The sequence below is a fragment of the Panthera uncia genome, assembly GCF_023721935.1.
Source record: "Panthera uncia isolate 11264 chromosome A3 unlocalized genomic scaffold, Puncia_PCG_1.0 HiC_scaffold_12, whole genome shotgun sequence".
NCBI lineage: Eukaryota > Metazoa > Chordata > Mammalia > Carnivora > Felidae > Panthera > Panthera uncia.
Genome location: NW_026057579.1, coordinates 16,075,443 through 16,146,649, shown reverse-complemented (window position 1 = coordinate 16,146,649; position 71,207 = coordinate 16,075,443). Strand labels below are relative to the sequence as shown.

Sequence of the window (71,207 nt, the reverse complement as noted above, 5' to 3'; positions counted from 1 at the left end):
TTAAGATGGAGAGTTATCATTTTTTCTAATTTCGCTTCCAGCCCTTGCATTCAATAAATATTTGTTAATCGATGAGGCAGGGCACGGCCAGGGGTGGAATGGAACCTTCCATTTATTGTCATGAGATGCTGCGTAAAGAGCCCCTCACAGTCCTGGCACACGGCGCCCACATCATTGCACTGGCCCTAACCACAGCAGGCATAGAATGCATAGGCTCTTGGTCTGCAGAAGACTGGGTCTTTACCCATGTAAACCCAAACAAAGTTGAATTTGTATGTCAAGACTTGGAGCAGCTGCTCTTGGGATGGAGGAAATAGAGGCTGCTGCTCTCTGTGGACTACAAAAAGTCATGGACACTAGTTCCCTCCAGCTCAGCTGGGAGCAACACATTCTATTTCCTATTCATGGGGCCACACAGACAATAGAGGCCACAGGGCAAGGGACACACCATAACTGCACTTCTCTGACCCATGAGCTCTGGGAAACATTTGGGAAAAGGACGTATGGAGCAACGACTGGGGGACCGCCAACCTGAGCATCAAGAGTTGAGCTTAGCTCCCCACTCTGTTCCCAGGCAAGGAATCAACTGGAGAGATTTAAAGACTTATGCCCAAACCCCACCGTGTGCCAGAGGGAACAGGGCTGACATAGACATATCCAAACAAAAGAGCGAATGGTAGAAAGAACCTCCATTATCCATTACCTGAGTTCAGCAACCATCTGAAATCTTCCACACTTGCTTCATTTATCCTTTTTTCCTTTTTTTTTCTTTGCCAAAATATTTTAATACAAATCACCAGGACTGTGTCATTTCAGAACGTATTTCAAAAGGGAGAAATTTTCCTATGGAACTCCAATGTCACTGTCACACCTACCAAAATAAGCTATAATTCCTTGATATCCACCATCTAGCATCTAACCAGATTTAGATTTATCTAAAAACTATCTCTTTAAAAATGGTTTATTCTCATCAGGATCTAGCTACACTTTACATTAGATATCCTGTCTCTCAGTTCTCTTATAACCTAGCAGTCCATTCTCCCCCATTCTTCACTGCTATTTTTATTCCATGCTATTGACTTGTTGCAGAAATTGGGCCAATTGTCACATAGAACAGATTGCCCTGGGTATCGGAGATTAAAAGAGGAGGGACATGCTGTTATAGAAGAAGTTTGTTCTTTGTAGTGTGTCTTGGGATCAAAGCCTGGCTCGGGGGTGTTTGTCTGGATGTCCCTGGGCTCCTCCCTATACCCATTGGGTTTGATCAGAGAGGCAGAACCTCTATGAGTGATAGAAAATAGACATTTGGGGGGATTAGACCTCATGCAATTGTGGATGTTGGTTGAGCGGTCTACGTAATGTGGCTGTTCCTGCATCCAGTGTGGGGCCCAAAGTCCCTAGGATGGACATTGGGAAGGGAGGATGGACACAGAGTGGGGAGGAAAAGGACAAACCAGACGCCACAAAGATGGATGGGGACTCTGGGAGAGAAACTGGAACTTGGATTTGTCTCGCTTCCTTTCAGTGATGCAGGTGACATGCAGGATTGGCCAGTGGCCCTCAGAGCCGCACACACAGCTGGCTTGGATTTGAAGAAGCAGACGACTGCCTGGTGGGAGCAGAAGGGCAGTGGACTCAGCTGCCGCCCCACACAGAGTAGGTGAGCCAGGCCCCAGGCAGCCCACACGGTGGGGACTGATTGCACAGGGAATAAGGAGGGCCCTGATACAAATTTCCCACCCCTAGAATACATTTTTTAATTCCAACAAGAAAACATGAAAAGAATAAATAAGGAAACAAGTAAACAAATAAGACCATACTTAAATAATCCACAGATTCCATACTATTAATACTTAAAGTTTGGTGTTTTTTTCTATATTATATATACAGACATATATATATGCATCTATATTATATATAGTTTCACAATTATAATTAATGTTTATACAGTTCTGAATCCCACTTTTTTCTATTAACATGATTCTTGTATATTCCCAGTCATTAAAATTCTTGGAAAATATTACTTTTAATGGGTATCATTGTCCACCATAAAGCTATATAATAATTGATTTAGCCATTTCCTTGGTGTTGAACATTTATGATATTTTCATGGAACATTTAGGCTACTTTGTTGAACATTATGCTACCTTAAGTGGCAATGTCATGAACATCTGTGGAGCCCTTTGTTCATATGCTTGAATATGTCCTCAGGAAGATGGAATTATTGGTTAAGGAGTGCCAACATTTAAAGATTTATCCCCGAATAAACCATAACTTGAACATCTGGAAAAAAATATCGAAAGAAAGCAAGGAATTTTTTTTCCCCACTCTTAACCCTCAAGCCAGGAATGCACCTAGTTTTGCTTGTTTAGGGGTACTAGGTCAGAAATGAATAGTTGCTCAGTAATCCCCAACTCTGCTTCTTAATTAAGGCACAAACCCAGGCAGCAATGAGCTTCCAGCCCAGGGCCCTAAGTGCTGAATTGCTCCCAGTCTCCTCTACCTTGTTGGAGAGGAGGTCCAGTGTAGAGAGGACACCTCATGGCATAGCACAGGGACTGTTCTAGACCTGGCTGCCCAACACCCTCCCTACAGGAGCTCTCCGGGAGGAATTGATGTCCCTGAGGCCAGTGCCTCTGAGGCTTCCCCTTGGCCAGAATCCAGAGCAAGAAAAGCAAAACTCCATGTGAGCCAAGGTGAGCCTGTTTGGAGGTCCTTGGCTATGGGAAGGTAGGCCTTGCAGAGGTGCAGGCCAAGTGTGCTGGTGAAGGAGAACAGGTATGCAGCATGTTGTCCTATAGAACAGATTAGCCTCACTGTCAAAGACGAAAAGACAGGCACACTGGAAGAGGGTGGGGGAGCCCTGATGGGGATGCCTGTCCAGGTATGGATCACAGGGACTTCTGGGAGACCAAGTCTCTGGAACTAAACCCCTTACTCCTCCCCCCACCATGTTTGTCCCCAGCCCACAATGCTGGCCGCTCAGTTATTCTGTAACACTCTGGCTTTTCTTTCGGAGAAACAACTTGACAAGAACTCCAGAAAGACAGAAAGAAGGCTTGAGACTCTACCTCATTTTTTAGATAGACATGGTCCCCAGACAGAGGAAGGAAAAGGTTCTGGCTCAGAGCTGGGGATGAGGAGAGGAGGTAAGTGGACTATTACCTGTACAGAGTGTCCTGTATCAGGGGACTTTTCATCCTACTCCTTCTTGGAAGTTCTCCAGTGAGCAGAAGAGCTGTCAATGACCCACCTGGCTGGTGCCTGGGCCTTGGCAGATCTGCCTCAAGCTTCCCCAGGAATTTGGCTAAGCATTCCTATTGCTTAGGATGGGCACGATGGGCAGCCCCGGGGTTCCCTTTAAAGGCTCTGGATGGAGCCCGGTCACCTCAGATGGGACCACAGAGGACCAGCCAAACACCCGAGAGCTACTTCCCAACCCGCCTGGGAAACATTTCATTTTCTATTTGCAGAATCACAGATGTTGACTTTTGATCTTCTCCTCTCTCCCTCTGGAACTAAGATCAGCGATGACAGCTATTTCATTTATTTTTTCTTTTCCCTATAAAGAGAAAAAAAATCAGGAGGGCTCAGAAAAGTTGTTCAAATATTGGAATAGTTACATACTGGCTACTGGGGCGAATAAGAAAAGATCAAGCCTCTCCATGTGAGGCCAGGGGCAAGCTTCAGAAGGAGTTGAGTGGGGCATCCTTCAAGGCAGTGTTTCTTAACCTTTCACGTGTTGTAAATCAATCACCCAGGAATCTTGTTAAGATTCAGATTCATATCAGTAGTTCTAGGGAACAAGCAGAAGAGGTCCATGCCGCTGGTTCAGGACCACACTTAGAGAAACAGGTGCCAGGGTACTTCCTGTCCCTACCCTGCTCAAGTACTGAAGTGCTGAGATCGATAGACCCTCTCTGCCATCTTCCTGCAGCTGGGTCTGTGCAGGGAAGGTGTTGGCCACACAAGCTTCTCTCAACAGATCCTTGAATATAACTAAAATCCACACTTAGGTTTGTATCCCTTCTACCCCATTTAAACATAAGGACATTCAAATATACACAGATTTCAAAAGAAGGTGTCTGTGGGACAGCATCTGCCCCAACAGGTCACACAAAGACTCTTAATGAAGGGTGGAGTCTCCTTTCTCTCACTCTATTCCATCCCTTTGACTTATCTGTCTTCTTTTTTAAAAAAATGAAATTCAGGGGCACCTGGATGTCTCAGTCAGTTGAACGTCTGACTCTTGATTTCGGCTCAGATCATGATCCCAGAGTCATGGGATCCCTGCGTCGGGGTCCACGCTGAGTGTAGAGCTTGCTTAGGATTCTCTTGTGCATGCACACACAGGTATGCTCTCTCTCTCTCTCAAATAAAAACAAAAACTTTTTTAAATGAAATTCAGTTCAAGCATTATGATATTATGCTGAATCTTTTGCCATGCTGTGAATGGGCAAGTCTCTGAAAGTCCAGTGAAAATTAGCTTTTCCCCTTATATGTTTCCTAGTTCCTTTTTAAAAATTTCAAGTTCTATATATTTTGTACACACAGGCTCAACTTTAAGAGAATGCATTACAAGATAACTCAAACATAATACAATGGGTAATTATTGTGCATTAGAAAGTGATTTCTCAGTTTTATAAAAGGATTTACTGTATCATGCCTTCAGGTAGTGAGCGCTTTCTGGGTATTTAAACTATGAAAATCTTGCCCTCAAGATTCTGATTTAATTGGCCTGAGTAGAGACTAGGGCACTAATTTTTTTTTTTTTAAGTTCGCAGGACAATTCTAATGCACATCCAGGTTTGAGAACTACTAGACTAAATGATGTCAAGTTTCCAACTTTAAACTACTCAGATGACCTAGTGGCCACTTAAATTCAACAGGCATTTTTGTGCACCTGCTTTATTCCAGGCACTCTGTGAGGCTCCAGGGACATGAGTAAATCAGTCCCAGTCCTACCTTGAAGGCATCCACCATCTAGGGGGAGATAAAACATGCAGAACTAATTTTATCTAGAGGCCCCGTAAGCAGTGAAACAGGGAAATGTTGCTGTAACATACAAATAAAAGGAGAGACAGAGATGGGGGAACCTGGTCCTCCATGGTCCTTCCTTTCTTTCCCCCTTCCTCCCAGAAGATACATAAGTAAGGTTCGATAAGAACCCAAGGAGTTATCACCCAGATTGGGTGATTTATTTAAAGTTTATTTATTTATTTTGAGAGAGAGAGAGAGAGAGAGAGAGAGAGAGAGAGGCAGAGAGAGGGAGACAAAGAGAATCCCAAGCAGCCTCTGCATTGTCAGTGCAGAACCTGACGTGGGGCTCGAACTCACACACCGTGAGGTCATGACCTGAGCCAAAACCCAGAGTCAGACGCTTAACTGACCAAGCCACCCAGCATCCCGGACTGGATGATTTCTTAATGGTTCCTGCAAGTGGCCAAGGCTGAGTATGAGATGATTTTCAGAAGCTCTGCTACCAAACTGTCAACTAACTGTAACCACCTTCTCCACTGCTCTCTTACTCCTTTTCTGAACACTTCTCCAACCTCCAGCTTTGGGAGCCCTTCTTCCCAGATGGCCTCAACTGGTCCCCCCATTGCTATACCTCCCTCACCCCATCCAGGTTTGCCTGTCCCCAGATTGCCTCTCAGCGAAGGCAGTCCTGACTCCTTTGCTGTAGACATCAAGTTAGGGACTCTATACCGAGTTATGAATGGCCAAGAGACACATGCAAGAACTCTTGCTTTGTAAGATGGGAGTTTATTACTCCAAAAGCCACTCTACAGAGGGGAAATTCATGAGTGAGATATTTTACTAAAGGCAAAACCAGGTGGCCCCAAACTTAAATTAAGCCACCGAAGAGTAAAGCAAATGGACTTTGGAAGAAAATAGGTTCTAAGTCCGCCCTTTGACCTCACTTCTGGGCCTCAGCAAGTGTGGTCAAGTGAAGTTCTTACCCACAAAGGAGAGAGCACCTGCTCCCAGGCAGAGCTGGCCAGAGAAGGAATGGACTGCTTCTTGAGATGGTGACTTTCCCTGGTGGATATGAGGTAAGGTGTTGGGACAGGAGTATTTGAGCAGTGCTTGGGATGTTAACTACTTTTAAGGAGCCTTACAAAGAACTTCTGAAAGTCACTTTTTGACCTGCTTTCACTGCCTTCCAATTCTACAATTCTTTGAAATACTTGAATTGAGTTCAAGAGGTCTCCTGCAAATGCAGGACCTATGACAATCCTGCAAAACAATGAATATGAGCAAATAATAACCGGGACTTTCCTTGAGCCCTGCTCTGTGACACTGATATGTCCCATGGCTCAACCCTCCTGATGCCTCCAAGATGTAGATAGTATTCCCACTTTACAAATAATGAAACTGAGGCTCAAAGATTTGCCCAGTATCCCACAAAGACAAGTGGTTTGAGTCCAGGTTTCCTGACTTTTCATCTGTGGCTCATAGTATGATATCCTGATTTGTATTCTGTTCAGACACAGTAAAAACTGAAAAATTCCCCAGAGTATGTATCTTCAAGAAAGAAAATGATCTCAAAGAAGAAGAAAAGGTATTTGGTGAAATTCGACAATGGGTTAGCAATGCTCGTGAATCACCAGGAGGCGGCAGAAGCCTGCCATCTTCCATGCTTACATCCTTTAAAACCCAGGCGGGCCTGGGAGTCCATACAGTCAGACCTTTTCACTGAGAGCCCTAAAGAAAGAGCAGGAACGCACCAGTGTGGACTGCGGGAAAGGCCAGTCTCAGGCAGTGTGCATTGGAGAGCCAGAGGCATGGAAAAAAGAGCCCTCCCATCTGGCAGGAGGATGCCCCCAGGAGACGTGCAGCAGCACAAGACTCTAGAACCCGCACAGGATTTGAAGACGAACAATCCAAACCTCGGGTCATCAGCCTGCCGTTTTCTAGCTTGAGTCATCATTCCCCTCTGTGCCTGCTTCTGCATCCACGAAAAGATCATAACAACTGCCTCATAGGATGAGGGGAATAATCAGGGCAACAGCACTTTGCAAACTATAAAGTGTACTTGCAGGTTGCACACAGGTTGGTTCATGTGAGTTCACAGGCTGCTCCCCTGACATCGTCTCTCACTGGCATGTGAGCTACTGACAAGGTGGTCATGTGGACACGGGTGCTGGAGGGCTGGGGGAGAGGCGCTGGCTGGCCTTGAGGTGAGAAATAGAGGGAGAAGGGGATGTCCCTTCCCCCATTCTCTGGCAGGGCTTGCCCTGCCTTCAGGACACTCCATCCCAGTGTGGTGTGCTGCAAATGGGCTGTCGGTCCCCGGGGGTCCTATGTCCCCAGAGGAAAGCCCTGAGCCTCCCCAGGTAGCAGCTGAGAAAAATTGAGGGTCAGCAATGTGACCCAGCTCCCTCCACCCCAGGGACTGTGGGCAAAGTCCCTCCAGGCCGGATAGCTCAGCACTGAAACACCAGAGAGAGACCACACACCCGGAAGCCCTCTGACGGCTCACAACTCTCTATGCTTCTGTCCAGGGGCACAACCTCAGGTCACATCCATGATTTTATTCATCAGGCCAACAATCCTGAGAGGCAGGTAGGCCAGAATATACCTTTAACCCCATTTTTTAAGATGAAGAATCTGTCAAGCTTAACTGATTTGCCTAAAGTCATACAATGGTTAAAAAACAAACTCAGGACTTGGACTTATGGCCCTAAAGACATCACCTTGCACTAATGTTACCACCAACAGAGACCTTCCATCCCTCTCCATCTGATCTTTCTCTCTTTTTAGATTTCTGGTATAGAGGGGCGCCTGGGTGGCTCAGTCGGTTAAGCGTCCGACTTCAGCTCAGGTCACTATCTCGCGGTCTGTGAGTTCGAGCCCCGCGTCGGGCTCTGGGCTGATGACTTGGAGCCTGGAGCCTGCTTCCGATTCTGTGTCTCCCTCTCTCTCTGCCCCTCCCCCGTTCATGCTCTGTCTCTCTCTGTCCCAAAAATAAATAAACGTTAAAAAAAATTAAAAAAAAAATTTCTGGTATAGAAATCTAAACACACCATTCTCGACTTATTATCACCATTATCAAGCTGTGCAAAGACCCTTTCTTGTTTGGTTTAATTTCATTGTATTCCACTCCTCCACACCCCTTCTTAGCCCCCAAACTGGCACTCCCTCCAATTCGGTTGGTGGGATGGCGAGTCCATTTGTTCTTTCATTCATTCATTCATTCATTCATTCATTCATTCATTTGGATGCTTGAGCCAGATACATTTCTGACCACCACTGTGCTTGTGATGCTTTTAATAAGTGTTTCTTTTTTGGTATTATTGTTTCAGCCCTAACCTCTGGTCCTTCTTCTGCTTCATTCCCGGTGATTCTTCATTCCCCACTCCTGCCATCCCAAAAAATATAACTTGCTACTTGTACCTATTTCATTTGTTTTATTCTTACTGGCTTCTGATTTGTTTTATATTACTCTGGACTGGAATTCTCAGCTTGGAGGCGTTTCCCTGCTCATTTTGTATTATTTGTTTATTTACTGTATATACATGCTTTTGACTCCTGCATCCAAGGCAGTGACGATGATGTTCAGAATCAGTCACTTTAGGTCAGTCCTCAACCGTCACCTAAAGGTCCAAGTTAACTCTTTGTAAGGCTGACAGTAAATCATTGATACTCTTGCCTTGATCTTGATCCTCTGTAATAGTTTTACGTATTCTAATAGTTGAATGACAGAGCAGTGGTGTCCAATGGAACATTCCATGCTAATGGAAATGTTCTATATTTTTGTGCTTTTCAATATGGTAGCCACTAGTGACATGAGGCTATCGAGCAGTTGCAATGTGGCTTATGTGGCGGAGGAGCTAAATTTTAGTTTTAATTAATTTCAGTGAAAATTTAAATAGCCTCATGGGACTAGTGGTTGCCTATTGGACAGTGTAGATCTACTGTATTGCTACCCAGGATGTGGTCCCCAGACCAACAGGATTGCCATCCCCTGGGAGCCTGTTAGAAGTGCAGAATATCAGGTACATCTAGTTCTACTGAATTAGATCTACATTTTAATAAGATCTCCAGGTGATTTTTATGCACACTCAAGTTTTATCCCCCAGATGTATTGAGATATAATTGACATAATAACATTGTGTAAGTTTAAGGTATACAGGAGTGTTGATTTTTATACTTCTATGTTGTAAAATGATTACCACCATAGAGTTAGCTAGCAGCTCCATCACATCACATAATTACCATCTCTTTTTTGTGGCGAAAACGTTTAAGTTTTCCTCTCTTAGCAATTTTCAAGTATATAATACAGTATTATTAACTATAATCACTATGCTGTGCATTATATCCCCTCGAACTTACTCATCTTGTAACTGGAAGTTTATACTCTTTGACCAACATTTACCCATTTCCCCCACCCTCCATCCCCAGTAAACATTTTAGTCTATTTTCATGAGTTCACCTTTTTTAGATTTCACATGTAAGTGGTACACAGTGTTTGCCCTCTCTCTAACTCATGTCACTTAGCATAATGTGCTCAAGGCCCATCTATGTTGTCACAAATGGCAGGATGTCCTTTCTCATGGCTGAATAATATTCCTGTGTGTGTGTGTACATGTTTACATATATATACCACATCTGTTGATGGACACTTAGGTTGTTTCTAATTTTGACTATAGTGAATAATGCTGCAGTGAACATGGAATGTAGATATCTTTTCAAGATCCTATTTTCATTTATTTTAAGTGTATAACCAGAAGTGGGATTTCAGGATCCTATGGTAGTTCTTTTTTTTTTTTTTTAAGTTTATTTATTTATTTTGAGAGTGAGAGAGAAAGAGAGTGTGCATGAGCAGGGGAGGGTCAGAGAGAGAGGGAGAAAGAATCTCAAGCAGGCTTCATGCCATCCACACCAAGCCTAACCTGGGACTCAAACTCACGAACTGTGAGATTACGACCTGAGCCAAAATCAACAGTCAGGACGCTTAATTGACTGAGCCACCCAGGTGCCCCTATGTTCAGTTTTCCGTGCAGCCAGTCATACTTCTCCCTCCTTCCTATAGCTCTTATGTGTTGTTCTGATTGTATCGTTTAGCCAAGCCTCTAGTACTCTGCTCATCCACGGGAGGGATAGAAAGTACCTGTGCTGGCAGGGATGCATCTAAACTTTCTCCATGTACTATATTTGCTGTAGGTAGTCAATAACTAGCCTTCATCAAGTTGAGAAAATATACGATTTAAAATTCCAAGGTGTTTATCAAATGCTTTAAATGCACAAAATGCATGACATTTTTCTTTAATGGTAAAAATGACCTTAATAGTTTCTCTTCTTCATATTATACTTTCCTATAGTCTAGAATCAACCTTGCTTGGTCATAACTCTTTAAATACATTGTGGGGTACAGTTAGCTAATATTTTATTTATAACTTTCATATCTATATTCAAATATGGAATAGCCTGATAGTTTTTTGTTTGTTTTTACAATCCTTATCTGACTTTGTAATAAAGCTTACACCAGTCTTACAACAAAGGAGAAACCAGTTTTTAGTTTCTGGAACAATTTATGTATCTTATGTGATTATCTCCTCCTTATAGGTGGCTAGAACTTCTCTGTAAAACCATCTGAGCCTAGGGCTTTTCAGGAAGAGGGAGGTCTTTGATTGTATTGTATTTCTTAGTTGAATACTTATAACTCAGTGTGCTATTTATTCTTGTTCTAATTTTGGAATTTCACATTTTGCCAAAATTATATCGATTTTATTGTCTCCTAATTACAAGTCTTCATAATATTGTTAGTCTAAAACTTTCTGCTGTGTCTGTGGTTTCTTTCAGTATTTATTACAGGTTTATATCTTCTCTTTCTTTCCCCCATTAGTTTTGTCATGTATTTGTCATGTCAAATATTTGTATATTTTATAATCTTTTTCACAACACCAGGTTATTTAATGTCTTATTGTTGCTATGTTCTATTTCTCTGATTTTTGACCTTAGGTATATGTTTTCTTTACTTCCTCCCTCTCTCTCTTTTTCCTTCCTTCCTTCCTCTCCTCCTCCTCCTTCTCCTCCCCCTTCATCTTCTTTTTCTTCAGGATTATCCTGGAAGTTTTTTTTTTTTTCTAGCTTCCTTCCTACACTAAAAAATTAGCTCCAAGAATGTTTCAAAAAGGGGTTTGGGGACAGGCTATCTGGAGTCTTATATACCTGATACTATTTTTATTTTACTTATATATATATTTTAAATTTGTTTATTTATTTCTGAGACAGAGAGAGACAGAGCATGAGTGGGGGAGGGGCAGAGAGAGAGGGGGACACAGAATCTGAAGCAGGCTCCAGGCTCTGAGCTATCAGCACAGAGCCTGACGCGGGGCTCGAACTCACAGACTGCGAGATCATGACCCGAGCTGAAGCCAGACGCTCAACCGACTGAGCCACCCAGGCGCCCCTATTTTACTTATATTTAAATGGTATTTTAGCTGGATATAAAATTCTAGGTTTGAATTATTTTTTCATCAACACTTTAAAATATTACTTCATTGTCTTGTGTACAGTTCTGTTATTGAGGGTTTGTGTCATTCTTCTTCCTTTTTAGTTGATCTATTTTTTTCTTTATAGATGTTTTGAGAAATTTCCCTCCATCATTAATGTTCTTAAATTTCACTACAATGTATCTAAGTGTGAATTCCTTTTTTATCTATCTTGTTTAATACTGTATCCTTTCAATCTGAAGTTATCCATTTTCATTATTTCTAAGAAATTCTTGGTTATGATACCTTTAAATATATCCTCTCTCCATAGTTTATTTTCCCATCTGTCTCCAAAGTCTATGATCCTAATCACTACACGATCCTTCCTCTCTGAAAAGAGAGTCAACATTTTGTTGCCCTTGTCTGGTTAGGTACTGCCTTTCTCCATCACACTCTGAAAGGCAATGATAGGGTCTAGTTTTCCATCTGTATTCCTAGTGCATCAATGCCCACTGTGTGTTAAATGAATGAATGAATGAATGAATGAATGAAGTTAAGAGAATGGAGGAGTATGAGAGTCCATAGGGCTGGAGCAGGAGGTACTATGGTGTCAGGGCAGCAACCAAGCTTCATGCACCCATAACCTCTATCAGGGTGGCAGCCCCTTTAGCAGATCCCTCCCTGTGTGAATAAGTACCTGGGCCAGCCAGCCTAGCTCAGCCATGCTCTGAGACAATGACTGCCATATCTCAACCAATTCTGGCCTCAAGCTGTACTCTGACAGTAGAGGGGATCCTGAGGTGAAGCTGATCTGACTTTTTCCTGTCCAGCTGTGGGACCTATGGCTGTTGTCCTGCTTTTTGACCCTTAGTTTCCTTTTCTATAATGTGAGGATAATGACACTGCCTCATCCAGCTTGTAAGGGTATAAAGAGCAGCAAAAGAGATGTTTAAGTGCTTTGTAAGTGTGAAGAGCTGCACGTAACCAGATGCTGCTATCATCAGGGACATATCACAATGCACATAAGAGCTTCTAGCCCTCAGGTCTGAGTTCTGAAGGGAGAATCTCCATGGTAATATGGAGTCCTGGATTTAATCCTGCTTCCTTGGAGGGGGTCAAGACTCCCTACAGGTCTGTGGCTTTCCACATCATTGGGAAGAAACTTCTGGGAATAAGAGCCAGCTTCCATCCAGATGGAGCAGAAACTCCAGGCTCATCACTCTCCCCTCCTACATGCTTAACCCCAAAGTTCTGCTGTATTTCTCCACCCCATCCCCCACCCCTCCTGCTCCCCTCCTCTGGTCTCATTGAGTTTCCAGTCTGGCATCCGCTGCTTGTAAGAGGACCCCACATCCCTTCCCCTCTGCCCAGCAGAACTTCCTTCACTATATCTACATCTTATGACCCTGCTCACAGCCAGGCCTGTGCTGAGGAATTCAATCTAAGGGTCTCCTAGATAATCTAAGTGTACTCCTCATGGGTTACTTATATAGACAGCCAAAGTCCTAACCAAAGAGAGCACCAGTGGTGGAAATGTCAGGTCCCCTGGCAGCCTGGTGGTCAGGAGGGAGAAGGACATATTCCAAACCCCTCAAATAGCCCACATACGTAGTAATGTAGAATCTTGACAAATACTCCCTTGGTTTCCAACATACAGATATTTTTCTGGATAAGACTCTCTTTCCTGGACCTAGGCTACCAGCTCTTAGAAACACCCTTTCTTTTGGCTTCTCTTAATGGCCACTCCCAGCAACCTTTGAAATTTTATTGAGTCATGTGATTTCCTACCATCTCCTTTTTATTTTTAAAATAAGTTTGATGTCCTTTCAATATTCATGCCTTTCTGATCTTCTTTCATAATAGTCTTCCTTTTGTATAGCTTTATTTTAAGAGGCTTTAAGCATGGGTGGGACATTGGATTGGATTATCTTGGGTACCACCCAACTCTGAACTCATTGATTCTGTGAAATTTACAACATAGTTAACACTAAACTAGCAGCCACTGTGGATCACTAATGATTAAACCTTCAATTATGTGGATGGTGCCCTTCTGCTTACTAAGAGCAACTTCTTTACTCAGTGTTAAGATTAGTGAGTTACTCTGACATTGTCTAATTTGAAAATTCAAACTATATTCCCAATGTGCTTTGGAAATCCTATCTTAGTAATGACAATAATAGATAAAACACAATATACCAGGCACTATCCCAAGTACTTTAAATATGTTAACTTGTTTATTTCTCATAATAATATTATGAGATAATTAATATTTTTACTCCTACATTACAGAAGGGAGAACTAAGGCATAGAGATACTAAGTAATTTGCCCAAGATCAGAGTCAGTAAATGATAGAGCTGGGATTCAAACTTAGCAGTCTGGCCTCTTAACTACTACCCATGCTACCTCATAAAGCTCAGAAAAGATTATTGTGTACCCCCTCATATGTAATTATGCTGTCATATCTCCTCCCAGGATACTATGAGAACCCTCTCCTTTACCCCCTTATCATTATAATGCATGTCTGGGGTTTACCTATTACACACTGAAAAAAGAATTAGGAAAACTTTGAAAGAGGTGAGTACTAGAAATAAAGATACTGAAGCTATAGTAAGAAATAGGAAGTAAGCGATGTTTGAGTCAAACTCAGAAGGGTTGGAGGGGGGAGTGGAGGAGGAAAGGAGGGTCTTATCAAGGGCTGTGAAATCGTAAGTGGGTACCATACAAAGGAAGATGAATAGGAACACTCGAAATCATAAAGGTGTCATATTCACCAGTAGAATTTTATTTGAAGTCTAACAGGTGTTTTGTGTTGTTTTGTTTGGAACTAGACAATCTGATTTGGAAGAAATTGATTTCTCAAAATGGATCTGGAAGAGCAAAAGGTCCAAGAATAACTGAGAAGCAATTCTGAAAAAGTAGAGCGTGGAACAACTTGCCCTACCAGGTATCAAGATTTATTATCAAAATATTTCGTAATGAGGACAACAGAGTTTGGGCAAAAGGATAAACCAATGGAACAGAACAGAAAGCCTAGCCACTGGCCCACCCATGTTTGGAAACAATACCAGTTACAGATGGTGTTACAAATCCATGTGGAAAGGGTGGTCTATTTAATAAATGAATCCTAGGAACAACTTTTGTCCATATGGAAAATACAAAATTACATTTCTCCCTTAAATCAACCCTATATAGATTAAAGAACTAAAAACAAAAGGAAAAATTTTAAAGCATAAGATGAAAATGTAGAAAAATTCTTTATGACCTTAAGATAAGGAGCAATTTCTCTTTAAAAAAAAATAGAAAACATGAAAATTTGATAATTTTGACTACATTAAAATTAACTTCTGCATAACAAAAGGCCACTATAACAAAGTGAAAAATAAGCCATAGCTTGGGAGAAGGTACTTGCAATGAGTGTAATGTATAAAGAAACCTCTCAAATTAATTGGAAAAAGATATATAGCATTGGAAAGAAATGGGAAAAGAATATAAACTATTGATCTGTAGAAGAGGAACCCCAGAAGGTCAATAGAAATACAAAAAGATTCTTGCTTCCACTATTAAGCAAAGAAATACAAATCAAAACATTGATAAAATACCATTTACACCTACCAGATCAGCAAAAATTTATGTCGGCCAACACCAAGTGTTGGCAGAGCTGTTAAATCACGGAAACTCATTCCCTGCTAGTGGGATTGTAAATTGGTACAAGTACTTTGGAAAGTTGTAGGTGGTCATGTCCAGAAATTCTTCTCCTGGGCATCTAGTCCTGTATGTGAGCACAAAGAGACATGTATTAAAATGCTTGCTGTAGCATGGAGATCAATAAGAGAATGGATAAGTAAATCATATTACAGTTATGCAATGCAATATAGTCTAGCATGTGTCAGCATAGATAAAAATCTCACAATTGGAATGCGAATCTCACATTTCTAAAGGAGAAATTAACACTGCAGAAAATTATGATATTGTATATATACACATACATAGTGTAAAAGCTGGCAGGGCATAATAATACTTTATAATGTTTTTGGATACATAAAAATGCAATAAGAATAGTAAAAAACGTAAAAACACACATGAGGATGATTAACACTGAATTCAAAACAGTGCTTAGGGGCACCTGGGTGGCTCAGTCAGTTGAGCATCTTATTCTCGATTTCAGCTCAGGTCATGATTATATGGTCTTGAGATGGAGCCCCGCGTCGGGATTGTCTCTCTCCCTCTCTGTCCCTCCCCCGCTGGCACAAGCTCTCTCTCACTCTCTCTCAAAATAAATAAGTAAACTTAAAAAATAAAACAGTGCTTAGCTCTGGGAAATGAGGGAGGAGACGGGCTGGGGACGAGTCCAGAGGGGAACTCCATTGTATCTCTAATATTTGCTGTCTTTGAAGTAGAAAGACCGGAAGCAAATAAGGCAATATGCTCTGCCCACCGAATATCTCCAGCTCTCTGCCTTCCTTGCAATGGTAGGATTGCATGTCCCATCCCCTCTGAGGTTAGGCATGGCCTGGAGACTTACTTTGGCCAATCAGCTGGAGTGGATGTGACTTATGTTTCTGGCCTCAGGGGCCAGTGCATGAAAGTTTTGGCCAACATAGCAGCACGGAGTCAAAGCTTCTCTCTTCCCCAGTCCTTGAGAGGACATGATATCCTCAGGCAACCCATGGAGGACAGGTGGATGAGTAAGAAATGAACCTTTATTGCTCTCAGCTACTGAGATTTGGGGATGTTTGTTAGGACAGCATAACCATGTCTGTCCTGATACAGCTGGGAAGTTTATCCACAGGGGTTCACTGTATTGGTCTCTGATTTTATCTACATGTTGAAAAATTACGAATAAAAATTTTATAGTTCTTAAATTAGGCTGGATTAATCATAGTTCTCAGGCCATAGCTCACTATCTTTACAGGTCTGTGCAAGGCCCCTCTCTTATTGTCTTAATAAGTGCCTCAGACTCTGGCTGGAAGCAATGTGAACCTACAGGAGATGTTGATAAAGGGAACGAGTGATGCGCTCGCCCTCCCAGCCTGAGCCCAGGTTCCCTCCAGTGCTGTGTGCTAGCCTGCAGCATCTCTCAGCAGCTAGTAGGAACCAGAAACCCAGTTGGAAAATCTTTGCTCTTCTCCAGAGAAGTATAAACAAGAATGGTGATGAATGCAGTGGCCCCCAACTGGTGCTGACTCTTTGTGTGGCTTTTGGAAAAATTGTTTTGCTCTTGATTCCCAACTCTCTGATGTGTCTGAAGGGAGTAGACTTGCCCCCAGGCAGTCCCCTTTCCTGCCCCTTGGAGCCAACACCTGGCCTGCATCCCCACCAACCAGCCACTGTGTCCTCAGATACAGGTCTCCTCGGCAAGATATGCTAGGAAAATTTTCTCACCCACATCTTGGCTTTCAGGTTCCTTTCGAGAGCTGCCTGCAAAACCCACAGGGAGTGAAAACCCCGGAAAGAGGTAGGGAGGAGGGGGCAGAGTGCCGTGGAGAAGGAAGAGAAACTCAGGCTCCCGGCCAGTTCTGTTCCATACTATGCAGCAAAACACAAGTGGCCTGAAAGTCACCGTGAAATGCAATGCCTTTGAGAAGTTCCGTGGAAAGAATGATATCATGGCCAACCACTCCCTGCACCACCCCCCCAACCTTTTTTCCAGTGGGAGTGAGAAATAAATAGACTGACACATTTTCCAGTCAGGGAGCAATTCTGGAGAGCAAGTTTACCTTGGCACAGGCACTCAGGTGGGGCTGTGAGAAACCTTATCTGTGCTTGCCCAGTATATGAGGAGCTCTCATCTCCCTGGAGCCTTGGCCACCGCGCAGGTGACCGCAGAAGGCAGGTGAGCATGGTGAACAGCAGGCTGGCCAGAGCCACAGCAGAGTCGGACTGGCCCCAGGAGCGGGCTGTGTTAGGTAAATATTGCCTGTATTTGATTGACGGGCTCATTACTGACTTTGTTGGTTGCCAAGAGAAATGCCATCCAATCCACCGGATACAACGGTAAAGTTGACGTTCCTTAACTCGATGATTCTCAAACTGTAATGTGCATATGGTCACCTGGGGATCTCGTTAAGTTGCAGCTTCTGATTCAGCAGGTTGGGGCAGGGCTGAGGAATCACATTTCTAACAAGCTGCCGGGCCAGTCTACAGACCACACTGAGAGCTAACAAAGTCTTAGGGTGCAGATGACTGTGTGCATTTTACACAGTCGAAATAGTTACTATTTAAGGAGCTCCATCTTGACTCTGTGACAGGTGCTGGACCAGGTGGTTTCTGGCCTCTAGCTCTTGTCCTCTTCGTGCCAGCTCCATGAGGGAGGTGTTATTATCCCCACCCCTCCTTGACAGGCGAGGAAATAGAGGCTAAGAGAGGTTAATTCGTGCTATATACGTGTCATTTCCAAGAGATTTCATTACCTTCCCTCCCTTCCCAGTGATCTGAAATAACCCGAAGACAAAGGATAATAAACACCCTGTAGTCGGGCTGGGTGATTCTGCCCATGGTGATTTGCCCTCTTGATACCAGAGAATGAGTAATTCCTTTCGTACAGAATTGTGAGGGCCAAGCACAGGAGTGCAGGAACCCTAGAATTAATATCTGGCCTAGCAAGTCCTGGCCTCAGTAGAGACAGCAAATCAGAAGGGTGGACAAGCCTTGTTTTAAATCCCTCTGGTGCTCATGTGTTCACCCCTACGACATGCCGTTTGAGACTCTTAATACCTGGAGCAGATGCTTTGATGTGTCAGCTTGGAAAGAATGCCTCTTTGCCTCTTAGGACCAGTCAGGATTGCGAGAGGAAAAAAAAAAAAAAACTGCCCCAGCCTGTGGGAACACCAAAGTGATGGCAATTATAATTGGACTGACTAACTGACCTGGAGACATTAAATATCTCGAAGCACTGTGATGTGCGCTTACAAAAGCCAGACAGCCTCCAGGTATGAACTTGCATCATGTCCAGATCTTAAGGAGAAAGGCAGCCCTCCTGGCCGGTCCTGGCCAGGCACTATGCATAGCAAAGTGGGGACAATGAGAGACTCCCCTGCAGACAGTTGGAAGACCTGATTTTTGGTGGCCACTCAACAGGTCAGACTCCCCCAGGACGCCACTAGCATTTGAACCTCACCCACGGCAGTTTGGAGATGTGACCATGATTTGCACTGTAGGGTAGGGAAGGCCAAGTTCAGGCCCTCCCAGAGACCGATCACCACTCCATCCTGGGGAGTTGTTACACAGAAGAAAACACTCAGAAAACACATTGGAGGCCTCCAAAGAAGTCAGATATACTATTGTTGTTTACGTATTACATCATTCTAGAGAGCATTTGAGGGAGTTTACAGACACCACGTAAAATAGAACAAAGTTGAAAACAAAATAAGAGAGAATATGGGGGGAAATAGAGGTAAAAGGGAAAAAGCCTGATGTGGTTAATACCTCCTCAAATACCGTGAGGTCCCATGTCCTTGGACTAAGGCTTCCTCACATCAGGCTCCAACTCCCTAACCTGTAGAGTGAAAGTGCAAAGAAAAGCACCCACGGCACTGACGACGTGCAAAAAAGCAGCAGGACCTTCAGAGAGGTGCATCCATTCCTGGCGCTGAGGGTCCCCAGGGGGAGAATCGGAAGACACAGTGGAACGTCATGAAGTGTGGCCTCGACGCCAGCTCTGTGTTGCTTCGTGGGGATGTTTCCTAGAACACCCCAGTGCAGGCTCATGGACACGACAGTGCCTGGTCCACAAAGAGCAATTATGGAAGAATCCAGAATTGCCCCTGCTGAGCTGGCTTACTTCCACAATAAGAACCTGAAGAGCTGACTTCTAAGGCCCCCTGGGCCCTTCCCCTCTGGAAATCTAAAGTCAGTCTTTTCACCAGGTCTGGTGTCGCCTTCACTCCATGCTTTGGGGAGTGAGCCCCTCGATGTCCCAGCAAACCTGCAGATGGTGGTGGGCAAGTTGAGGGGCACCACAGCCCCATCCCCAGGCTGGGAGCAGTGGTGTCCCCACCATGATCTGCTGGGCACAGAGCAGTCTCCTTTCTGAGAACGAGAACAGGCCAAGGAGCCAGAGGCCCAGACCAAGTGCTGGTCCTAAGCTCACCACTCACTGACTGTCACTGCTGAGGCAAGGCAACTCCTCTCTCTGGGCCTTAGTTCTGTCACCCGCAAATGGAGATGAACTAGCATTTCGTCTGTGCCCTCCCTGAGGACTCCCTGAGCCCGCAGGCCTCTGCGATGCATGCATGGCAAACTGAAGTGAGGCCATAAGTGGAGTTGCAAGCTTTGGGATCTGTGGTAGAAATAGAAATGTGCCACCTGGATCCCAGCTAGAGGAGGGCCCAGGGCCCAGCTGTGGTGAGTGGGGTCAGCAGACGGCCTCCAGCTGTCTGCTCTTTAAGGTTGGCACCAGCCAAAGACAGCCATCTCTCTCAAGGTCATGCCCTTCCCTGGGACAGCCCACACTGTGGACCCAACAAGGCAGAGGAAAGAAGGCACTGGAATTTTGTCTCAATGCTGGGCATTCTGACAGGTAAGTTTTGCTCCAAAGCTCCCCATAGGATTGGCTGAGATTTGTGGAGTCTGCATTTCCGTTAGACTTCCTTCTGGAAGCCTGCTTCTTCCCCTGCCTCTCCTGGGTGTTGGTCCCAAACTCTGTCTCCACATCTGCCTCTGAAGAACCCATCCACAACAGCATCCAAGCACCCACAGCGCCCAGACTGGCCAGACACCAGGCCTTCAGAACAGAAGCTTGGGCTTCTATGGACCCAAGAGTGAAAGAGAGAACTGGTGTGGAATGTGTGTTAGCATGTGCAGCCATTGCTACAGCTCAGGGGTGGTCATCTCCTGGGAACCCCACCCACCTGAAAGGCCGGACCCCCTTCTCCCCAGACCAGCCCCTTCTGCACTTGGCTTTTTCAGCAGGTGCCGCCAGCTTTGCAATGGCTCAGCCTCAAGAATCCCGTCTTCTCCAATTCTCTTTCTCTTCTGCTCCCACATCCAAACAAGTACTGAAACCTCCACCTTTTGCATTGCCTCTGCCATCACCTGTCCCTCCCACGAGCACCAGCTCCCCCTGGGGCCATTGCAGTAGCCTCCTGCAGAACCCCCTCTCGAGCTCACCCCTCCTTTCTGTCCGATGGCTAGCAGCCCACCCCTTGTGGGCTCCTATCACTGCGAGGCCTCCCCTGCTCCCCAGCGTGGCTCTGTAGGAGGAAGAGAGTGTTGGGTGTGTTGAAATCACACCAGTCCCTCACACCTGTTTCCCCCGAAGTCACTGGGAAGTGTTTGTTGCTGTTTGTCACAAATACCCACACACAAACAAAGGTGGTAAAACAATGTGAGGTGGATGAGACGTCTCTGTTTCTATCTGGATTCAGGTCAGTGTGATTTCCCTACCTCGGACCCAGAAGACGGCACTTGTCAGCTTCTGAGGTGTCGCTGGCACATAAGTGCGTGTGCTTGCGTGGACGTGTGGAGCCCCAATGACAAAAGGAGAGCCGGGTGATTCTTTGGCACTGGATACCAGGGTATTGAGAAATACTCTAATACAAATGGCTTTAAAATGGCCACATCGTCGTGTGTAGACGGGCAGGCTGTGCGTGTGGGACACCGTATACCTGCCGGTGAGGGCTAGTATAACCTCCCTGGACTGCCACAGTGGCTCACGAGCCAGGATGCTTCTAGCCAGGGTGACGGCAAGTACGAGAGCCAGGGCAAATGCTCCAAGAAAGTGCTGGAAAGAGGGAGAGATGGGATATCAACCATTAGACTTAGCGTCCTTCTCTTCTAAGAGAACTGGCTTGGCGTCACTTTCCCAGAAACCCAGAGAGGGCTGCTGCCCTTGTTTTCCTGTTAACAAGCAATACAATGAAGTAATTAATGTGAGTTTCACTTTCCCTTCTCTATACTCTTCCTCTTCGAGCAGATCCAATGGAGGATGATTTAATATCGCACCTTTCTGCTGAGGAAGCCGAGAACTTGCCACTAGTATGTCCTTACTGCGCAGTAAGCTGAGGGCAGGAAACGTCAGGCCCATTTTATGGAGAGTAGACAGAGGCCAAGTGACGAGGCCTGTTCATTCTCTTGTTGAGAATGCCAGACAACATCATAATTTGTAGTGATTATGAGTCTTTGTAGTTTCTTCTTGTTATTTTTTTTTATTAGTGAAAAACATTTTATTGTTGTTCGAAAACATTGTTTGGAAATGTTACCCAATATACAACTGGAAATCAAAGCCATGAATAAGAAATATGTGCGAAATAAAATGCAAGTCACTATTAATCTGCTTGCTATAGAGAACACTTAAAACAAAATACATACACATTATACCACATTAACTCTGATGTTGTAGGACCTATTTCTATCATTAAGATGAGCTTTTTGTAAATTTGAAAACATACTCTGAGGTATAGAGGGAGAACATTCTCCCCCTCTGCCAGGGACGTTGGTATCTATTTTGTTAAATTTTTAAAAATTTTATGTTTTTAATTTACATCTGTATAGTTTCTTCTTTTTTTTTTTTTTCAACATTTTTTTATTTATTTTTGGGACAGAGAGAGACAGAGCATGAACGGGGGAGGGGCAGAGAGAGAGGGAGACACAGAATCGGAAACAGGCTCCAGGCTCCGAGCCATCAGCCCAGAGCCTGACGCGGGGCTCGAACTCACGGACCGCGAGATCGTGACCTGGCTGAAGTCGGACGCTCAACCGACTGCGCCACCCAGGCGCCCCGAGTTTCTTCTTTTTAAATTGAGGAATTATTAAGCATTGTGGAAGGTTGTGGTCCTGCAGATGAAAGCAATAAAACGAGAATGACCCCTGTGTAGGGGACCCCCTAGGGGGAAACTGGAAGCAAGGTGAGTCAAGGCTCTCACTGGTGCCTCTCCAAGCACTCTGCAATTCAAAAGAGCAGGTGGCTGCGAGTGAGGAATGCTGCCCCCCCCCCCCCCGACAAACTCCAGAGAGACTCAAGCACACATAATGCCCTCTCTAGCTGTTTTCAATAGTAACATCAGGGGCATTTAAGCACGCATCTAGCTAGAAAACAGTCTTGGGAGAATCTCCTTGCATCTTTCTCATTTGTTTCCCAAGAGAAGGCCTGGATGAAAAGGAATGAGGTAGGGCAGGTGGGGAGTGCAAGGCTGGTTTGCTGCAGCGGTGCAGGCTTCAGAAGTCGGGGTGGAGGGTACCCAGCTGCCCCACAGTCCCCAGTAGCTGACGCGGCTCCTGCCTGAACCCATACTGTACCAGTCCACATGCTCACGAGGCTAAGAAGCCCTGTGTGGGAGCCTCTGCTGCCCCGAGGGCCTCATTAAGCATGTGAAAAGGCATATGGCCTTTCTCACTGTCAAGGCTTGTCGTCGGCTTTGCTCAGGCTGCTGCAGGACTGCTCCGCTGGTGCACACCTGGGCTGCCTGGCCTGGTTTGGGCCTGGGCAGGTGCACTGGGTGCCTGGGGCCCACTCAGAGGAGTCCCCGTCAGTCCAAAGCTCTGTACCTTCTTGGCAAAAAGGGAGAGGGAGACCCTTTCCCCCCTCGCATTGATCACTGGGTTTAATCCACTAGAGTGCTGTTGCCAGATGACAGCTGGGGGCAAGGGTTCCAGTCAGATCCCTCCAGAAGGAAAGCCCCCTGGCTGCACCCACCCCTGCCCTTTGAGTTGTTCACTTCTTGCTCTGTCTTACCCTGGCATGGTTTCCCCGCAGACTTCTGCCATCAACCATCACCAGTCTCTGTGACCACGGAACTCCCTCCTCTCACCCATTTACCCTGCCCGAAATGCCATTGTTCCACGGAGGCCCTGGAAGCATTGTAGGTGTCTCTCTCTCACCATAGTGTGAATTTATGTGTCAGGTCAAGTGTGCTTACCTTGCAGCTGCCTGGATTAGGGATTGGAAAGACAGATACTCAGTAGGAAAGAAAAGCACGTTTTTGGAGCTTGCAAGGCTGTTATGAAGGGAGCATGGGTGTCTGGAGATCAGTGGGCGCTCGGGGCGGGTCAGAGAGAGGTGTGAAATGAGAGGGAGTGGAAAGGGGAAGTCTCAGAAGACACGGTTCACATAAACTCAATTTGACCTACTTAACACTTCTGCCTGGGCCGCCACCTAACTGGAAAAGAAATGCTGATGTTAACTCATTGTAGAGGTGAGGGACATTTTCCTGCTAGAAATTCTGTGCACAGTCCATTCTGCAGAGTGCAAGGACCTTTACTAGCCAATAGGTTTTCCATTCAGCATGCACATTTGGAGTGGTGGGGGGGCTCCAGTGCTCCTTCCCAAGATAAAGATTCTTCTGCTCACTCCTAGCTCCCAGCACACCCCTGGCACTTTTTCACCCCCGGGCCTTTATTTTTGCTGTTCTTGTAGATAGGATTGCCCTTCTCTGGCTTCTACCCATCCTTTGAGGCTGGCTTGATGGCATCCTTTCTCTTTAGCTTTTCCTGATACCATTCATTCATTCATTCATTCATTCAACAAACATGTCTTGAGTACCTACTACGTGCAAGGCACTCTTCTAGGTGATGACGTCGAGCAGTTAACGAAACAGACTCAGTCCTTACCCTTACAGAGCTCATATTCTGGTGGTCAGCACCCCTCTTCCCAAGAGGAAAGGAATCACAGCCCCCACCATGGTCACTTGTCTCTACTGCAGTGGTTATCTTATGGTCTTAGAGGGGGCTGACGTCTGGTCCTCCTAGTCTCCCCAGTGATGGATCCCATGCCAAGCACCAGAGGCAGCCCTCGATTTCTTTATATTATATAAGGAGCTCAAGGGGAAAAAATCTGGTAGGATAGGCAGAGGCGAGGGGGCTTATATGCAAACTCATATGCAAAACTTACATGCATGTGTGCCGTTTTTCCTCAGCCTTATGATTGTGTAAGGTATAACTAAAGTAATTTAAGGAATTTGTCTTAAAGCTGTGTCGGCCTGGCAGATACACCGTTATCACGTAGAGCGTGTTTATTTGGGTGGCTTTGAGGGGTGATGGATTTAGGAGAGCCCAAATTCCCCTAAGCGATTCCTTGGAGCCACCAGCAGCTGGCACACGGTAGGTGCCTAAGGCCTGGTTGAATTGCTGCTGAAAAAGGGCAGGAAAGTGTAACATGGACCCAGCTATCTGATCCCGAGGCTGGGCACTCTGTGGGTGTGAAACACACCTAGGGCTCCAGCGAGCTGGTGTGAGCTCGGGTTACAGTTGGCACAGGAGGTCTGAAGGAGCTCTTCGCTGGTGCATAATTCACTGCTCCTCCACAGAGGGGCCACGGGTGTGAAGCCAGGAGGGACGCCGCTGCCCCTGGAGGAAGCAGGGTGACATCCTGTCTACTTGAAAAGAAAACAGAAAGTCCTGTCCTTCACGAGAAACTATTGTGTTTTCCTAACCCACAGGTATGCCAGAGTTTCTCTGGTCCAGAGTTGTGGGTGACATAGGGGGAGCTGGGGGGAGGGGCAGACAGGGGGGTGTGAAGGGAGTTTGGATGATTCCATGGTCTGTGCTCTTTGTCTAATTCAGGGAAGGTAGCAGCCTGCTGGAGCCCACCCCAAGGATCCCTGTGCTATATGATACATGTCCTGGTGAGAGGTACCTCTTTTCTGGCTGTTAAAGTGCATTCCTGTGTAGATGTGGAAAGAGAGAAAGCACGCTAGAGCCAGAGCTAGGATCGGAATGTGAGCATTTCCTTAATTGGACACGAGTGCCTTGAACTGGCTCCAGTTTTAGTGTTTTCTTTCAAGAGCCTGGACCCTAAAGATTCCATAGAGTTTTCTTTCTCTAAAAATCCCCTTGGTTCAAAGGCCCCTTGATAGAAATAAAGAAAACGCCAGGGCCGAATCTCTTTGATATGTGGGAAGGCAAAAGCTTATGGGCTGGCAGATCCCAGCCTTCTTTTGGGGGGTGGGAGGTGGGGTGAAGGGATTCTGGGTGGAAAGAAGGAGCCCCCCCCCCCCAAGATAGCACAGTGCAAGAGTACCCACACACTTTACGTCGAGCCTCAGAGCCCTGATGATAGCATGCAAAGCCCTTTCCCCTGAGCATTTATAGAGCAATTTCTCTTTGCCTTATTAGTGTCCTGAGAGCTAAAAAGATTCCTGTTGCCTGCTTTATTGCTTTAGGAGTCTGGGACTCCTAACAGATCAGTCATGCAATGTGCCTGAGAACGGACAGCAAAGTGAGTCAAAGGCTAGAGGATTTGGTCTGGTGGGCTTGGGTTGTTTGTGCATGGACTGATTCCCTGATGGCTGAGGTGGGAAGCATGCCCACACACAGGCCTTGCTCACTTGTCATGTGTCCAGAACACAGCTGGACATGTGCTGTGGAGCACCGAAGACTGGAGGAACTCTTGGGGGCGTGAGGGGTGACGTGGGGACACTGGGGCCACCACAGCCCCCACCAGCCAGAGCTTCACTGCTTGCCTCCATTGTCTGTCCCACCCGGAGCTGGAAGCTTCAGTCAAGGGACTCCAGGGGAAAATGGGGCAGTCCGTGGTTGAACTGAGTGAAAAACCAAAGCAGATGCAATCAACTCTGCTGAACCCCATATTTCCCCCCAAGCACCTTAAAAACAAGCCCTGTATCTGCTCAGTGCTTTCCAGCTTACCAAGTGTTTTCATAACCCTATCTCGTTTCATCCTTACATCAACCCACACACATTCTTGCCTTTCAGATTTCTTATGTACTCAAACGAGTTTCACTGAAAAAATTGGCTAGAAACTCCCCTTCTCCTACTCACTTTTTTTTTTAACCCCACGCCTTTGACATATCTTTAAGAAGCTCTCAGATTCCCAGGGTGGGTGGGAAATGTTTTTATTCCACCAGCCCTACCCCACTGGATGGACTCCAGTAGTCCTGGTCTTTGCCATTGGAACTAACATTGTAATATTCAGTTTGTAGTTTCTCTGTTAAAACAAATCAATGAAGCCACGAGGGCCAGGATGAATGTGGGATTGTGGGGAAAACATAGGCTTTAGAACCAACAAGACCCAGAGTCAAATTCTGGTTCAGCCATTTGCGAGCTGTGTGGCCATGGCCCGCTTAATCTCTCAGAGCCTCTCTTCCTTCATCTGACAAATGGAACAGTGCCTATGTCTTAAAGTCATTGCGAGGCACAAATGTGCATCTGAGTGTACTTAGCTGCTTCATGAAGTCCCTTACGGCTAACCAGAGGCACCACTGCTAGGCAGATTGCATACAATACTGTCTTTTTGCAAGGCAGAGGGGGGATAAAGCATGGAACCAGATTGCTAAATGAATTTAGATGGAGACTTTTTAACTTAATGACTAATTGGCTACGTGGCCTGCATACCTGGCACAGTGGTGCCAGAGAGAACTCGAACAATATATAAAGGAATTCTTATTTTAGGCGTGAGAGAGAAGGAGCCGGGAAACTGGATGTATGCGATGTTGGAAAGCAAGGCAGGGCTGATCACACTTGGATTTCTATTGACGCAGAATTGCACTGGGACCCGTGAATTCCCGGGGACAAAGGTGGAAGATGGAGGGAGTGCAGAGGGATGTTTAGTTCACTGGGCTGCACATAATAGAAGCTCAGTGAATGTCAGTTGTGGGCTGATGTGGCTTGGAGAGTCCAGGTCCTGTGTTTCACTTCTGCTGCTGACTTCTCGGCAGAGGCAGCGCAAGACATAGGGTAGTAGTGGAAAAAGCATTGGCCCAGTGTCTGCAGGCCTGCGTTCAGGTTCCATCTACACCATTCAATAGCCTGGTGACCTTGGACATGGTCTTAGGTGTCTTAGGTGTCTTCTCACCTGTAAAATGAGGAGACTGGACTTGGTGATTTGGAAGGTCTCTTAGCTCTAAGGTTCTGGGGCTCTATGTTAACTTCATTCACTGGTGTTTCTGTTTATTTATTTGAAGGCAGTAGGGACAGAAGGAAGATATCCTATCTCACAGGATATTGGGAAGCATGTTCAAATACCCTGTGTCTTTCCAGAGCTGATCTAGAGCAAAGTAGCGGAGTAGCTGTGTGATCTTTGGCAAGTGCCGTAATTTATTCCAGTCTCCGTTTGCACACTGTAAGCTAGGGACTGTATGTAGTACTGTGGTAATCTTCTTACATTCTTCCGAAAGCCGAGATCATGAAAATGCTTTGAAAAACTGCAAGGCGCTACAAAAAGTATTACGATCGAGAAATGCCATAGTTGTTATGCCGAAGTTTAGCCCCTGCCTCCCATATTTTCATGTGAATGAATGCACCGCTGTGGCTCCAGTGGGGAAACAGAAAGTGTAGATTTGGGGTTCTAACCCAAGGCTTGCTTTCCATTCCAACTTACTGACAAGAGGTAAAGTTAGTTAAAATGGCATAATACAAAGTTTCCTCAAGAGCAGGCATCAGGTAGTTAGTTACCTGAAGGTTCTCCAATGTAGGAAATTTGCAGGAGGCCAGACATCTGCTGGCAGAGGCCTTACTTCCCAACCTCTTCAAAATGAGGCCATTTTGACACTTTAAGGGTATGTGTGTGTGTGTGTGTGTGTGTGTGTGTGTGTGTGTGTTGCGGGGGTCGGGGGTAGCTTTCTGAGTAAAGAAAACCTCACAAGCAATAATCACAAACATGTAACGTGGCACTGTTGGTATGTAAAAGTGGTGAGTCAGTCTTTCATCCCAGGTCTTGCCAGGGATTGCTTCCGGGGAGAAATGGCAGGGGGCATTGGTTCTGCTCTCCCAGGGCTTACCTCAGGCCTTGTCAAGTTTCAACCTGGAAACCAGCTCTCCAAGCGTTGGCTTCTCCTTTGGCTGCAGAGATGACAACATGTCACACCCAGCCTTCCAGAAACTTCTCCACCTTATGCAAAAGGCACGAACGCTTCCCCCCCCCCCCCCCCCCCCCCCCCCCCCCCCTTAAAAAAAAGGCACCCACCCCCCCCCCCCCCCCCCCCCCCCAGCTGTTAGCAGTAACCCCATACTGGAGCATCTCCGCTTAGCACCTGTCCATAGAAGCATCGACCTCCATCAGGACACTACCTGGAGAGGAGCAGCATGAAGGTGGTACTGGGCAGCATAAATCAATTTGTGATTTATCTTACCGGGTGGAGTCAGGGTGGGGAGAAGCTCCTGAATTTCTCTGGCTGAAAGGAACAGCTTGTGGGGAGGGGCTTGAAGCTGTGTTTTCATAGGAAGTACACTGTTTATAACTTAGGTTGTATATATATGAGTGACTAAAAATAGCAAAGTTATTTTTATTTAATTCTTATCGTTATTTTTATTTGGGCTTCCTCATGGTCCTGCCACTGTTAAACCCACTACCTTTCAAGGAGCTGACTTCAAAAGCACATTCAATTTTGCCAAGTTTTTGATAGCTCCCCCTTCCTCTTCTTCATACACACACTTCCTCAAATTCCCTGTACACATATAGATCAGGGTTCTAAAGCCATTTTACAGGAGTTTTTGAAGCAGAGGTGTGAAGCAACGCGCTCCAGCCACAGAGGGGCAGACTCCCATCCCGGCTGTGGGGACAGCGAAGCCTGACCACCTGGACAGACCCCTGGAGTTGTAATTCTTGCGCAGCGTGGGAGGGGTTTGGCTGAAGCTCTTTGTTTCTGCTCTTTGCAGCAGATCTGGGAGCCAAGGATGGTGGGATGGGCTTGCGCAGTGCCCACCTGCACCCCATGCCCCGCGCCACGGTGTGTGTAGGTGTCCAGTGGAAAAACCCTACGACGACACCACATCCTTTCTCACACAAATAAAACCCTCCACGGATCTGCAGGCTGCAAATCAGTCCCTCGCAAGCTAACTCTTCTCCCCAGCTTCGCGTCCCCTCCCACCTTCCCACCGCCTCTTTTTCAGCGGTGCTCTAATCTCCACGCAGCTTGCCAGAGATGGAAGGGACGCGCCTCCCGCGCAGGGATCGAGGTGTCGCGGGAGAGGCCTAGTTTGGGGGCTGAACGCCGGAAGAGGAGTCCCGAGTTCTGGGTTGGGGACGAGGAGAGGGTGCAAAGGAGGTCTCTGGAGCCAGGCATCCAGGGTCGAAGGATGGCGCCCTCCTACCGCGCAGCGAGGCCGCCGAGCGGTCACGTCCGGAACCCGCCCAGCGCCCTCCTCTAGCCCACAGTCCTCCTCCCGGAGCGCCCAGGGGACTTGCAAGGAGGGGGGCGCGGAGAGGGGCGCGGACGCTGGCGGGTTCGTCGGCGGGAAGCGGCGTTGACATTGAACTCCCACCCTGGTGCGTGCGTGTGTGCGCGCGCGCGTGTACTCGCGCGTGTGTGCGTGTGTGAGTCGTGGGGAGGGAGGCCGGCTAGAAGCAAACCACGGCCTTCGGGGGAGCTGAGCCTGAGCGCGCCCCCGAGCCGCCGCCCGCGGGAGCTGCGAGAGCTGAAGCCATTCATGATTTTGGTGACGTTATTCCAGGAGTGGGTGAGAGGGGGCGGGGTCTCCCGGGGCCGAGCCACGCCCCCCGCCCCTATAAATACGGCTTCCCGGGCTCTTTGTGGGGTCGCGAGCTCGGTGGAGAACCGAGAGCTCCGTGTGCTCTGCGGACGCCGCTGGCAGCGGGGCTGTCTCCGGAAGGCGGACCCGCGAACGCCTAGTGCTTGCACTCGGCCGCCGGCCGCGCCTGTCTGCGCCCCTGACACCCTCACTCGGGACGCAGTGACCGTTTTTAAGTCACAAGGGCGTGGGTCAGCCTCCCCTAGGACTTCATGTCTGTATATTTCCCCATTCACTGGTGAGTATCCTGCGCCCTCGGCGGGCATCCGTCTCGCGGCCATGGCTGCGGGGCCCGGGCTCCTGCTCCTGCGGGCTCGGGTGCGAGGGCAGCAGGCGGTGCGGACGCCGGCACTCGCCGGCCTCCCAACCCGTGCAGGAGTCAACGTCAAGGTTGCAAAGGTGGGGGTGGGGGGAGGGGGTGCCGAGAGCATCCAGACAAAGGGAGTGAACTCGAAGCCGTCACTTAAGTGACGGCTGCGAGGGTGTGTATGTGCTGGCGGTGGGGTGGGGGTGGGGGACCAGGAATCAAGCTTGAACCCCGCTAATAAAACCCTAATGCAGAGGGCTGCAGGAGGCACGCGCCGGGGCCGGCGCAGGGGGCTCCAGCTCTCCCCGGGCCCCTCCCCTTTTTCTTTTTGTTTGCATGCAAGTCTCGGCGTCGAGGCCGGCGGCCGCGGGGCCGAGCTGGTGCAGCGCGGGCGGCTTTTGCAGAGCTTCGAGGGGTGGGGAAAATTGCTCTCCCCACACGGAACCCGGTTAAAGCCACAAGCAGCAGTACAAGTACACGCTGCACCCTCTCGGTCTCATTCCTCTCCATAATCCGTAAAACGCGATGCGGCTTTGTGGGGGCCGGGACTGGGGCTGGGGAGCCGCCCTCGCCGGATGGGCTGGAAGAATCCGGGGCCAGGCAGGGGACGGAGGAGGTTCGCAAGGACCGGGGATCTGGGCCGGGAGGGATGCGCCGCGGGCGCCGCGCTGGTTGCGGAGCGAGGCCCCCAGCCGCGCCGGCTGCCGCTTCCTTCCTGCCTCGGGGAAGAGGAGGAGCGGCCAGGGGTCGAGCACTGGCGGCTTCGGAGCTCGCCTTCAGGTGCGGGCGCCGCTGACCTGCTCCGCGGGCTCCCGCTCGGCGCGGTCCTGCTCAGCCCAGAAACCGGAAAGTTCATGCTTCTCGCTTCAACTTTTCGGGCCCGCGCCACAGCCCGGAGCGAGGAGCGAGCGCCGCTACAGCAGGCGAGGGGCCGGGTGGGCGCTCTTCGGGCCCGTTTCCTTGAGGGTCGGCGGCAGCCTTTCCACGACCCCGGATGAATCTGCCTTTGGAGTCCCCACTTTTGACCCTAACCCTTGCCCGACGCCCAGCATCTTCTGTCTCTCCTCCCCCACGCAGGCTCTGTTTAGGGACATGCACTCTCCAAACAAAGTAAAAATTCCCCCACCCGTGAGGCTTGCGTACCCCCCTCCTGATGCGCGCCCCTTCCCTCCCACCTCCATGCTGTGTGAGCAGCAAATGCCATGTGGGTGAGACTTCCGAGACAACTGGAGGCTTTGTGCCCCTGAACGCCCAAAACTTGCCAAGGTGGGTGTCAGGGCCCATCAGGGTTATTATCCCCTGAGAAATGAAGGGAAATAAAATAATTGGGAATTATTTCATAGTAGATTAGCACTAAATAGTTTGCAATGGTTTTTCTCCCCCCAGAGATTAGCCATTTAGCATAACTGTGGGATATGCATTATTAGCATCATGGTAAGAAACAGAGCACCTGTGGCTCAGAGAGGTTAGATTACTTGTTCAGGATCACACAGCTTTTGAGTGACAGAGCTTGGACCAGACCTCCTGCTTCTGTTCACAAATCCAGCGCTATTTCTACTCTATGTAGTCATCATAAAATGAAGAAGAATCTAAGGAAACCCTGCTTCCTTAGATGCAGTCGGTCTTAAAGCCTTGCCTGCTTTCTTTTTTTCTAACAATGTGTAAAGACATGATGGTGAAAATATTGGGTGTTGTGTAGGGCGTACACTGACTTTGGTATGTACTATTTGGCACTGTGCACTCGGGACCCCGTAGGTGCCGGTGGCTTGTGTGGGGATAATGGAACATTTGTATCCTGCTTACAGAGTACAAAGCACTTTCACATGTCAGCCATTGGTGGGCCAGCTTGGCCCCTCTGGAAATTTCCTTTGCAATCAGAGTCTGGGCATCTTTAAGGCTTTTAATCCAGGGGATGTTTTTCAAGCTGTGAGCTTGCAGCTGCTGTGGCTGGGCTAGGGAAGGAGATTGGATGGCAGATGTGACGCTTGCAGGAAGCTGACCCCTTGGGGCTTTAAGTGGGATATTTTGCAAAAAGGAACACCAGGGAGAGAGAGAGAGAGAGAGCGTGAAATTTAGCAAGGCAGCATTATTGGACTTGGTTTCCCTGAGGTTGACCTGTTATCATTATGTAATAATAATATGCAGTTCTCCTAGACACGGGTTGAATTGGTTTTAGTAGAGACAAATGGACTCAGATACCTACTGGTATGGTTTTTTCTGTTCTGTCACTTAAAAGAAAATCCAGAGTTGCTCTGTGCCAGTGGGGACTTGTACAGGAGAGGAGGGAAGAGAGGTTTGCCAGAGAGGTTTCCAGGCAGTTTCGGGGCTTTGTTGGTTGAGACTGAGAGCTGTGCTGCTCTGGGCTTGTACGGCACTTCCTCAGGGTGTGAGCTTGTTTTTCTGTGAGGTCTGTTTTGAACACCTCTCATCCTGCCTCCAGACAGTCCCCTGATCTGACAGCAGAACGCACCAAGGATAGGAACATGAAAGTGCGTGTGTTTGTTGACTTTTGGTCTGGGTTTCTTGGCAGCCCTGACTACCTGAGATCTGCCGAGATGACTGAGGTGATGATGAACGCCCCATCCATGGAGGAGATTGGCCTCAACCCCCGAAAGGATGGCCTTTCCTATCAGGTGAGTTCAGTACTGGGTTCATTCTGGCTCTTCAGAGCCTGGCAACTTCTGCTGGGGCTGGAGCAGACGTGGTTCTGCATCCCAGTGCCACTTGGAACTGCTATGTGACCTTGGGAAAGTCCCCTAATGCCAGTAAGCCTCAGTTTCTTCACCTGTAAAATGGGGCAACAATAGTCCTTACTGTGGAAAATGGTGGTAAAGATCCAACTTGATGAGGTGGTGTGGAGAAAGCATTCATAGTGCCTGGGACACACAGTAAGGGTTCAGTGAGCATGAACTGACGTCATTGGTTAGTCATGCTGGCTGCTGTGGACCCTCCCATTCACAGCAGCAAAGGGGAGACGTGATTTGTGCAGTCAGTTCAGACCAGAATTTCCCTTCCCAGCCAGGCCTTGGGCAATAGAAACATCACCGTGAAGGGTAGCTTATGGGCAAAGGTGATCTGGTGGAAGAATATCTGTGTCACATGCTGCTTTCTTCCTCAGATTGATGGTTGACCCGCTGATGCTAACAGAGTTAATGTTCAAAGTAGTTAGTATTGAGAACTGTCCCCAAAGGCAAGCTATCTCAGGGATGTGACTGCTGGCATATAGATTAGAGTTCATCCTGTGTGATGGATCCAGAATACATAAGGACTCAAAAAGTGGCCCAAGTAACACCTTCAGATTCTTAGCACAGTGCTCTTCCTCGCCTGCCATGCCCTTGTGCGCTGGCCTGGCCGGCTACATAGCATCTTCAGATACCTCTGGGACAGTAGACTGTTTCCATATTTCCAAGGGGAGTTCCTAGGTTATTGCACATGGGAGAGGAAGGAGTCTGTTTTTAAGGGAAGACCTTGGTGCTGGGAGCATTGGCGCGGGGAAGATGAATAGGGTGTGATGGGCCGGCCCATTCAGCAAATACTAACAATGTCTGCTGTGAGCCGTGCACTTTGCAAATTTACTCGTTTACTCTTGACCGTAGCTCTGAGGTGGGAGGTCTTGCTCCGTTTAACAGGCGAAGAGACAAGCTCAGACTGAGTAGACCCGCACTCCAAAGCCTTGCTCTTCTGACATGTCGTGTGTCTGTGCCTGGAGCTGGTCTTGGTTAGAATCTGGACTTGCTCTGGCTAGTCATTCTGTAGAACCATTCTAGGGCATTTGTTTTGTAGAGGAAGAAACAAATAGAAAGCTGCGGGCGTGTGATGGTGATGGGGGGTGGGCTTGTTGATCGAAGAGCTGAGATGAAAGCTAAGTCTGGGTAAGGTAACTTGGTAGGCGACACACTGGGAGGTTCAAGAAGGCCCCTTTGTTTTGTGTCAGTCTGGCCAAGCCCCTTTCATTGGCTGGAAATAAGTATTCATGTGGCCTGAGGAGATGAGGGAAGGAGGGGGAATACCCTCTCCTGGTTGGCTTTATACCCTCCACCCCCAGAGAGGGTCTGAAAGAGACAATCAAAGGCCCCACAGCCTGTGGGAGGGTAGAAGTTTCCTGGCCCACCAGCCAGGGTGTTTTTGGATACCAGTTTTCCAAGCCACTGAATCAGACCAAATCTCTCTGTGGTTACAGGTGAGACCTTCTTTCAGTTTTGGGTTTTAGATTTCCATCACAGAACGTTTCCAAACACAGTCAGGATGTCTTGTGTGTGCCTTTTATATTCTCCTTCTGAACATGTCCCAGGGTGAAGGGCCACTTCCCAGAGGGCTGTTGTCTCCACCTTCAGGCCATTCTGCTGTATCTGAGGGACAGGTAAAGATGGCAGAAGGGGCTGAGCTCTGGGTGAGGAAGGCCAAGCTGAGATTGCAATGGCAGGGGGAAAATAACAAAATTGCCTCTGGGCTCCCAAAATGTCATGATGCGGCCTGAGAAAAGGGCCCGAGATCTTGTCTTGTGCTGGCCTGAGGGCCCAGTTCTCACGGCCGTTCAGGAAATCTGTTCCTGCTACCTGGGTGGGGGCGACTGTCCAGTTCCAAGATCTCTTACCTGGAACTTCAAAGCACTCTTGTCACAAGATTTCAGAAGGGTCCTCTGGTTGCCTGATGAAGAGAAGTGGGGGGAGGGTGTAATCTTTAACCAGGCCACATTTACTGGGCATCGGCTGTGTGCAGTGCGCTGTGGGCGGGCGCTGCGCAGAGGGAAACCAGCATGTGCACCATAACTGGAACATAGGCAGTCTGGTAAAGCAATGCAAAGCCATGGTCAGTCCAGGTGTGGATGGCAACGAGAAGGCTTGGAACGTCCGACTTGGGGCTGGGCCTTGAAAGAAAATTAGGACTGCAAGAGAGCACCTCCACCTCTAACCTAACTTTGTTGTGTGTCCCAATACCCCTTTGGTTTGTCCCTGTTTATGCCACGTGCGGGGCTCTACAGCGAGCTGATCTGACAATTGTCATATGACCGATATCCTCTGGGTCCCCTCAAAGCCAATGTCACCCAATGAAACGCATTCCCACCAGAGCTCTGGGGATTGGCTGGGACTGCGCTGGCTGGATAGCTCATCCTCTGGGCTCAGATCTGGGGCGGGACATCTCAGAACTCTGTTCTTGGCCTTCTTCCTGAGGGTAATAATAGTACATGGCTTTTACCAAGACCTGCTTTTCCAAGGAACTGAAAGTGGGAAGGAGACATCAATCCCGATTTGGCAGATGAAATAGAATCTCAGGCTTGTGATTCGACCTTGAAACAAGGTCAGAAAATAAATAGGCACACTGGACTTTGTCAGTCATTCCCCCACCTTCCAGACCTACCCCGAATGAAGCTTTCCTAATCTCTCTGCCCCAGATGGGACCTCTTTCTTCTTTCAACACCTCTGGCCGGTGTGCTTCCCTAGGCTTTGAGGTTGCAGGTCCTGCCTGACCTTCTCCCTGCCCAGGTCTCTGAGGGCAGGGGATGCCTTGTTTCCCTCTCTGTGCCCATCAGCCATCACCTCCCCAACCCAAGGTGCCTGTTGGCTCCAGGCTTTCACAGAGCAGGTGCGAAGTGGCTGGTGGTTGTTCTGGTGAAGTTGAGTCTTCTGATCCTAAAGCTGGCCGTCTTCACCTCTACTTTAAGGTTTTTAAAAGGGCTGCCTCAGCTCATGCCTGTCAAGGCTTCAGATAAATGCCTTTTTATCCTCTGAAAAGTTCAGGTAAAGCTCTACCTCTCGTGCCTAGGATGATAGTGTCATTTTGTGAGCCTGTATACAAATCAGCGGAGCCAGTGCCTTGGTGCATCTGAACTTTATTTAGAGAGTCCGTTCCGTATGTGAGGTCCATGTCTGTGCACCCACTTGGCATGAACCAGGACACCTGGCTGGGTGGGTGAGTAAATGGTTACTCGAAAGTCTGAGTACCTGTTGGGCAGGCTGCGGGTAAGCAGTCCGTTCACTGGGGCTGAGCGGGAGGGTCCCCGGGAGGACATTTAGGTCCCCAATTGCTGCAGCTGCCTCCCTGTACTGTGGCTGTGGACCCCCTGTTCTCTGACCCACCCGTGGGACAGGAATGTCTGCTGCCTACACCTTCTTACTTTCCCCAGTTCAAGGAAGCAGGTCAGCGGCTGCCTGGCGGGGCCCTCCCTGGGCTCTGGGGGCTCTAAGGATGTAGCATTTTTATGCCTCTCTGGCTGGGCCTCCTTTTATGCTGCACCTGAATCGGCCCAGGTCCTGTGTGGGGAAGGGTCCTGAGAGTTTGCCTATAGACACTGCCACTGCCACGACCCAAGGGCTGTGGGCATTCTGGCTTTGCTGCCTGACTTGCCCCCCAGCACAGTGCTGAGACTTCCGCGATTGCATTGCCCTAAGTTCTAGACAGAGGTATGGCTCCTTGGTTTTCTCTGAAAACTGCCCCTTCTAAAGCATCCAGACCGAGATCTGATAACTCTGTCCTTCCCTAAGCTTTTTAAATTCCTCTGTGATCGGCATGCGTGTCTCTCACTGGCTGTCCTTCGTATCCCTGTTGCTGTTCTTGGTCACGTACTCCTACCATTTGACATCCATCCGCCAGTCCGCTAGGCAGCGGGCTCTCCTCGGGGAAGCCGGGAGGATGTGCCGTAAATCAGAAGGAGCTAGCTCTTCACACACCACAGCGTTCTGCGTCCTGTGCTTTCCCTTTGATCCCCTGAGCTCAGGGCTTCCCTGCGTCTTCCCCATTGCTTCCTAAGACAGGAGGAGGGAGGGATATCCTGGGTTTGGCACCATAGCGAGGAGGGAGAGTGGGGGGCTGACCTCTCGCCACAGTTCTGTCCTTTGCTTCTTGCAGTCTGAGAGTCTGAGAGCCTGAGTGTTAGCTCTCTTCTATCTGCAAGGCCCAATGACAGCCGACTCCACCTGTCCGCCCCCCTACCCGCACCCTGCACCTACCACTTCCCTTTATCAGAAGCAGCAGCTCCTGTCTCAGCCAACAGGCTTGGGTTAATCTCTGAAGTCAAGCAGCAGTTCAGAAACACCTTCTGTGCAGAGCCTTTCTTTATGAAGACCCCTGAGCCTGGCTCTCCCTGGGTGTCCCCCGCTGTGCAAATGCACCCGGTGCAGCAAGTGACTGGTTGAGCTTCCTCCTCAGGCTCAGCCCTCAGAGAGGCTGGAGCTCTGAGTCCCTGTCTCCGCTTCCCACAAGCCTCTGCTCAGGAGGCCATGCCTGGTGACTCCTTCACCAGCTCTGTCTCTTCCTCCTCACGCCCCTGTATCCCTTCCCAGTTGTGGTACCCCACTATGTTCTCAAGGGTTTTGGAAGCCCTGCTGAGTGGCCTCACGGAAGTCCCATGGTCACTAGGAAGTCATCATCTTAAAAAGCCCTCGATTGTCCCTGGAGAGAAATAAAGCTAAAATTGCAAAGCATTTGGCAGGAGATATCCAGCCATGGACACGACATGTTGCCAAAATCACAGCAAGTTTTCCTTTTTCTATCCCCAACCCCTCCACTCCGCTCCCTCCTTAGTACAAATCTTAATAATGTGATGCCAAACAGCCAGTTAGGGCCACAGAGTGTAGCAGGAAGGCTTTGTTTCCAAGTGGGTTTGTGTCTGCACATGCAATCTCTCTTCGAGTCAGTGCCCACCCTGTTCATATCAACTCTAGGTTGTATGAGGGATCTAGCACCTTCCTTTGTATACCCAAAGCCTTGACACACACGTCATGTTTACAGTCTGGAATGCACCCCCCCCCCCTGCCCCACCCCGGGTTGAGGCCTACAGAAGGCTGGAATTGGTCCCCTGGGGGATTCCCCCGCCCTCGCCCCCCCCCCCCAACACACGCGATGTGGTCACAACGGTGAGTCTGTGGCACGGCCAGGGAGAGAACGGGCTTTCTTTGCTTTCCTGGCCAACGTGTTACATGCTAGAATCAAGCAACCAGCCTTCTGTCAAAGGGCCTGTGTCAGGCCTGACGCCTCTCAGGTGGTGATATGTTCATCGCTGTGCAGCGTGGGGGGCTGTGTCTTAGACTGCTCTGTTCCTATGGTGCCGGCCACAGTGTCCCGCGAACAGCTGCACGGTGAGTGCTGAAGGATCGATCGGACCTTCCTCTCTCCCTTTCCCTCTACCTCGGCTGTCCCACGGCATAGATTTTTATAGGATCAGCACCTTCCTGACATCGGCCCAGTCTTCCAAGTCGAATAGAAAGGAGGATTGTACCCTTAGGGAAAGGGGTGAGTTTGGGTGGCGAATCTTGCCACTGGAGCCAAGAGCTATTCCTGGGTGTCTAGTGAATGTCCTGAAATGATCTTTCAGGCCCGAGTCCTGAAATAATCCTCAGAGGATATGAAAACAGGCCCTCATTCACATGGGGCTCAGAGTTGTCAGGGTCTTACTTCTTTCCAGTCTCTTAGCTGCTGGACCCTTCTGCTACCTCTCACCGCCCCGCTTGCCCTTCCCTTGTCCCTGAGCCCACCCTGGGAGGGTTCTTTATCGGCAAATCAAATCCTGCTTCTGCTGCTTCCCCCCTTGGCTGGGGGAGGGCTCCTTCCTGCGCAGACCTGGGGAAAAAATTAAAAGTTGCCAGAAGTTTCTCAGTTTCTCCAGACTGTTGTTCAGCTAGCATTTTGAATTTAAGGGAAGTTTGGGCTCTTCCCCCCCCCCCCCCCCCCCCCCCGCCAACTAGAATCCGTTGCCTTGCTGGCACTGTCGGAAGGTCCTTTCTTAGGTAAACTGTAGAGAAGAGGCACCCAAACATGTAGCCAGGGCAGCACTGACTGCTTGCTGCTCAGCCATGAATTTTATTGGAGCCAATGGGAAGGTAGGTTCTGGATCTCTCCCCCAGAGTAGAAATGGCCTGAGCCAGGAGGGCCTTCACAAATCTCAGTTCAGAGGTGTTAGATTTCTAGGTCTGACTTTATCCTGATCTTGAATCTGAAGGTGGTTCCCAGACAGAATTAATAGTATCCTTGAATCTGAAGGTGGTTCCCAGACAGAATTAATAGTATACCTTGAATTCACCTTCTGCCTTTGCTTTGTAGAACACTCATCCACCCTGCATTTGAGAGGCATCCCTGCTTTCCCAAATTCCTAAATGTTTTCTCCAGACACGGCCCTGTGTACAAGCTCTAATTTAATAGATCACCATTGTTAGCCCAAGGGGTGTGGGCAGCACTGAGCTCAGCCACTGATCTCTGTGGACCGACCCTGAGGTGCTTGCTGAGACTCATATACTCATACATATGTGCACGCGCACGCGCGCACACACACACACACACACACACACACACACACTTGCAGACACTCACATGAACAGGTGCGCGTGCGCACACACACACACACACACTCTCTCACACGCACTCCCTCATGACCAAAAGGGCAGACGGTGGAATGTTAATAGTGGTTGTTTTAGATTGGAGTGTTGAGATTATAGGAAAATTTTCTCTTCCTTTTCCCTCTTCCCAGTTAGTTTATATTTTCACCGATAAAGTACGTATTTTATTGTTCTTTCGCTTACTCCTCAAATTTTAAAAGTAACCTCTGCCCGTGATGGAATTTTAACTTTCTTTAACCTTTTTGTTTTCTAAATCATCATAACCCCACCATGCCTGAGTCATAGCTGTTCACATTGTAGCAACTTTTCCCTTCTTTTCCAGCGCACTTGTATTTTCAGGTAGCCAAAATCACAGTTGTGTTGTGCCTTTTTTACTTCACAGTGTATAAGTCATCAGCATCACATCATTACAACTTGTCTTAAAAAGGCTTTAAAGCCAGCAGTTTTAATAACTGAACAATGTCATGTCCCACGGTTACAACATGATTCTTTTTACCATTCTGCAGTTGTTGAAAACTTTTAGATTGTATAAGTTTTTCCTCCTATAAATAATGTGAAAATTTATATATAACTTTATGTATAAATCTTTGTCTATAGTTAATACTATTTTCCTCAGAGTAGAGTCTTAGGACAGAGTTTTAAAGTCAAAAGATGCTGTGTGTGTGTGTGTGTGTGTGTGTGTGTGTGTGTGTGTTATAATTAAAAAGGTAATATTTATTCCTTTTAGAAATTTAGAAATTTAGAAAAATTTAAAATACAAAAAAATCCACCATATTTCTATCACTGAAATATTTTGGTATGTTTGCTTCTAGTATTTTTGTATGTCTTTATGTTAAAAAGACAAAATTGAGACAAATATGTATATTTATTATATACATATAATATCTAGAGAGCGTATACATACGCTCTAGTGAGTCTTTTTTCACTTACTATAATTTGTAACTATGTCCATTTGTTTTTCTTTGTAAAATGGTGTTTCATTTCGTGATGTGCCACTTCTTACTGCTGAATCTTTGGTTGTGGCGTATTTTGTTCCTACAAAGAATGCTGCTCTGAACATTATTTTACATAAATCTCTGCACAGGCCTGATTTCTTTCCTTGGAATAATTCTTGGAAGTACAGCTACTGATTCAAAGAGATTCAACATCATTAAGCCTCTTGATTATATATGACCTTAAAAAACAAAACAAATAGAAGTGTTTATCAAAATATAAGCTTCTTGTCTGGAAAGCTCTAGCACACAGAATTTCAGGGGTGTAAAATCTGTAGAGTTGGGATCATGGAGGAACTTTGTGGGTAGAGTCAGAAAGGTGTTTGGTTATTTCAGAGTGTTTAGATGTTGTACATCTTCCTTTAGTTCGTTAATTGCTTATTTTGAGCAGAGATGATAACAATTAATGATGCTTAGGCTGTATTTAGCCAGCATTGCAAAATAGCTGGTGATTATATTTTTGTCCCATTGTGGGCAGATTGACACACTCTGGATTATAGATATAAATGGGTCAGTGATTGCTCTCCTTGTCTCCTTTATTCTATTAATGACATTGGAGCACCACGTGACCTTGAGGAAGACTAGTGAAATCGCCTCTGCCTGGAGACCCATGAAATTTGGATGGACATTCGGGTAGTCCCTTAGGCCATCTTGGTTTTCTGGGGCTCCAGGTCTGGCTCATGGAATGGTCATGGTTTAGAAATATTGCTTCGGAATTCAGGAGGGACTGTGCTCTTAGAAGTAGATCTGAATATAATGGAAGTTTTGGGCGCAGTGCTCAGGGACTTTTTACCCAACAACTGTGCAAGCCTCAGCTTCTTGGCAACAAGTAAACAGCCTAAGCCGATGTTCCAGTAGGATTCACAGACTAGTCAATTTAGGTGTTACTCGGACAAACTTCACAAATGTTAGTGTATTTTCATGGTTACCGCCTATGACAAGCAATACTAGTTTTCCATCTGTGTGGTGATATTGTTTCATTTTTTAAAAATATTTTTTAAACAAATGAGTAAGGAAAAAATATAATTGAGCCATAATGTGTATGTGGACATGGAGGGATAAATAATTTCAGTGGTGTCCAACTTCCCAAGGCTGGCATCACTATTGTTATCATGAAGGAATTTCTTTTCTTCAACCGTTGTATCCTCTTAGATGAAAGCATTCTTAAAGATCAGCTAACACTCCATTATGATTTCCGTATTTCTTTGGTCATTTGCCCCCTCAGATGTGACAGTTGGAGCATTAGGATCCTTCCTGGCTATTTTCCTTGGCACCCTAATATTAGAGGTTTTCATGCCAAATGACTTCTTAATGATGTCCTATGTATGTACTACTTGATGTTTTAACAAAGTGTTAACACCAGAGGACAGCTGCCCTGGGGTTCACAGGAACTTTCCAAGGGATGTGACAGCAGAGAGCATTTTCGGGAAACCTATTTCCACATCTTCAGCTTCCTTCTGTTGCTTTTCTAACATTGCATTTCCTGAAGACGGGCTTCTCCGGTTTTCTTTCCCTACCTTTCCTGTCAAGATTGCCTTCCACCTGTTTTATTTTTTTATTATATTTTTAATGTTTGTTTTTGAGAGAGAGAGAGAGAGCACAAAAAGGGGTGGGGCAGAGAGAGAGGGAGACACAGAATCTGAAGCAGGCTCCAGGCTCTGAGCTGTCAACACAGAGCTTGATGTGGGGCTTGAACTCAAAAACCGTGAGATCATGACTCAGGCCGAAGTCTGACTAACCAACTGAGCCACCCAGGTGCTCTTTTCCTCCTCTTTTATAAGAGAAGGACTTGTGTCTTGCCCTCCTGAATCTTTTAAGGTACTTTCCCCAGGGTGTTGAAGCCCTGAGGGAACCAAACAAATGGGCCATTCAAAATATTACTGACTGGGAAGCTCCATAAATCCCACTATCTATCACATTAAGAAACCAATAAAAAAGATTACTTTTTGTATGTAACAATTATTTGTGGTATTTTATTGATCAGTTATATACTAATAGCTGCAATGAACCAATCCAGATTTTTTTTTTTCCCTAACAGGCCTTAGGGTCATTTGATATACAAATATTAACTATCAATTTATATCCATAAATACATTTCTTTGCTGCAGAGAAGTATGAGAAAACCTCATGACTAAAAGCTTCTATTAAGTTAAAATTCTATAGAACAGTAGAATGGAGAAACATTTTCAAACAGAGAAAAGGATAAAATTTAAGAGCTTGTTTATGAGTTTTTTAACGGGTGAGGGTTGACACCAAGTTGCTTTGGTGTTTATAAGGCATTGTGTACAGGGGCGCCTGAATGGCTCAGTTGGTTGAGCGTCTGACTTTGGCTCGGGTCATGATCTCGCAGTTTGTGAGTTCAAGCCCTGCGTCTGGCTCTGTTCTGTGCTGACAGCTCAGAGCCTGGAGCCTGCTTCAGATTCTATGTCTCCCTCTCTCTCTGCCCCTCCCACTCACACTCTGTCTCTCTCTCTCTCAAAAATAAAGATTAAAAAAAAATTTTTTTAAATGCTTATACAAGGCATTGGGTACATTTAAAAGAATGGTATAAACATTTTATTTTAAAACGTTGATGTTTATGATATATCAGAAGTTTCAGGTGTCGATTTAAAAATGAGTGAAATGACAGAATTTTTCAAAATTCTTTTAGAGAGCATACAAACAAAAAGTGGAATCCAACCGTGACACTAGCATCTCAGACGTGGGAGCGCATGCAACAGTGGCATGACGTTGGGTCACTTGGGTGCTCTTTGGACACAGCCGGTGACGTGGATTTCAGAACCTCTCAGAGCTGTAAGATTATGGACTACAAATCTGGATAACTGGTTTCTAATCTTGGCTTGGCTTCTGTCTGTGTCGCCTAAGGAAACTCACATCACCTCTTTTGGCCTTGATTTCCCCATCTCTAGGGGAGAGAGCCGATGCTATTACTTCTGTTAGACTGTTGTATGATGAGGTGAGATCCTCCACCCTGATCCTAGATAGATCCACCCTCTGGAATTAAAAAATCTGCTCTCTTTTCTTCATGTCTGCCTTCCGGCTGTTTGAAGGCAGCTTTATGCTCCTCTCAAATCTTTTCAGTCTGAAAACATACTGTCCTTCAACCTTGACTTATGTGGTCATCTTCCCGAGGGTGCTTTTTCTTTCTCTAGGTGAGCAGTTCTCGAATGTTTTGATCTCAGCCCCTTTTCCATTCTTAACAATTATTTAGGACCCCCAGAGGTATTTGTTTATGTGGATCATATCTTTTGATATTAAAACAGAATGTGTAAAAATTTTCTGTATTAACTCCTTTATAATAACAGTAAAACCAAGGTGCCTGGGTGCTCAGTTGGTTGGGTGTCAGACTCTTGATTTTGGTTCAAGTCATGATCTCATGGTTCATGAGTTCAAGCCCCGTGTCAGGCTTTGTGCTGGCAGTGCAGATCTTGCTTGGGATTCTCTCTGTCTCTCTCTGTCTCTCTCTCTCTGCCCCTCCCCCGCTCGCTTTCATACACACGCTCTGTCTCTAAATAAATAAATAAGTAAATGAAATTCTTTAAAAAAACCAGTAAAACCAAGTGCCTAGTTGGTTGGACTTCCAACTTCAGTTCAGATCATGATCTCACAGTTCATGAGTTTGAGACCAGCGTCAGGCTCTGTGCTGACAGCTCAGAGACTGGAACCTGCTTCAGATTCTGTGTCTCTCTCTGCCCCTACCCCACTCAAGTACTGTCTCCCTCCCTCTCTCTCTCTCTCTTTCAAATATAATTAGAAAATATTTGGGGCGCCTGGGTGGCGCAGTCGGTTAAGCGTCCGACTTCAGCCAGGTCACGATCTCACGGTCCGTGAGTTCCAGCCCCGCGTCGGGCTCTGGGCTGATGGCTCGGAGCCTGGAGCCTGTTTCCGATTCTGTGTCTCCCTCTCTCTCTGTCCCTCCCCCGTTCATGCTCTGTCTCTCTCTGTCCCAAAAATAAAAAAAATAAACGTTGAAAAAAAAAATATTTAAAAAACTCTATTTTAAAATAACTGTAAAACCATTGCATGTTAATATAAATAACAGTTCTTAATAAAGACAAATATGTTTTCAAAACCAAACTAACATAAAAAAAAGTTTAGTGAGAAGAAAGGCATTGTTTTACATTTTGGCAAACCTGTTTAATATTTGGCTTAACAGAAAATGGCTAGCCTCTCATGTCTGCTTCTGCATTCAATTTGTTACAATAAGTGTTGGTTGGAGTAAATAAAGAAAATTGGGCCTATGCAGATATATTAGAAAAGCTAACAAAAGGAAGAAATATCTTAATAGCCTTATTCAGATATTTTTCTTTGGTATTTCACCAAAACTCAGCAAGTGGTAGTTTCTTAAAGGTTAGTAGCAACATGGAATCTGAAATCTCATCAACAAAGTAGTTGTACTCTTACATTAAAACCCAGTAGTCTGTCTTACACTTTGAATGAGTCTTTTACCCATGTTTGGTTTTGTGATGTGGTGCGTCGGTCATTTGGAAGACACACGTTGGCTGAACAAGACAGGTCTTCCAAATGTTGACACGTGTCATTATAAAATGTCAAAAAGTCACATTTGTTCATGTCTTTACTGGTCTCATCAGAAAGTCTTCAAGTAATTAGGAAGCTGACAAGGTTATGGTGGCTGATATGATTTATGCTTGAAAGTTTGATTTTTATCATTGGTAACAAATATTAGTCATTTTCCGTGAAGTGACATGCTTGTTTTGTTCACTTTTGAGGACATGTCCCCCAAATACCCAAGTCAAAATAACCATGGTTTGTTGGGCCATCATTTTTTTCAAGTAACCATGGTGTTCCGTGGAAATAGTGGCTAGTTCAGCTGGCAACTCCTTTGCACGCGTGCTCTTCCTTGAGATGTGCTCTGAAGTACAGCAGCAGCGAGCTGTCTGCTGGCTTTCCATTTCATCACATAGAATACTAAAGCAACATGTACCTAAGAGTCAATATTTAGGAGCACCTGGGTGGCTCAGTCAGCTGAGCGACTGACTTCGGCTCAGGTCATAATCTCAAGGTTCATGAGTTCGAGCCCCGCGTCAGGCTTTGTGCTGTCAGTGCAGAGCCTGCTTTGGACCCTCCGTCTCCGTCTCTCTCTCTGTCCCTCCCCCACTCTCTCTCTCTCTCTCTCTCTCTCTCTCAAAAATAAATAAACATTAAAAAAAATTAAGAGTCAATGTTTAATAAAAGTTAAGTTTTACAGCTTTGTCAAGGATACTAAGTCTTTTTTTTTTATTGTGTGCTGTGGTAAAGAATATAATACCTGTAAGTACAGTTTGCTGCTACACCATTCATTCTTGCCAGGGTGCCAGCAGTTTCACCCACCAGTGTTCCTTATGCCATTAGTGCAGGTGTCAACACAGAGAGAAAGGAAATAACATCTTTGTATTAAGAAAATACTTTAACCCCATGTACACTCCTTCCATGAAAAGACCTTGGGATATGAGCTTTGAGAATGGCTGCTCTAGATTAAACAAAGAATATGTCTGATCAGAGGACAGCAGGGCCATCGCCTCCCTGTTAGTGTAGACAGCCTCTAGGAATACAGCCCTGTTTGTATCCATGTTGTGGCATCAATACTGCAGCTCTGACCAACTAAAATCTCCAGCAGGTCTTTTATAGGACCTGCTATCAAGCAACACTTCCTATTTGGGAAGAAAAAATAATGTTTTTAACTCAAAGAAAGATAGGTATATTAGCTGATGACCCCACTTTGGGACAAGTTGAGTTGGAGATGATGGGTGTCATCCAAATGGAGATGTTTCACAGAAGGTGGGAAAGTGGAAGTGCAGCTGTAGGTTGGGGAATCCTCCTCCTCTGATGGACAGGAGAAGCCGGGAAGCTGTCTGAAGAAAAGCCTAGGATGATGCCTAGAGCAGGGGTGTAAGAATCAGGAGACACTGTGAAGCCAAAAGCCAAATGATCTGGTAGTGTGCCACAGAGGTGGTGGTTTTGCATGACGGCCGAGCTAAAGCCATGGGGCAGGGCTGTAAGGGAATCCTCAGAAACTTGAGAGACTTGTTTCCATGCAGGGATGTCTTTGGGAGCCATGTGTGGTAGGGGTTCGGAAGGGGACTCCACACAAGGGTGGGATGGCTGTGGGACTAGGCCAAATATTCAAGACTTTTGTCTCCAAAATGGAAAATGAAGGAATGGTTGGCCGCCTCAGTCTAGGCTTTTTGAGAGAGAGTAGGTGTGGCTCTGGGACATTTGGCTGTACCAATGGAGAGGGATGAAAAAAAGCTATCTGTCATCCCTAGAGGCCCAGAGGTGACCAGGAGGCAAGTCTTCTTTCTAAAGGGCAATGCTAATATAGTCCTTAGGATGGTAGGATGTGGGGATTTGAAATCATCTATGCCAGATAACTGCAGTCTCTTTCTCACTGCCCTGAAGAACTTTGAGAGAAGTGTTCTTTAACATTCCAAAAGCCCTGTCAACTCACTGGGCCCGGAGTTATCAGCAGCAATTAGTGCTAATTAATTGGAATTTGGAACTCTTGACCTGCAGGATGGGTGTGTGTTTGAGAGATGTTTATGAAGGATGGTGTTTATCTAGAGGATTTCCTTTTCTTTTAAGTTTCGGGGCTGGAGGCTTACGCATCTTTAATCCAAAGGAAGGAGATCCAACAGTTGTTACAAAGCCTTAAATCTCTCCTCAAGTCTCCCATAGGATTAGAGACACCAGAGAAGGGTAGGAGAGGGTGAGGTGGATATTCTGTAGTCCCAGGCCAGGGGGATTTGAGCATAGTGAAAGTGTCATGGATGGAGAGAAGGAGGTGACTAGCATCCCAATGGAGATGAGACAGTTCTTCCTCCCTGAATCTAGTTAGGAACCACTCTGTCCCTTTGCTATAATTCTTTCTGTTCTTACCAGCCACGTTTCACTTTGAAAAGTCATTAAAATGCAAATAACGATGATGATGATGATGGCGGCGGTGGTGGTGGTACAATAGCAAGAGGCAAATGTTTCAAAGAACATATATATTTTTGCCTTTGGATATTGTTAGGGGTCAAAAAGCAGGGTGACTTTTCGTTTGGATTAGCTGCTGCTCATTCGTTCAGCCCTTGGCAGAGCAGGATGCTGGTAGAGATCTGCCCATTGTTATAAACCAGCCCCTCCTAGGAAGGAATAAACACACAAGGCCAATCCATTGTTTTTCTCCAAGAAAAAGAAGAAACCCGGACTTAGGGAAGCTGAGAGGCAGCAGGCCCCTAGAAAGGTCTGTGGGGGTGGGGTGGTGCATGATGGGAAGATCACTAGCTACAGGGAATCCACTGAAGACTAGACTAGGTCCTGGACCAAGGCAGTGGCTTTTGTTCCAGCTGGCCCAACCCAAACCCTGGGAAGCATTGGGAGGGAAGTGATAAAGTCAAAATCCTTTCTCCATAGAACCTGGCCTAGAATTGTGAGTGCACACCCAGGAGTTCTGCTCACTTGTGCCCGTCCCAAGCAATTGGGACTATTGACTTTTCAGTCCCTCACTCTAAGCGCTCCTTGGGGACCGCAGTTTTACCTAATAAGAACCATTATTAGGAATTCCAAGTTTACAGAACATGTTCACACATACCGGTATTTGATTCTCTCCAAAGCACTATAAGATGGGAATGAACATTAATCCCCATCTATAGATGAAGAGAAGAGTTCGGGAATCGGCCACCACAGCTTTGAGCCCCTCGGGTACCATGCTGGTACTCAACATGGAGCTGCATGTAATCATGCCAATGATACTATAAAGCAGAAATTCCTTCCTCATTTTACTCTGGCAACTGAAGCTCAGAGAAGTTAAAATGACTTGAGCAAGGTCACAGAAGTAATAAGAAATGGGTGACAAAGTAAAAGTCAAGTCTTACAGACTCCTGGCCTACCACCTGTGGGAATGGCGATTTTCCATTGCAGGTTTGAGGTTGATTATCCCCGCTCTGGAACCCGAGAGGGGAGAGGCTCACTGGTTTTGTGTTCGGAGGCAGATCCCTCCCAGCGCCTCAGGGACTGCCAGGTTATTCACCTCAGGGCCTCTGCCCTCCCTCCCCTCTCCACCCCACCCCATCCCTCTGTGACAGCCCAGCACAGAGAAGCAGGATGCCCAGGCCCCTGAGGTCTCAGCTTGCAGAGCTGGTAATTAGCCCTTTGTATCCATTTAGCCACCTTTCATCTCCTGCATTGGCTGGTGTCCGCTTTCCCTGTTAGGATCTCTCAGCTCTTTGCCGAGCCCTCCACCCTCTTTGTGGCCAGCTCTTGTGAGTCGTTTGTCAGGAATGACGGCTGAGGGACGCATGCACTCAGGGGAGGGGCTGTTCCCACCAGAATTGCTCACATTTTCCATCCCAGGTGCCAGACATCTCTCTTCTCTCCCCACTGCAGAGGCAGCCAGGTTTAGGTCACCTGGCTTAGAGGCAGACAGTTGATAGCTAGGCCCCCAAATTTCAGGCCTTTGGAGATTTGATATTACCTCTCAGTTCCCCTCCATGGGTGAAATGGGAGCTGACTGACCAGCAATTCTTACATTCAGGCGAAAAGCCTTCTAATTCCTCACCCCCAACCCCAGACTACTCTGCTGTGAGGCTGCCCATGTTGGTCCATCAACCAAACATCCTGACAGTTTTCCTGGACCAGCCTGTTTTCCTGGTCCTCGTATTTAACTATTTATGTTTGCGTTGCCCAGTGCAGTAGCCACTAGCCACATGCAGCTATTTAAATTTAAATTTATATTTACATAGATAAGTCTATATTGATAAAAGTTAAAGAAAATTTAACAATTTAGCCTCATCTCAAGTGCTCAATAGCCAATGTGGCTACTGGCTACTGTTAGTACAGAGACAGAACATTTCCATTATCAAAGAAAGTCCTAATGGACAGCTCTCATCCATACAGCCAGAAATTCCAGTATATTGGCACCCAAACTACATCTCACAGACCATTTCTTCCTCGTAGAGGGTTCTAAAGCTCCCTTGACCTTTCAAGTGAACCCATTTGAGTTCCCAAAATGTCAGGGCTTGTTGGGATTAGAGGCCACCTGGAGAAGTGTCCTCTATAAAATTCACTCGTGCCAAGTTTGAACGCCTGCTGTTTCCCACACCGTGGGACACACAGGATCCGGCCAGGATGCTGTGTGTGCACTTCAATACTTCACTCCATTTGCAAAGGAAGGAACTTAGTGTCTGTTAGTTTCATCCAAGCCATCAGCTCCGGCAGCCAAGCGTGACAGTGGGATAGCTGGATGTGGAATCCAATGTCGGCAGAGGGAGGGAGGGACAGGGCTGAGAGACTCACAGCTGGGGATGGATACTTCTAGATCTGCCCTGCCCTATGCAGGGGGGTTATGGTGGGAAAGGCTTCTCAGAGCCTCCCATCTTCCTTTCTGGACCTCTTGAAGATGAGTCTTTGCTGCAGAGAGAAGAGAAAAGGATTTTTTTTTTCCCCCTTCCCTAGTCCAGAGACAAGGGACACATTGGGGTAAGAGGTTGAACCAGAAGCAGTTTCTTTTTGGAACAGGGGCCATTCTTTATTCCCTGCCAGTTCCTGCAGGCAAACAGCATGCCAGGCTGGCCTGCCGCCCCGGCCTTACCTGTCATGTGCTTGGCAAGTCTGACTTTAGTCCTTTTTTCCACTGCCTTCCCTACCCCGTCAAATTGCAGTTGCAACCTCTCATTTTTCTGCTGCCTAGATGATTAAAAAGCATGACTTAGTGGAAAAATCTCGACCTCCTTAGGGTCAGCCTCTTAAGCAGCTGTCGGAGATAAGATTGTGCTGGCAAAATGCTCAGCAACACTTTGCAAGGCTTTCTGTCTGCATGCGAGGAAATGAGAAACTGGTCTGGGCTCATGTTTGTCTTTGGAGACAGCTACAATTTTCAGAGGCATAAATTGGCATTATTTGATAATAAAATAAAACCTTTGATGGAAAGGTATGATTATTATAGTGATTTTTTTAATGCAATTAACAGGCTTTGTAAAGGAAAAAAAAAATTTTAATGGCACCTCCTTTGAGCCATTCAGGGAGCAAAGTTCTCTGGCATCTGAACAGTATCAGAAGTTCAGTGCTCAGACTTCCCCCAAGGACTTAAAAGACTTAATTGTGCAGCTCCTGGTATGAAAGGCATTGTTTGGAGTTATTTTAATTACCATGTGAGTATTGCCGCCTCTTGCTTGGAGATTGAATACTTACTGTAGTCTTGTTGAAACGACTCCAAAGAGGACATTCCAGTTTGAATTCAGCATATGTCCTCAAAGCATTTTATCATCTGTGTGTTTGCCAAGAAGTTGTACACATCTAGTGAGACGTGAAGGTCGCTTCGCTTCTCAAAAGGAGAAACTGAGTCACCAGCAGTCTATAACCCGATTGGGGTTATAGAAGTAATGTCATGGACGTAGAGAGAATCTGCAGTCTGTGGCTTTACACAATGTGTTATCAAATTTGAGGTTCTACAGGTCTGAGTTCAGGTCCCCATTCAGCCACTTCCTAGCTGTGTGGCCTTGAGTAAGTCCCTTGCCTTCTCTGGGCTTCAGTTTCCTCATCTATAAAATAGGGATCACTATATACTTCATAGGATTATTGTAAAGGATGAGATTCTGCCCACCAAATGTGCCTGGCTTATCTTCTATTACCATCATCATCATTTTAACATTCCCCCCCACCCTAATTTTAAAGACCTATTCCCATCCTGAAACAAAATGACATGCTCTCCATTCTCACTGTCCTCCTCCTCCTTCAGCTGGCCTTGCTATGTCTTGTCCCTTTTGCTCTTACTTGGCTCGGGTGATCATAATTAGAATCCAGTTGCTGGGATGTCACAGGTAGGCCCAGCCCTGGGCTTGAGGTCGGAGGGAAGAGGCAGGGGCCCAGGTCCATGCTGAGCCCGGCGGCCATCTCCTTTTGATATGTCATAGCTCTGTCTCAGGTCCTGAAGATTTAGACCAACTGTCCAGACTGGGAAGCTCATCTTCTAGACCTAGCTGCCCAGAGGTCATCCTTGCTCCTAAGCTGGAGTGTCTAGCAGCTGAATGGGTGGTTAAGGCCCGGAGTCTTGCCCACTCTCCCTGGTCAGTTTTCTATGTGTGAAACGGGCATCCGTTCACTTTTCAAAAGGCACAGGCACTGAAAACAGCAGATCTCAGTTTGAATCCTAGCCGTTCCATGGGTCCCACAGAGCCCAGGGTCTCTCTGCACCTCCATGAGGGGATGTCTGAAAGAGCTTTGAAAACTGTGGCGTGCATTCCACTCGCCAGGCTTCCCCTTGCTCAGTCCCAAAGGTCATTCACAGAAGGCACCTGTGCTTCACCCCCATGGACAGACTCCAGCTCCATATGAGAAGTGAGGAGGGGCCCAACTGGGCCCCTCGACCCTCTCCCTGCTCAGCACATCAGGTCTGTGTGCACAGCACAGCCCAAGGGCAGAACTGCAGGGCTGGCCCCATCAGGGAGAGAAAACCTAGAGCGTGGGTCCACTGTCCCCATGCCTCCTTTCGCCCCAACTAGTCTAACCCCGCCTCTGGCTTGTTTTCCTCCTGGCTGCCATTACGATACTTTTTATGAGCCTGTTAAGTCTTTAATGATGCCTGGTTGTGCAGCTGGCTTAAGGCTTAATCCCCAGCAATAGGGCTTTATTGGATAAATGGTTAATAATCACTTGTCTGCAGGGATTGGGGAGGTTTTGTTGAGGCCCGTGATTCTCGGAAGCCCCACGTGGCCTATGACGTGGCCTGCGACATGGTCTGTGACTGAGACGGCAGTGCTCAGGGCTGGGGTGCTATAAGATTGGGCATCACAAAAGCTGGGAAGGCCTTGAGTTTGTAGGAGAGCATTTCTGCTACCTCCTGAAAAGAGAGGACCTGGGCCTATCTTGATCTGCGCCCGGCTTGGGCAATCTCCAGGCTCTCTTCAAATGTGTGTCTCCATCCACTCCGATTTTGCTTTCCTTTCTCTTGCCATTAACAAGGTGTGTGACCTTGAGCAAGTCTCCGGGCCCCTCTGAGCCTTGGTTTCCTCATCTACCAAATGAAGAGGCTGGAAGAGGTGGCTCTGAAGGCACCACATGGCTCTCAACATCGGTGTTCTGTAAGCCTCAGTGTCCCAGACGGAGGCGCCTCTCTCCCGCTCTCGGGTGTGTCACCGAAGGCTGTGGATGGCAAGGGACCAGCAGCCCATCAGATTAAGTACTTAAGCTGCTGGGCAGAGAATTGGGTCAGCTGTAGTCATAGGGCAGTAAGTACAGAGGGAATCCGCAGAGCCCCTCGTGGCCCTCGTTTTTATCCCCTGGGTTGGGATTTCTCCCAGCTCTAGGCAGGACACACAATAGGCATTTAAAAAAGAAGCCTCATTGGCGGGACTCTGAAAAGACTCTTCCAGGTGTAGAACCATCAAGGAGCTAGGAGTTACTCACAGGTGAAAACAGTGAGAACAGAATTCTTCCTGGCTTGCCTGTGACTGGGACCTGTCATGCCCTCAACCCTGATTTGGCCCTGACTTTATAGTTGCAGAGAGATCAGGACTCATCTGTTTGAGGGGCAGGGTGTTCTGGGGGCCTGGGCACGTGGGTCAGATGGACCTGGGCTGGAATCCCATTCCACAACCACTCATTTCCAGGCTGTATGGTTGGGGCAGCCTCCTTCTTCAAACCTGAGATTCTTTAAGGTAGTATCAGAAACACCTATTTTTCCAGCACAACTGTATTAGTTCCAAACTATATATGTAAAGCACCTGGGAGCTGGCTTCTACTAGGTGCTGATCATTACTCTGGGAGGAATTCACTGTCAAGGTACCTGTGACATGCTTTAGACTGCAGGGGTAATATGCTGGCTGCAGACAGGTGTGGCTTACTCTGGGTGACATGATTTTGAATTATTTTATCTGGAAATAAAAGACAAGAAAAGGCACGAACAGAGTGGCACCACAAATTTGGTGGCACTGCCCTGAAAACTTGCAGCTTCAGGATTAATGTCTGCTGAGACACAATTTTCTGTGTTGGCCCCAGAAGCCTCTCCCTGACTCCCGCCTTCCGGGATCCTGAGAGCCTGGCACGGTGGCGGGCCCTCCGGAGGGGCTCCGTTCTGCACGTGTATGTGAAATGAAGGAAAAGGATTTCTCTTTTCCGGTACTGTGTGTGACCCGACACCTGCTCTGTTTTTTTTCCAGATCTTCCCCGACCCGTCGGACTTTGACCGCTCCTGCAAAGTGAAGGACCGCCTGCCCTCCATTGTGGTAGAGCCCACGGAGGGCGAGGTGGAGAGCGGGGAGCTCCGGTGGCCCCCCGAGGAGTTCGTGGTCCAGGAGGATGAGCAGGACAACTGTGAAGACACAGAGAAAGACAACAAGGAGCAATAGAGTCCCCGCCGCCTCCCTGGGGGCCATACCAGACGGCATCTGTCCCTGAACTGTGTTCTTTCCCATGGAAGAAGGGAGTGAGCCACAGCAGTTCTGAAAATGTCAAATGATGGCTTCCGTTTTGCACCTGCAAATCACTGAGTTGGTTTTCTTTTCTTTCCTTTTCTTTTTTTGAGATGCTGGGCAGTGGAGCCCTCTGCGACAATTTGCAAGGCCTTCTGAGAAAGGAAGCTGCGTAGAGCAGGGGTGGGGGGTGGGGTGCGGGGAAGTGGTGCATCTTTGAGATCAGTATCTGAACCCGGAGCAGGTTAGAGGCAGCAGTGGGATTCCAGTGCGCTCCGGGGGTGGGGGGAGGGATAGGGTATGTGCACCGTGAGCGAGGAACATTTGGGGTAAGAGAACAAACAGGAGAGGAAGAGAAAATACACGTTTGAAAGAAAGCATCCAGCAGAGGAGTGCAGCCAGGAATTTCCCTGCCAGCAGCGCTGGGGCATCAGAAAACAACGTGTTCATCTCTCTCTCTCTCTCTGTCCAGTTCTGCCCACCACCAGCCTTTGCTTTTATTTTGGTTGTGTTGGTCTGTTAACGGGAGGCAGAAAAGAAAAGCAGTAGAAACCGGCTGCCTGCAAAGCCAGCCGGAGGTGAGGCGTGGGCAGGAAGGACTCCCGGCTCCTCCTCCACCCTCGCTCCAGCCGTGGCATGGCCGGCTCACATACCCGCTGTAATCTGGAAGTTTCTTAAGAGGCAGCGCTCTTGAGCTTTTCCCTTTTGCGCACGCCCCTCCCCCCTGCCGGCCCAGCCCTTTGGGACTAGAGGGAGCACGTCCCACCCTTGTGGAAGGACCGGGGTGGACTCTTGGATGCGAAGGTCCCTGCCCCCTGCTCCCCCAGGCCTGCTCCGTTCTGAGAGAGGCACAGAGCTGCGGGACCAGGCCGGCCCTCCTTCTCCTTGACACCCACCCCTCCCCAGCCCCTGGGCATAGCAGTCAGGCAGAGGTGGTTCCCAATCTCAGCCAGCCTGACCAGCAGAGGTACCCACTCCCATGTGGGCTCCTGCCCTGTTTTTTTTTTTTGTTTTTTTTGTTTTTTTTTTGGTGGGAGCGAGTGGAGAGCAGGAGAGGCTCCTTCTGTTTCCTGTTGGGGAGATGAACTTGAATGGAGATTCCAAATCTGAGACTTAGCTGATGGGGGTGGGTAACAGGGCTCTCTTGCAGCAGTTTGAAACTGAAGGTGTCATGAGATCCCTGGCTTGTCCTCGTGATGTTCCAGATGCCGGTGGGTGGATGGCACGGTGATGATGATGAGGGAGCACTAAGCATTGGCCCTCATCCCTCCCACCTCTCCCCTGTCCCCTGCAAGGGCACAGTTGTGCGAGAAAGCTAGCCTTGGACTTAGAGCTTCTTATGGTTAAGAACCATCTGGAGCAGCAGGCTGCAGGGCACACTCTTCAAACCTCCTGTAGCTCACAGCATGAGTGTGCAGCCAAGAGGTGAGCTCGAAATCCTCCTGGAGGCCGAACTGGGCCAGCAGAGGCACCCTGCAGCTCTCCAGTGGGTCTGGGTGGACCGCAGTTTGGGACTTGTATATAGAGCTGTATTTAATACCTCAAGGCTAGCGTGGTTCCGGGGAGCGGGTGCAGGGGGATGAGGGTGCACAGTTAACACCTCAGCAGGATTTGGTTCTGGGAAGCCCACGCCCAGCCCCCAGCCCCCGCCCCCCGCACCCTGCCCCCTGTGTTGTCTGCTTGTGTCACACACACCGATGGCAATAACTTCTTCCAGCTCCTCGGGAATGGGCAAGGCCTGCAGCCCGCACTGCCAGGGCATCCCTCATGCTCCCACTGGTCCTGTTCTGGCTGCAGAGAGTCCTCCCTCCCTCATCCCGCACCTGCCTCCCTTTGTGGATGGGGCCTTGCCTTTTAAAATCCTGTGTTTCTGTGTCCCTTTCAACTGCTCCTTTCTCTCATCTGTCCTGGTCTTGCCGTGTGCTAGGAACGTGCTTGTAAACTGCATAACAAATCTACTTTGTGTATATGTGTGTTTATGGGGGTGTCTTATTATTTTGCTGGTCGCTAGATGCCTTTGTACGACCATTTGGAGTCTGAGCAGGCCAGGGGCTGACAACTAAAGTCAGGGCCTGCCGCAGCGAGCCTGTTGCAGGGACCCAGCCACTCTTAGACAAGTGGCTGAGCTCCTATCTGGCCTCCTGTTGTTTTGTTTTTTGTTTTTTGTTTTTTTTTGTTGTTGTTGTTAAGTAACTTGTGTGTATTTCTAACTGATCGTATTAAAAAAAAAAACCCTAGTATTTCAGTAAAAATGCCTGTTGTAAGATGAACCTCCTGTAACTTCTATCTGTTCTTTTTTGAGGCTCAGGGAGAAACTAGCATTTTTTTTTTTTCCAAACTACTTTTTGTCACTGTGACAGTTGTAAATAAAGTTTGAAAATGCTTTCCACTCTGGTCTGGTTTCCTTCTTTCTTCCATTTGAACGGGCAGAGCATGGCACCAGCATGCAACTCTTGTTAGAGGCTGAGTTCAGAGGAGCTCCACTGGGGTCCCTTCCGTATCTTGCCCACTGGCCCTTCCGGGGTGAACCCACCCATGGTTCTTGTCACCTGGCTGAATGAAAGCAGCCTTTCCTTCTGTGCCCATGGTCCTCAACTTTGGATGCACATCAGAATCACCAGGAAAGCTTTTTAAAAGCACAACTACCTGGGTTCTACCCCCAGAGACTTGGATTTCAGTGGCTAGGACAAGGTCTGAGCATTCGTTTTGCTTAGAATCATGGGGAGCTTTTAACGCACAGCCTCAGTTTTATGCCACCTTTCTAAGGAAAGAGAAACACCCAGGGTACCTTGTAAGGTCATCCACAAAGACTGGGGGTGAAGGATGGACATATATGCCACTAAAAGCTCTGGTAGTCATTCAAAACATGCATCGAGTGCCTATGATTGACAAGCATCGTTAAGAGATTGGAGTAAACACAAGGGCAGCATTCTCAGCCCTCACTGCCCTGCTTTAGTGTAAAATGATAAGTGTGGTGAGTTCAAGGGCGGGAAAACAGGATGCCCTGAGAGTATCTGTTGGGAGGGCCAAGATGGACACCTGAAGAAGGGGGTGAGGTGCACGGAGAGAGTGCTTCCATCAGAGAGAAGGCTGGGAATGAGCTTAACTAGTGGGAGCAGGGAAATAGTGCCAGGAAGGCTGTTGACACCTGGGGAAAGAGGTTGGATTTTCTTCTCTGTACAGGGCAAAGAATGGTATCATTTACATTTTTACACAGTCTGGCTCTTTGGAGATGGGGTTGGAGGGGACAGGATGGAAGGCTCAGAGATCAGGAAGGAGGATTCATGGAGGTGGCAGTGAGGGGAGGTGGCGCTTTGTGGGAAGGGTTTTCTGACACTTTTCCAACATAAAGCTGGATATTTTTGCCTTCACTCGGCCCACAACTGGGCTCATAACCATGGGGACTATAGATAATCAAGTGATCTATGCTGAGAGTGTCCGCCAGCATTGATAGACTATGGATCCATTTTAGCACTAGCCTAAATAAAACCATGAGATTTGTGCATCTGCTGTCCTGAGAATAACTTGCAGCCCTCTATCATCTTCATCCCGGATTGTCCCTCTATTTCCTTCTAATAGCCTGAGATGCAATGTATTAGAACACAGCCTCCTTGAAGGTAGTCCCTCATAAAATGGTTTAATTCACAGATAACATCATTTACATAGAAAAATCTTATTAAATCTACGCCCCCCCCCCCAAAAGAAACCTATTAGAACTGACGTGTGAGTTCATCATGCTTGCAGGATCTAAGATCAATTTACAAAACTCAACTATACTTCAGGATACTAGCAATGAACAATTAGAAATTGAAATTTAAAGTACACTTACATTAGCATAAAAAATATAAAGTATAGGAATACATTTGACAAAAGATGTGCAAAAGCTGTTCAAAGAAAACTACAAAACATTGCTGAGAAAGATTAAATTAGACCTCCATCGACAGAGAGGTATATACCATGTTCCATGGATCTGAGGATTCTATGTTAAGACGGCAGTTGTCTCCAAATTGTTCTATAAATTCAACTCAGTCAAAATACAGCAAGCTTTATTTGCAGAAATCCACAATCTGAATTCTGAAATTCATATGGAAATGCAAAGCCAAAACAACTTTGAAAAAGAAGCAAGTTAGATGATCCAAATCTCAACTTCAAACCTTACTACAAAGCTACAGTAATCAAAACAGTGTAGTATTAGCATCAAGATAGACAAATAGATCCATAGAACAGACTAGGGAGTCCAGAAACAGACACAAGTATAGTCGATTAATTTTTGACAAAGGTGCTGAGACAGCTCAGTGGAGAAGGGAGCCTTTTCTACAAGTGGTGCTAAAACAATTGCGTATCCATATGCAAATATCCCCTAGGGACAGAAACAAAGGCTTCATTTCTGTTTCCCATTGTCTCCTTGTGAGTTTCTAAATACAATAATTACTCATTCAGAAAAAAAAAAGGTTTTTTTCCTGTGGTTGGCCAATTGCTTCCAATATTGTCCCCCCCTTATCCCAGTTCACCTCTTCTCTCCCTAAAGGAAGAGCAACTTTCCTGTGTTACTCAAGTGGGCTTGTGTTCAAGTCCTACTCAGCCCCTCTATATGTAATTCGGGGCCAGGGTGCTTGGGTGGCTCAATCGGTTAAGTGTCCAACTTCGGCTCAGGTCATGATCTCACAGTTCGTGGGTTTGATCCCCGTGTCGGGCTCTGTGCTGACAGCTCAGAGCCTGGAGCCTGCTTCAGATTCTGTGTCTCTCTCTCTCTTTGCCCCTCCCTGGCTCACACTCTGTCTCTCTCTCTCTCTCAAAATATAATAAATAAACATTTAAAAAAATGTAATTCTGGGTCAATTTCTTAATATCCAGTGTCCACAGTGTTCTTTTCTAGTACATCTTGCACAGAGATATGAAGACTGAGTACTCGGCAGGTCCCCTGTAAGTCAAGACTTTTTCCTCTCTTCCCCTTAAAGAGCTGGCAGTTAAGAAACTAGCCCCTGGCTTCTGTCCCCTGCTTTTTGCTCTGGGCCATTTGTACACAGCAGAGCCAAGGGGAACCTCAAGGTGAAGACACCTCCCTACCTACAAATATAACTCCCTTAATCTGACCCTTTTGTTCACCACCATGAAGGGGGAAAGCAGGGAAAAGAAGAAAATTTTAATGTCTTTTTTCCACCAAAATATTGGAGAGGAGAGGGGAGACCCACCAAGGTGGGCCTGATGCATGGCTCCTTTTTGATCCTTGGTCAGAGACCTGTTTGAAGTGATGGTTGAGTCTTGTGTAGACTGGGAAGAGATTCCAGGTGGGATGCTAGCAAGTGCAAAGGCCCTGCGTTAGAAACTGACTTGTTTTTTGTTGTTGTTGTTGTTGTTGTTGTTTTTGTGGTGTTTTGTTTTGTTTTGTTTTGTTTGAGGAATGTCTGTGAAGCTACAATGGCTGAAGTGGAGAGAAAGAGAAGTAGCTGAGGTCAGATACCACAGAGCAGAGTTTAGAATCACTATTGGCCATTGTGAGAGGCCCACTGGGTAAGGAAGCAGACTTGTCAAACATCTTAGCCCCTGGAAATCCACTGGTCAGCCCATCCAAAGTTGTTCAACCAGTGGCAAAGTACAGTCAGTATTAATTGACCTGAGGCACTATCACATCCCATAAGGGCGCCTGGATCACCAAATGAGGATTAAATTAAGTAGCATTTGATTTGTACATCTGTCCTTCAGTGGCTAAAGGGTGGTTATAGCTTAAGAAAATGGGCTCTGAGACCAGACTCCTGAATCTGTACCTCAGCCCTGCCTCTTACTAGCTGTGTAGCCTGGGCAATTTACTTTCCCTCTCTGTGCCTCACTTTCCTCATCTATGAAATGGATACCTACTTCTTAGAGTTATGGCAAGATTTAAATGCATTTTTACAAGTAACATGCTTAGAACCGTACCAGGTACGTAGTAAGTACTCAAAATGTGAAACGTGGTGGGCAGAATAAAGATGATCACGTCCCAATCTCAGGAACCTGTGAATATGCTAGGTTCCGTGGAAAAGTGGCAATTAGGGCTGTAGGTGGAACTGAGGTTGCTAATCAGCTGACTGGCTTGGGAGACCCTGGATTACCCAGGTGAGCCCAATCTAATCACAAGGGTCCTTATAATGAAACGAGGAAGCAGAAAAGTGAGTGCCAGAGAGAAGTTCATAGGTGAAATGCTGCCGGCTTTGAGGATGAGGGTCTACTCACCAAGAAATGCAGGGGTCCCTAGAGAATGGAAAAGGCCTGGAAACGGTTCTCCCTGAAACCTCCGGAAGGTACATGGCCCTGCCAACATCTTGATTTTAGCCCAGTGACACCTATTTCAGACCTCTGACTTCTAAAGCGGTAAGATAATACATTTGTGTTAAGTCATACAATTTGTAGTAATTTGTGACAGCCACCGTGGGAAACTGATAGAGCAGTTATTATTATAAATATGATGAGGATGACGATACAGACTCCTGTGTGGCCCTGGGAGAGCAGGGTGGCCACAAATGGGAGAGAGTTCCAGACAGGCCAAGGCCGCTGTCAGATAGAGGGGCACCAATGTGCCGGACTGAATAAATGTGAGGCTGTAAGCCTTTATTCTAGAATTTTGAAAATTAGTGACTAATGTAGGCTATGTGTGTCGCTATAGTTTATGCATCAGAATATTTATTCAAATACTCCCTTCTACCTGCAAAGAAGGTCCTACTTTGAAATGCAATTCATTTGCAATACTTCCTTTGCTATTTCCAATTAGAAAAACGTGGATTCCCTCTTGTCAAACCTTGGCTGCCATTTTCAGAGCACCGGGCTACAGATTTACCTTCATTTCTTCTAATTCTCAACAGTTTTGCAAAGCTTGAGTTTTTATAGAGAGATTTTTTTTTTTTTCTATGCAAACTCCATTTAGCAGTGATGGAAATTACACAAGACAGTGGAGTTTGGGACCTTACGTCAAATCCATCACAGAGGCAGATAATTATCTGCATTTTTGTTCCCTTCCAGTCACTGTCCCTCTTACCAGAATGTACTCAGGGAATATAATTTTTCCCATGAAGTGGGCATTTTTAATGTTATTTACAGATGAGGAAGCTGAGGTCAGCAGGCTTTGAAATAACACTGACTTTGGAACCAGAAAGAACAGGGTTGGAATCAAGGGTGCACTGGTAAATGTGTAAGAGCTGGCTTCCTGAGGGGTGGGGGGAAGTCCTGGTTTGTAACATTTGCCATGTTCCCCCGTGGCTGATTTGTGGGCAAGCTACTCAGGCTGGTGGAGCCTTGGCTTCCTTTTCTGCAAAATGAATAGAACTCCAAACCAGGACGGTGCCTAGTTCAGAAGACCTCTCTACACTCCAGGGCCCTTCCTTCGTTCAGAAAAGAGCACTAGCTCCAGAAAGCGCGATCTGCTACAGTATTTTTCAAACGGAATCATGAATCCTTACTGGGTTGTGAAATCGATTTATTTGTGGGTTGCAACCAGAATCCTAACTAGGAAAACCCAGAACAGTACAGGGTGGGTAAAAACCAGAGTGCAGCAGACATAGGAAGGTTGTTATTCTCTGAAACCTTTCATTTCTACGTAGCTACGATGTGTGTACCAGGTCATGAAAAATCTTTTTCTTGCTGTAAGTCACAGTTAAAACATTCTGAGAGCCACTGACTTGGAGAACCTGGCTTGCTAGAAAGCAGTGCTTTTATCTTCTAGAGCTTTGGAGTGTGAGAGAGATAACTGGAAGTAACAGCTTTACCCCCTTCTCTGCAGAGGCAGTGGGGCTTCGGGGGGAGAGCCAGGGCAGGCCACAGGGCCCTTGGCAGCCTCCAAGGCCAGGGTTAGGCTCCAGGAGCCCTCAGGTTGCCAGAGAGCCTTGGTGGAGGGAGGGAGCCTCTCGAGAGGGAGGAGGAGGAAGCTGCACAGGAAACCCTTGCTGCAAGCTCACGGCTGCTGGAACCCACCACAGCAGCTACTCAATGACCAACAATAGCAGCATTAGATAAAAATAACCCATGGGGTCTGCAGCCCCACCGTGCAGGGCAGGGGCATGCCGTCTACAGGATGGAAATGTCACCAGGCTGTGGCTGGGGTCATGCTGCTTGGCGCTGTGCTTTGCCTTGATTTCCTGATTGCTAATTAGAAGGCAGTTTTCCAGCTGGCGGTCACTTGGGCCGGTGCCAGGAGTGGGGCTGCTTGCCCCCCCCCCCCCCCCCCCGACCCCGGGTCTCTGGTCCCCTGCACTCTTGCACAGTGTGATATAAAAAAATCACTCCTGCTAAGACCTTGAGGTCTGAATGTACCACCTCCCTTGAGGTGGACTTTTGCTCCAAAAGAGAAGGGTTTACCTGAAGCTTGTCTTCCTCAGGGGGGTGTTCAGGGAACTGTAAGGGATGGACAAGACCTTCCCAGCAGCCCTCAAAGCCTCTGCCTTAGCCAGGCGGTGGTCTGACACGGGGCTGACCCCACAGCACCTCCCGCTGTTCCCCAGAGGCCTCTCCAGGCTGCAGAGGCCGGCTCTACCAGCCCTGTGCCCTCCCACACCCTGGGGAATGGAGGGAGGCGGCCAGGGTCTCCCCAAATGTTATTTTACTACCACAAAACTTACTGAGAGCCAGCAGCCAGTTCTGCGGAGACTAGGCTCCCCTGTTTGCTTTTGGCCTCAAAGTTTGCCAGCTAATCAGCGGGCTTTAGCCTGCTTCTCCACCTCCCCTGCCCATCCCAGAAGCACCCACGTCCCTCAAGCACTAGCAACATTCAAGGGGCCCTGCACTCCACAGTTTACATCTGACTTGCCTTCACTCACCCAGTACTTCTTAACCTGAAGTCTATGGGTAGAACTCAGGGGCACATATGGATTTGGATGGGGCAAAAATGTACCCCTGTATTTTCATTAACTGCTAAGTGAAACCGGGGTTCCCTCTAGTAGGAATGTAGGTGGCAACCCGCAGCCGGGCCAGCGGCACCTCGGATGGGCACCAGTGGAAATCCCGCGTCTTCTCCCCTCCAGGGCCCAGGGGCGGCAGGGATCCCACAACACCATCTGCAGTCATGGCTTCTCAACATCACACCTGCCTCTGGGTTCTGTTTGAGCATTACTGAAGGATGATGGTTAAGACTCAATCACGAAGGCACTTAAAGAAATCTGTTGATAGCAGTATCTCCGAATAATAGATTTGTGACCCTCCCCATCTTATTTTATGCATTGGAAGCAGTCTTCTGAGGATTAAAACTTCTTCAAAGCTGCGGGGAGGATCCGTGGCACAAAAAGATTAAAAGCTTCTCCCCCCCCCCCACCCCACCCCCGCCCCCAGGCACTGGTGCAGGGGCCCTGAGCAGAGCTAGAATACAGCGTGCAAAGGCAAGGAAGCCTCACCCATACCCCCCAGGGGCTCAAAGCCAAGAAAAACACCAATAAGCAAATAAACAATTGCAAAGTAGCCTGATGGGCCCTGTGAGGGTGGAGACTGTGGGGACATAATGCAGGTGGAGGAACTCGGGAGGGCCTCGGAGGAGGTGGCCGCTGCTATCTCTGACTCGGTGGATTCACAGCCACCTCTGGCCGAAGAGGAGAGAGCCTATCTACCTAACCCATCGCGGGCTCCTCCTGAATGACTCGGGGGGCTCTGGGTGCAGGGGGCTTCTCCCTGGGCTCTGCCAGCCCAGAGCCAGGCCAGTCCCCCCTGCCTTGGCCTGAGACGTTTCCCAGCATACCGAACTTCCAGTGCTAAAACCAGGAGTCCTGGGCAAACCGGTCACCATACTTAGAGGCCAAACCCCACCCTTTTCTCCTAGGACTAATTTGACTGCCTGGAATTTGGGCCAACTTATTCCCAGAAGCACCTTCTCTGTCCATGTCTATCCGGGTCTAGGGCTCTCATTCTCTCCCCCTCTCCCCAGTTTCTGCTTTAAGCTCCCAAGCTAGCTGATATCATCAGCTCCTGGCGGTCAAGCAATTTGAACTTTTGGTTCCCCCAGGGCCTGCTGTGAGCATTACTTGCTCTTTGTTTTTAATTGGGGTATAATTTACATAAAGTGTTCAATTCCCAGATGAATAGCTCAGCGAAGGTTTATACACCCATTAAACCACCAGCCGGGTCTAGATCTAGAATGCTATCACACCCCAGAAGGCTTCTGAGTGCCCCCTTGGCTGCCCATTACCCCTCCGAAGGGTAACCACTCTTCTGACTCCTGCCACCTTCACGTCAATGGAATCACGTGCTCTGTACCCTCTGGGGGCACACACACCTTCCCTATTGAAGATGCTTGGCGTGTGGACTGGGAGAGGCCCCCTTCAGCAGATCTTATGGCTAGAGGGAATAAGTAGCCTCATTTTCCAGTAAGGACACCAGGAATCAAAAGGGGATTTTTCACTTAGTCCTACATTTGACTGGCGGTTACTGGGCTCAGGAACATGCCTGTGGAGGGGAGGCAGAACTGGATTAGAACCCAGAATCCCAGGGCAAATTCCTTCCTCTAAGCCCTGTGGCCTCCTTAGGGCGGGGGCTGGGGAAACCCAGGACAGACTCCTGCTGGCTGGGAAAGGCAGGGAAACCTCTGTTTCTTTTGCTTCTCCCGGCCCAGGTGCCCCGCACACCTGAATATGCCTCAGGGCTTGCTGAGCATTAGAATCACCAGGGGAGCTTAAAAAACAAATAAAAACCAAAAAACCTCTCCATGCCCAGGGCTCACCACAGACTGGTGAAATCAGGGTCGCTGGGAATGAGACCCAGGTGCCAGTAGTTTCAGAAATTCCTCAGGCAATTCTAATACCCTCAGCCAAGTTTGTGAGGGAGAAGCTCTTGTCAAACTTTACAGTGTGTATGCATTTTCTGGGGCTCTTATTAAAACACAGATTCTGATTCAGGAGGTCCGGGGTGGCCAGAGAGTCTGCATTTCTTTCTTTTTTTAATGTGTATTTATTTTTGAGAGAGAGAGGGAGAGCAAGCGGGGGGGGGGGGGGGGGGGGGGGGGCAGAGAGAGAGAGAGAGAGAAAGGGAGCCTGATGCGGGGCTGGAACTCAGGAACCGTGAGATCATGATCTGAGCTGAAGTCAGACGCTTAACTGACTGAGCCACGCAGGCGCCCCGAGATACTACATTTCTAATGAGCTGCTGAGTGAGGCCAATGCTGCCAGCCCAGGAAAACCGCCTTGAGTAGCAAAGGTATAGAGGACCATTCAAAAATCCTCATTCTTCATATAAATATAGTTTGCAGTGATTCATTTTTCTTTCTTTTTCCTCCAGTTTGTCTTTTAAATAGAAGGCTCCCCCACCTGCCCAAATAATTATGTTTGCCCACCTTTACCAGGAAAGGGTGTAATGGTTTTTCATGTGCTTTCTATGTGTCAAACATTGTCCTCCATAACTTTGAGGATAAAGAGGTGAAAAAAATATGAAAACACTGGGTAGAGACAGAGCAGAGCTAGAGTATCCGGTACACATCCAGTTGGGGCTTCAGAAGCAGATGAGAAAACATGAAAGGGTTACAATGTCCAGCAAGGAAATGGATGAGAATTTGTCATAAATGATTAACTACAATGTCCCACAAATTTGAGAAGGCTCCTGGACCGCCACCCCACCCCCCACCCCTTGCTCAAAAGTTGAAGAGAAATACACACCTAGACACAACAAATTAAAATAAAGAACAACTGATGGGGCTCCTGGGTGGCTCAGTCGATTCAGCATCAGACTCTTGATTTTTGGCTTAGGTCATGATCCCAGGGTTGTGGCTTGAGATTATCTCTCTGTCTCTCTCTCTCTGTCTCTCTCTGTGCCCCTCTCCTCTGCTCATGCTCTCTCTCTGTCAAATAAGATACAATAAATAAAACCTAGAACTGAGACCAAAAGAAAATTCTAAAAGCAGTCAAAAGAAAAGACCGTTAATTCCAGTGGATTTAATATTGAAGTGACTCCTGAACTAGCCCCCCCTCCCCAGCCACACACAAAACAAAGCCCACTTTGAGGAGTGTTGGTCTCCATTTAATGATGAGAAAGTAGCTCAGAGTCCCACAGTATTAGTGGCAGTTTTAACTTCATGGCACCAAGGCTTTTTGGGGGTAAAGTGTCTATCCCTCCCTCTCTACCTCTTTTTAAACTTGTGAATGTTAAGCTTTTGGGTCTAAATAAAACTCACCTTGGGGAGTGCAAACCTCACCCAGTCTTTAGTACAAACTGAACTAGAAGAGTCCATTTTATTTTTTAATTTTATTTTTTAATGTTTATTTAAAAAAATTTTTTAATGCTTATTTATTATTGAAAGAGAGAGTCAGAGGGAGAGCAGGGGAGGGGCAGAGGGAGAGAGAGACACAGAGTCTGAAGCGGGCTCCAGGCTCCGAGCTGTAAGCACAGAGTCCGACGCGGGGCTCAAACCCACAAACTGTGAGATCATGGCCTGAACCGAAGTCGGACGCTTAATTAACTGACTGAGCCACCCAGGTGCCCCTGATGTTTATTTTTGAGAGAGTGTGAACGAGATGGACAGAGGACCTGAAGCAGATTCTGCGCTGACAGCACAGAGCCTGATGCGGGGCTCAAACTCAGGAAGCCTGAGATCATGACCTGAGCCAAAGTCTGATGCTTAATTGACTGAGCCAGCCAGGTGCTCCAGAAAGTCCACTGAAAAAACTCTCTGTCTCCTATCTCTTGTTCACAGCCAAGTCCTCTGATTCCTTTCCCTGTGCAGTCAGACCTTCAGCAGAACTTCCTTCCCAAACATCACTTCCATCTCTCACCACTGTTACTACCCCACCCCAGGCTGGCTGCACCACCACAGCCTGGGACTACAGTGTGGCTTCCCACCAGAAGTGAGAAGTGCCCACTGGCTAGAAGGTCTTTAAACAGCCTGCAGAAGAACCACCCCAGTCCTGGCTCACTTCTCAATCCTTTACCCAATGGCCGCCAGCCAGGTTTAGGCTCTGGGGTCCTGGCTGGGGGGGGGGGCAGAGGAGGTCCCCCAACAGTCCTGCCACCAAAGAGAACCTCCTCTCCAGAGGTGAGGACTATGCCCCTGGCAAACCAGTGCCGATCTGAGGGTCCATCATCCTGTCTCCTCATCTGGGGGAAGACAGACTGTACAGCAGACTCAGTGACACCCAGCAGGGCTCCCCAGCTCCTCTTGTCCATTGCCATTGCCTAGCGGGTCTGTTGATTAGGAACCAGTTGATGAGGACAGGAGGTTCTCTTTGGAAGCCTGTGTCTCTTTGGAAGGAGGAAACCAAGAGCTGCTACATTGTGTGAAATCCCTGGAAGGCTCAATTCTGTGGCCATAGCTGGGCATATGGGCCATCATGGGCCAACAAGGCCAGCTCTTGATGGGAGGCAGCCTTGTGTGGGGCAAAAGGATGGATTTCAGAGTTAGACCTGGTTCAAGACCCTTACTCTCCTGCCATTCACTTGCTGACCCTGTGATTTAATTCTCTGTGCTTCAGTTTGCTCCTGGGTAAACTGGAGGGAGACCATAACCAGCTGGGGTAATTGCTGTAAAGATCGGGTATGTACAATATCTGGCATTTGGTATGCATTCAGGTTCAAGTAGTCCTCTACTGTCACGAGGATTACATGAAATGACACACATGGAGGGAAGGGGACAGTCAGCTCAGCTCCTGACCCACAGAAGGTGCTCACCAAATGATGTAGGTCTTTCCCTTCCTTGATGACCTCCTCTCTGATGCACAACAAGCCGTTTGTCTGCTCTTCCTTTATGCCAGGTGACAGAGGAGTGGGGGTAGGATGGGCCTGAGCTCACAAGCTTGCAACCCTCCATGGGACCACTCTTTTCAGACAACTGCCTGTGACCACTTGCACCCTGCACCTTTGTTACAATTCCTGGGACCAAGATACCTCTGGCCTTAGCCTTGGGTGGTTATCTTAGGTGTTGGGGGCAGGAGAGAGAAAAATGTTGGCATGTGGAGTTGTTCACGATGGCCCTGGCTCACAAGCTGCCACAGATAATCGTGGTTTATCAACTCATTGGAAAAAGTGACTGCAATTGCATTTCACACATCAACAAAGAGGAAAAAGAAAAGCCCCATTGGAATGTCTGAGTCACTCTTCAGAGCCTTTAAATTACCCATGCCTTATGACCCTTCTCCTTACTGCCTCCCGTGCAGGGACAAGCAGGGCCACACAAGCTGGCGTCTGCCTGATGCTTGCCAGCCTGGCCCAGAGTCCCTACAGATCGCCTAGGACTCTGTTTGGGGCTTAAAATAGACTGGGATCAGTGGGGCTTGGGGCGGGGTGGGGGGGGTCATTCTTTTATGGGCTCAATACTCTGGGCTGACTGGGGACTTGGGCGTGTCATTTATACACACAGAAGCTAGGAGGAAGGAGGAGGAGATCATGGTCAACAAGGAGACGTCCTGTCGCTTGGGGCCAGCATTCGTGCACCGATGTAAAATTTGCTTGTTTAAAAACCAACTGTTTCACTTAAGAAACTAGGAAGATGAAGCAGTGACCCTTCCTAAAGCCTCATCTCTCTCCTGCCTGATGTGTGCAGCCCAACACCCCATTTGGAGGAATCCCTATACCCTCTGAAACTGGGTACAGCTCCAATACTGGTCTCTAAGAACAGATCCTAAATTCACAGGAACAGTGGTTTTAAAAGTAGTTTTTGGGTCACGGGCTCCTTTGGGAATCCGATGGGACCTATAGGCTTTTTCCCCACAAATACCAACAAATTGCTTGCCAACTCCGGAGAATTCACAGGCTCCCCTTGAGAGCCAGGGTGTCCCTGGAACCAAAATCGCACTTGTTGGATAGACTTGTTATCAGAAGAAACTCTGTGGTGAATTTGTGAAGTGTCCTTCCATCCCGGGACTCCCCTGTCCCGCCTCACCCCTTTAGGGTGTTTTGTAAGATTCATCTTGGCAAATAGGGTTTTTGCTCATGGGAAGACTAGCTCCCACACCGAGGCCTGTGGGCCTCCATCCCAGGTCTTAATGCCCCCAGAGCTCTCCTTTCTGCTCAGATACCAAGACCTTCTTCCCAAGCCAGGAAGCCAGATCAGGCCAAGTTCAGCACAAAGTACCCACCATCAGGGCCTGCTAGGTAACCTGACCTCTCACCCCTCATGCCACCAACTCCAAGGCTGTCTTAGATCTCTCAGCCAACCCCGTATCCCTGGTCCCTCAGAGGAAAGGCTATTGGAAGGCAGGGAATGGCAGGTCTCCCAGGTGAAAGTGCATGCTCTGAGATACCCAGGGCTTCTAGAATCTTGGCCAGCATCCATGCATTCTTGGACTCGGTCATTAAATCAGCGGCTACAGTGGGTGGTGAGCAACAGGTCCAGGCTGGAGAAGGCTGTGTTTACAAAGCAGTTTTATGCCCGTCTGTCTGTCTGGTCTGTGAACTTTGGAATGCTCATCTACCACAGCAATACAGCAATTATCAATAATGATAACAACGATTTCTTTTGTAGGACATTTTGCCCTTTGCAAGATGATTATGTATACATTCTTTTATTGTGGTAAAACTAGACATAACATGTACCATTTTAACCATTTTTAAGTGTCTGATTCAGTGGCACTAGGTACATTGACCGTATTGTGCAATCGCAATCACTACTGTCCATTTCCAGAATGTTTTCATCACCTCCAACAGAAACTATAAACTTTCTGTTTCTACAAATTCGTCTCTTCTAGGTACTTCATATAAGTGGAATCCTACAACATTTGTCCTTTTGTGTCTGGTTTATTTCACTTAGCATAATGTTTTCAGATTCATCCATGTTGCCTGTTTCAGAATTTCCTTCCATTTTACAGCTGAATAGCATTCCATGGTATGGATATATCGCATTTTGTCTATCCATCTGTCGGTGCACATTTGCATTGTTTCCACCTTTTGGCTATTGTGAATCATGATGCTAGGAACACGGCTGTGCAAGTATCTGTTTGAGTCCCTGCTTTCAGTTCTGTGGGCTATGACCTAGGAGTGGAATTGCTGGATCACATGGTGATTTTATTATATTCTCCTATTCATATTGCAATAAACGCCTCTCAACTCATTGTAACTGTTTTAAACATGTGGATACTGAAGCTCAGACAGAGAAGGGAAGGAAATAAAATCACTCAACAGAGGTTTCAATGTAGGGATTTTGAATGCTCCTGTGCCAACCCCGTATCCCTGGTCCCTCACACTGCCCAGGTCTTTGCCCCAACCAAGGGCTGGGACTAGGGTGAGGCAAGTGAAGCTTCTAAGGTGCAGAATCCAGGAGGGCTCGCTCTCAGGTTTGCACAACCCCTTGCCATGGGCAGCTTTGCCACTAAGAACAGAGCCTAGGGTCTAGGACAATTTTAGGGGCCATTAAAATGTTTTATTTTCAAATCAGAGGAAAAATGTGAATATAATCCAGCTTAGGTTATATTAGTCTTTTTATTAACATGGTTTGAAAATATAATTTTTAATATATGTATTTTTAAGAAGGAAGGGGTCCACAAAGGCAAAAGAGCCCAGGGCCCTGAAATCTATCACGACCCCTGTCCTGAGAGCGAGCATCCTATCAAGAGCACGGGATTAAAGGATGCTCTCATCCTTAGGTTCCTGCAAGGACCACCCTGCACTGTCACTAACCCCAGAGTGTTGCCTCCTTAAATTTTGTGCCCTAAGCAGCTGGGTTGCCTCACCTGGGGCTTGACCAAGCTGGGTGGTTCCTCCTGGCACTCGGGGCAACAAGGTCTCGGGCCGAGGACTCCTCACTCCGTAGAACACTTTGTGTTACTAAGGGCAGCGATCAGGCCAAGGGAAGCCAGGTTTAGTTATTAAAAGGCTAAGTGTTTGCCCATGGGGTGTCACTAGAGGGATCGTGATGAACCCCACACCGAGGCAGCCTTCACTGGTAACATTTGCAACATTTACTCCATTTCATGGAATTTGTCACATCTGTAATTTTTTAAAAATTTATTTATTTTGAGAGAGAGAGAGAGAGAGGAAGAGAGAGAGAATCCCAAGTGGGCTCCACACTCTCAGAGCGGGGCTCAAATTCACAAATCACGAGATCATGACCTGAGCCAAAATCAAGAGTTGGATGTTTAACCGACTGAGCCACCCAGGCACCCCTGTGGTTATTTCACTGAGCAAGTCTCTATATGCATTTATTCTCAAACCATTAGCTCCTTCTGCCAACCCATAAGGATTAGAGAAGGAAAGATTTTCTTTCTAATTGTCTACCTCTGGTTTCATAATCTTTCTTATTTTCTTGCCCATTTGAGGGAGCCCAGTAATCCCTACTTCACAAGACTCCTTCTCATTCACTGCTGTGGGCAGAGGGCATTTAGGACAATAAGATACATCTCACTTAGGAAGGAGTACATTCGGCAAATCTTTATCAAGCACCCACTCTCTATGCTTAAGCTCT

The 71,207-nt window shown here is 47.3% G+C and overlaps 1 protein-coding gene across 2 annotated transcripts; it reads left to right on the top strand.

Annotated features, from left to right (window-relative positions):
• Nucleotides 1-13,913: 13,913 nt before the first annotated feature.
• On the top strand, nt 13,914-56,267 carry LBH (LBH regulator of WNT signaling pathway). 2 transcript variants are annotated; one of them, XM_049652356.1, is made up of 4 exons: nt 13,914-14,016; nt 14,271-14,386; nt 32,700-32,802; nt 53,627-56,267. In XM_049652356.1, exons 3-4 carry the CDS (start codon nt 32,725-32,727, stop codon nt 53,813-53,815), a joined length of 267 nt encoding a protein of 88 aa, XP_049508313.1. In that variant the 5' UTR covers nt 13,914-14,016; nt 14,271-14,386; nt 32,700-32,724; the 3' UTR covers nt 53,816-56,267. The 2 variants fall into 2 exon arrangements, with proteins under 2 accessions (XP_049508313.1, XP_049508312.1); XM_049652355.1 differs by lacking the exons at nt 13,914-14,016; nt 14,271-14,386 and adding an exon at nt 29,871-30,100.
• Nucleotides 56,268-71,207: the final 14,940 nt, after the last annotated feature.

Bases quoted from the DNA above. Each gene is read 5' to 3' on its own strand.
- LBH (XM_049652355.1), top strand. From the start codon at position 30,075: ATGTCTGTATATTTCCCCATTCACTG. The intron at 30,101-32,699 runs GTGAGTATCCTG...GTTTCTTGGCAG, and splicing joins GTATATTTCCCCATTCACTG to CCCTGACTACCTGAGATCTG. The intron at 32,803-53,626 runs GTGAGTTCAGTA...TTTTTTTTCCAG, and splicing joins AGGATGGCCTTTCCTATCAG to ATCTTCCCCGACCCGTCGGA.